General features: G+C 28.8%; 4 protein-coding genes, 1 long non-coding RNA gene and 2 pseudogenes across 17 annotated transcripts in view; 4 read left to right on the top strand and 3 right to left on the bottom strand.

Moving 5' to 3' along the window:
- Positions 1-7,825: 7,825 nt before the first annotated feature.
- LOC149893712 (uncharacterized) lies at positions 7,826-10,368 on the top strand (annotated as a pseudogene). Its single transcript, XR_016448721.1, has 4 exons — positions 7,826-8,104; positions 8,379-8,722; positions 9,067-9,259; positions 9,339-10,368. The product of XR_016448721.1 is annotated as an uncharacterized LOC149893712 (transcript).
- Positions 10,369-12,148: 1,780 nt separating this feature from the next.
- On the top strand, positions 12,149-14,183 carry LOC149893713 (uncharacterized). Its single transcript, XM_090086512.1, has one exon. The coding sequence runs from the start codon at positions 12,726-12,728 to the stop codon at positions 13,707-13,709; it is 984 nt and encodes a 327-aa protein (XP_089942638.1). The 5' UTR covers positions 12,149-12,725; the 3' UTR covers positions 13,710-14,183.
- Positions 14,184-19,622: 5,439 nt separating this feature from the next.
- On the top strand, positions 19,623-21,413 carry LOC149893714 (uncharacterized). The gene is made up of 2 exons (XR_016452256.1): positions 19,623-19,888; positions 20,046-21,413. It is a non-coding gene; the product is annotated as an uncharacterized LOC149893714 (long non-coding RNA).
- Positions 21,414-25,572: 4,159 nt separating this feature from the next.
- Positions 25,573-38,599, top strand: LOC145182637 (uncharacterized). Of its 7 annotated transcripts, none has more exons than XM_090086523.1 (14): positions 25,573-25,983; positions 26,465-26,611; positions 26,807-26,917; positions 28,503-28,634; positions 30,061-30,155; positions 33,131-33,200; positions 33,286-33,310; positions 33,508-33,912; positions 34,198-34,274; positions 35,680-35,787; positions 35,876-35,956; positions 36,069-36,132; positions 38,019-38,127; positions 38,293-38,599. In XM_090086523.1, exons 1-14 carry the CDS (start codon positions 25,882-25,884, stop codon positions 38,462-38,464), a joined length of 1,698 nt encoding a protein of 565 aa, XP_089942649.1. In that variant the 5' UTR covers positions 25,573-25,881; the 3' UTR covers positions 38,465-38,599. The 7 variants fall into 7 exon arrangements, with proteins under 7 accessions (XP_089942649.1, XP_089942656.1, XP_089942659.1 ...); XM_090086530.1 differs by having other exon boundaries at positions 25,782-25,983; positions 34,225-34,274; XM_090086533.1 differs by having other exon boundaries at positions 25,785-25,983; positions 26,814-26,917.
- A 10,527-nt stretch (positions 38,600-49,126) lies between these two features.
- On the bottom strand, positions 49,127-58,263 carry LOC149893715 (uncharacterized). 6 transcript variants are annotated; one of them, XM_090076243.1, is made up of 6 exons: positions 58,108-58,263; positions 57,824-57,994; positions 54,080-54,132; positions 53,752-53,988; positions 49,694-52,741; positions 49,127-49,567 (listed from the first exon to the last, which is right to left on the bottom strand). In XM_090076243.1, the coding sequence occupies exons 3-6, from the start codon at positions 54,105-54,107 to the stop codon at positions 49,212-49,214; spliced, it is 3,669 nt and encodes a 1,222-aa protein (XP_089932369.1). In that variant the 5' UTR covers positions 54,108-54,132; positions 57,824-57,994; positions 58,108-58,263; the 3' UTR covers positions 49,127-49,211. The 6 variants fall into 6 exon arrangements, with proteins under 6 accessions (XP_089932369.1, XP_089932365.1, XP_089932367.1 ...); XM_090076239.1 differs by having other exon boundaries at positions 49,127-52,741; XM_090076241.1 differs by lacking the exon at positions 58,108-58,263 and having other exon boundaries at positions 49,127-52,741; positions 53,752-53,970; positions 57,824-57,946.
- A 7,335-nt stretch (positions 58,264-65,598) lies between these two features.
- On the bottom strand, positions 65,599-67,266 carry LOC149893716 (uncharacterized; annotated as a pseudogene).
- A 1,481-nt stretch (positions 67,267-68,747) lies between these two features.
- Positions 68,748-72,089, bottom strand: part of LOC149893717 (uncharacterized) — a 6,427-nt gene continuing 3,085 nt past the window's right edge. Inside the window, exons 5-6 of the mRNA XM_090076267.1 lie at positions 71,614-71,646; positions 68,748-69,492 (exon numbers count right to left, since the gene is read on the bottom strand). Coding sequence (XP_089932393.1) covers positions 68,927-69,492; positions 71,614-71,646 — 599 coding nt within the window. The 3' untranslated portion in view covers positions 68,748-68,926. The remainder of the gene's footprint in view (positions 69,493-71,613; positions 71,647-72,089) is intronic.

Raw genomic sequence — 72,089 nt, forward strand, 5'->3', positions numbered from 1 at the left:
CAATTTTAAGAATTTTTTTTTGTATATGCGAGATCAAGGTTTGGCGCCCCCCTTATTATAAAAAAAAGTTTTGTCATTTAAAACTCTAAAAAGTATTTTTAGGGTTTAATATTTTTTTAAGTTTTTAAGTAATAAGGTGAGTATATTTGTATGTGATTGTTTCTTAAAAATTAAATGAACAATCAAATATATTTTAGTAGAGTAGGTTATATAAATAAACCAATAATTTTTCACGACAGATGTAAAAAAAAAATTAAAATAAAATGGTATGCGCATCATTAACTTATCATAAAATGTGTTTTCGGTAAATTGCGCATACTTATTAAAACCCCTAGAATACATTACAAACATAATATCCTATTAAATGTTTACCATACATTACTTAAAAACTGAATACATAATTGAAAGCACCGTAAAATTAATTTTTAAACAAAGAAATTAACAAAAAGATATAATGAAAAATATATATATAAACATGTTGTCAATAAAATTATCCAATGGAATAGTAAATATCATACTTTTTATGAACTATTAAATAGCCCTAACAGTATATTTTTAATATTAATAATATTAATACAAATTAATAATACAAAGTGACATAAAATAATAAACATCGTAAAATAACTTTTATAGACAATGTAAATAACAAATCTAATATTGCATTGAATAATAATTTTAAAAAGATGTAAAGCCATTAACAAACAGAATGCTTTTAGAAACTCTTAGAAACAAACTTTTCTTGCCTTAACTTAAGCAAAGTTTTTTAGAAATGAATCGGTTTCAATTGTACTCAGAACCTGGTGTTCAATTGTTAATGTGGCCATCCCACTAAGACGGTCCTGAGAAAGAGTCGATTGAAGGTAATTTTTGATAATTTTAAACTTAGAAAAACTTCTTTCTCCACTGGATACTGATAAGGGGAGGGTAAGATTCTCAGTGCTACATACTTTTTGGGAAAGATGTCAATCAAGCGTTTTTTTGTAATATAAGACAGTGTTGTTTTGGGTCAGCTATCGTTTGGCAACATTGGAGCTAAAATTACAATTTCACAAAACAGTTCATTTCCATTGATGTCACTCTTGCCATCAGCTGTCAAAATGGTTTGCAGGTTTTTGCACTTTTTTTAATAGCATATGTTTCACATTTGTCTATTTTTTTCAAGTTATAGAGGAATTCGAAATGTTAGCTGTGATTTTCCATCGGTTCAAATCTTTCTGACAATGAATTAATTGCAGTGTCTAAAACTACAAAAAAGAAATTTACTTTGAAAGACTCTTTTGCCGACTTCACAGGTTCATCTTTGCTTTCATAGGAAAATTGCCTTTTAATCTTTCTTGGCCTAACGGTTAGGCCAAGACTTAAAGGGAACTTGCTATTATGTATCTCAAATACATAATAGCAAGTTCCCTTTAAATACTGTAAATTTAGTTTAAGGGGTTTACTTTATGAGCGTATTTGAGGCTATTTGCAAAGTATAAATTGAAGGCAAACTTTTTGTAGTGAGGGATTTTAAGGAGAAGAGAAAATGTAGCATTGAAACATTGTATACTCTGCGAGAAAACTGCATAACCGTCAAAAACCGAGTTTTGATAAAAAAATGGTGGATGAAAAATTTGACAATGATTTTCAAAGAAGGAAATTTTCGTCTTTGCGAGGGTACAATTAATCATATTAGATAAATTGAAATGCTCAACGATGGATGACTCGAGGAAACAGAAAATTTAATAACTCAACAAGATACTGCCATAGTATTTCTCCTTGCCGTATAGTGCAGCTGGCTATCATAAAAATATTTCACTTCTGGACACCAGCATGTAACTTTGCATAGTGATAGTGGACAGTATGAGCTACAAAAAAGTAGCGAGACAAACTTGTAATGCATCTGGAAACGTTTTACAGATTAAATTTTCAAAATGGCCGCCATTGGCCATTTTGAATGTATTTAAATGGTCATAACTGTAGAACCAGTAGTGATATCCACTTCAAATAAACGTCAATTTGTTCTAAGAGAAAAGTTACACAAAACTGACTGAAATTAATGTTTTGAAATTTCAAGATGGCTGCCATCGGCCATCTTGAAAGTTTTTAAATGGTCATAACTTTAGAACTAGTAGTGACATCCGCTTAAAACAAACGCCGTCTTGTTCGATGATGTAATAAGAAACTCATATTTATATGGAAATGAATAAGTAATAATACATTAAAGTTATATTACATATAAAGTTATATTAATACATTAAAGTTACATACGTAATTCGTTTATAAAATTGTTAAATGTTCTTGGTTCTTGCCGATAAAAAGTCTACTGACAATGAAATCGTTCACTTGTCAACAGCAACGACCGAGTATAATTGATAAGAAATGAAACATCAGGATTCCAAGGTTCTTGTATATCTCCAGTTAATGACAGACAGCTGTTGAATAAATCAAAAATCATCAAAAAACGGTTATTTTATGGCTTTGTTTATCATCACATTATAATAATGTCAAATTTATCACCTACATACTCAGAGTATTCAAGCAATCCACTTTAAGTAATTTGCTGTAGTTACTAAATGAAATCAATTAAAAGATAACAGTGATAAAGGACTGTAACAATGTCAGTGAGTAAGGAAGGAGTTGACAATATGCAGAGGCAAATCTCAAAACTTGTTAGATGTGTTAAAATGAAGAATTAAAAAGTGAGCAAGCATTGGTCACCAATAAGACATAAACGAACTTCTTTAGTGTAATGATAGAGGGAATTGGTAAAGTATAATAGCAGTATTGTAAACAGAATAACGTTTTCAAGTATTTACATATTTACAATACACTTTTGGATTACTATTCGTCATGGAAGGAGATATGGAGAACATAGTCGAATTCCGGGTCTTCTTCAACTTCTTGCTCTTCATATCAATCACCATTTGTTTCTTTGTAACAATAGCTGTTGCATGCACACAGCTTAGTGCATGGTAAACCATGTCATTTACATGAACAGTTTTTACACTCAGTTTTGCACGAACAATGAATTAGTTCCTGGCAATGTCGAGAAACCTCCGGCAGAGTGCACCAAAGTGGTGTATAGCAGTCATCAGCAGTATCTTTCCATACCCATTTAGTTGGTACATATCCTGGAGTAACAGCAGTGCTGCTCCCTTTGTGTGCTGCAGAAGAGCGTCTGCAGTCGGCGGAATGATTTTAATTGCTCTATTCTTTATGGTGAAGAGGATACGGCGGCATTCGTTAACGCCAGCAGCGGTTGATGACACAGGTCAACAGCATTTTTGGGGCCAAAGATATTTCAACGAATTTAGGGTAACTTTGGGGTGCTGATTCTGAATAAGTCATCAGTTTTGCCAGATTGGCTCAAGTTTTTGAGATTTTTTGTGAAATGTGTAAAAAAAAAGACGTAATTTGCTACACGCGCATTAACTTTATTGATATTGTCATGAATACAATAAATTTAACAAAGTAAATGTTGATTTTAGTTTATTTTAACTAGTTTTAGAAAGTAATCTTCAAAAATGAACAAGACATGAAAGTCAGGAGACATTTAATCGCTGGAAAAGCGCTTTTTATATGATTTTCTTCTATGTGAGCTATTCGGGCAGTCACGCTGTAGATTCCAGCAGTAATCAGCCATCATATGTCTGTCCCATCTGCCTAGGTACCTTTCCTCCATCACCATAATATCCTGATGAAATTTCTCCCCTTGTTCTTCGCTAAAATCTCCAAGGTTTTCTGGAAATCTGTCCAAGTGACTGTGAAGATAATGCAATTTAATGCTCATGTGTACACCCAGATTTCTAAATCTCAATAGCATGTTTTGTACCAGTTCTTCATAATTGTCTGCCTTTTTATTTCCCAAGAAGTTCTTCACTACCAACACAAAACTACACCATGCAGCAGCTTCAATGTCATTCATTTCCTTAGGAAAGTTTGAATCTTTAATGAGTTTCCGAATTTGAGGACCATCAAAGATTCCTGCCTTCAATTTTTCGCTACTAAGACCAGGGAATGATCTGCAGATGTACATAAAGCAATTACCATCTTTGTCTAATGCCTTTACGAACTGCTTCATTAATCCTAACTTTATGTGAAGTGGTGGTAGAATGATTTTTTCCCTGTCCACCAAAGGTTCGTTCACTATGTTTGATGCTCCTACTGTCAAGGTGTCCCTTGGAGGCCAATTCAGTTTCTCCCAGTGCTGATGTTTTGCTCTACTATCCCGCATGCAGATGAAGCAAGGATACTTTGTGTATCCACTTTGCTGTCCAAGTAAAAAGTTGACCATTTTTAAATCAACACATATCAGCCACGAATGTTCATGGTAGCACAGTTTCTCCAAGACCATTTTGACATTTTTGTATTGTTTTGCAAGTTTAGTTGAGTGAGCTACTGGAAGAGATGCACACTGATTGCCATTGTTCAACAAAACACATTTCAAACTCCTTTTAGAACTATCTATAAAAAATTGAAGAAGTGGTTCTTCTCTGGTCCTGTAAGATGTTATTTTAGTTCCAGGCATCAGACAATTTTTTTCACTTAGCCTTGAAGCTAAAAGTTTAGATGCACTTTTTGAGGTTGAGGTCTCTTATTAGATCGTTGAGCTCTCCTTGGGTAAATTGTGTAGGTGTTCTGAAACTTCCTTCATATTCTGGTTCACTTCCAGAACTAATGCTTAGCTCCATACCCTGCATTTCATCATCATCAGGTGGAGGAAGGTCAGGTAACATGGTAAACACAGGTAACATGGTAACTTCTTGCAGATTCCATGTTAGGATATTCCCATTTTTGTTTCTTATGCTTATTGAATCCTTGCACTTGCACAGCACAGAAATAACAGTCATCATGATGATTTTTTTGCTCTCTCCACACCATTGGAACACCAAATTTGAAGCTTTTTCTTTGTCCTTTGCTCCATTTTCGTAATTATTCGATACATGCTTTGCACACTATGTGTGGTGCCCAAGACTTGTCTTGGTCCCCAAGTCTAATCCCAAAATAGGCCAAATACACTTTTTTTATGAAGTCTGTTATGTTTCTTCTATGTTTTTGCAGTGTATATTCACCACAAATGTAACAGAATGAGTCTGGATCGTTAAGACAACTTCTTCTTGATGAGTTCATGCTTTTCACTGGAAAACAGACAACAACATAAAGTTAGTGCAAAAATCAAGCTATGAACAAACTTTTAGAACACTAATTAACAAAAAACTATATTGAAAACTGCTCAGTTCAAGTACTAATCCCAAGAAATTAATGAGATGATGCGTCGCATTTATCAACAAGTGCTATAAATAAGATACCAAAAATATCAAAAACTTGAGCCAATCTGGCAAAACTGATAGCATATTCAGAATCAGCACCCCAAAAATACCCCAAATTCATTAAAATATTTTGGACACCAGTAAATTTTTTTTTTGTTGTTGACCTGTGTGATTGATCGTACATCATTTCTACAAATCGCTCAATGGCCTTCATTGCCGTATCAGTTAAGACATCATTTTATAGTTAAGTTGCCATTTTCAGTGCATGATTAGCATGAAGCAAAAGACGGCCATCTGCCTCTTCAGCACTACATGACGATATGGACGATGCATCTAAATCTTGTTCACTGGCACATGCAGTTTCTTTAATGGTAAAAACGATAACTTTTCTAACTACGGATTGCGTTAAAACGAATCTGAAAAAAAGGCCGAACAGTTGCACCTTATTAAAGTCCACAGATAGGAATTTGTCAAATTTTTTTGGAATAAGTGTACCCATTGTGACGTTTATGCGCTGCCCTAATCCATGATCTTCCCGTGTTTCGGACTTCAAGCTTTTCGGGACATACCGATCAAAAACAATGTCAAGGCGCTGCACGGATCTCAGAAGTCTGTCCACGAATGGTCCAATCACATTTTTGCAGTAGTCAGAGAATGTCTATGACGATCTCGCGTGAAGCATGTGTACGAGTGCTGCACCATAAACAATTAGAGCAGAAACCTTACAGTCAGGGTTGAAGTCTTGTTGTTTCTCGCTACCATACTGTTCTAAACAAACGAGGACATCTGATTTGCTGGTGGCCTTACGCTTCCTTCCGAATTCAGAAATTGACGGCGGATAACGGTTGTTTTGGTGAAAAGAAATCCTCGACATCACCAACACGATTTTGACTTGCTACATACATTTTACAAAAGTAGTTGGAGTTTGTTTAATGAATGTTTAAGATCAGTGATTTTAGTTTTATGTTTAGAACCCGGAATTTTCAAACTGTGGAACAATTCGAATTTGTTTCTTTTCAAAAGTTCATGGATTGACGAACAAAATATGAAAAAGTAAAAACAATATAAAGTCTTGTTATGCCGAATTTTCCCAAAATTTCTCCTGATTTATTGATTTTTCTTTTTCTTTTTTCACTCTTTAAAAAATTATTTATAATCGTTAATAAAAAGCGTCCACCATTTGCGAATTCATTGCAAAGTTCAATCGTTAACAACCTGCCATGTTTGTATTTATTCGTCCGTTATTCGTCCGAATTTGGTTATTATCACGACCGTAACGTAATATAATGGCGTCAACAAGACACAAATCTTTCTTATCTTTAAAGACCAATTAAACAAAATTTATTAGCTTAACGGTTTGTGTCTCGATTGTTTTACATACAAGAACCTTTAGTTGTGCAAAAGGATTTGTTGGTGTCCGGCAGTGAAGTATTGTTACGTCAAAAAGCATCAACCGACCGCACAAGTAGTAGAAACACTTTTACACTATTTTTTTGAAAGCAACCTTATTTAAAAACTACTATAACCAACTAACTCAACATACTTAAATTGCTTTAAAAATCTGATCTTGTCATGACAAACAAGTTGTAAACGAATTTTTTTTTTTTTTTTTTTTTTTTTTAGTTTTTTAAAACTTTTAAACGAGTACTTAATAAAATGCGAAAAGCAGTTAAATTTTTTTTGGGCAATCTGTTAAGCGGCGTAAAATAAAAGTATCCCACTGTGGACCAAAGAGACCGCCAGGTTTTATGTTGTGTCAATTAGTTGAAACTTTTTTTTATAAGAGTGTTGGTAGTGTACTTAGAGAAAAAAGGGCTTTTGAAATTCTTTTTAGGTGCAAAGGGCCAAAAAAGGGCCAAAATGGGGCACCAATATAGTTTTTACCCCTCTTCTTTTTATAATTAATTGTTATAGAAAATTTTATGCTGATCAAGATTTGTATAAAAGCATAGGTCCGAAAATCAATAAAAGTTACTCTAATTTAAATTTGAAGTTTTAAAAAATTTTCTCGAAACACTTGTAGCATTAGCCATCTTGTTGAAAATTTTTTCATAACTCACCAAACTTAACGGAAATTAAAAAGGCTGGTTTCTATTACCATTTAGTACTACTATTAGAGAAAAATTGTTTGATTTTTTATTTTGTTAAGATTAGTGATTTAACAGCAGAATTAATTGGCGTGGACCTAATGTCCTGTTCCCCCTTTCCTCTGGAATGGCTCTGCCTATCTTTATGGTTTGCTGACCATTAGTCAATTTAAAGCAATAAAATTTAATATAACATTTTTAATAACAAAAATAAAATCCAGGCGGAATAGTTATAAAAAGATTTTTGAAAAGATGGCAAACATTAGCGTTATTAAAGAATATTAGTGTAATTTTTGTTATTTCAAGTTTAAGAAAGAGCACTTTCCATTAATTTGCAGACATATATATATATATAAATATATATATATATATATATATATATATATATATATATATATATATATATATATATATATATATATATATATATATATATATATATATATATAATCTAGAATGCAATTTACTATATTTTAAATCACATAAAGTAAATTATATACAAAAACATTTATTTAAATGGAAAATATTGTTTTTCAACGAGATGCTGTGTGCTGCTGTTGTTGCCAAATGTTCGGAGCAAGGTCTAAATCTTTAAGTATTGTTAATTCAACTATTGAAGATATGATGAAGCTGTTTGTTTATCCAGGGTATTCTCTAGACGTGTGTAGCTATCCAAATGTTATATGTTCTGGATGTCAGAGAAATCTCTACCTGTTGAGGGCTGTAAAACCTGCTAGAGGTTCATAGGGAGAAAAAATTGCCCAAGTGTGTAAATGATTTATAAAGTTATTGAAAAAAGTTGTTTGTAATATATATATATATATATATATATATATATATATATATATATATATATATATATATATATATATATATATATTTAATAAACAAATTTATATATATATAAATTTGTATACTATATATATATATATATATATATATATATATATATATATATATATATATATATATATATATATATATATATATTATATATATATATATAAACAAATTTATATATATATAAACTTGTTTTAAGATTGAATGGAGGATGATGACAAGAACAGCTTCATCAACAATGATTCAAATTGAAGAAACTCCAGATAAGTCAACCTCAATTGTGGCTTCTAAACTTTATAGTAAGTGTTTTACAACTGCTGCACAAGGACATTTACACAACTGCTCTTCTTCATCTGCAGTTGCAAACCTGATCTTATTAGCATTAAGTCTAGGAAGTTTGCAAGCAGAGCAAGTTGCTGCTGGAATAATAAAAGCAAAAATGAAGACAGATGAAATTGCAAGTGGGGAATCATTTACTCTGTCTTCTGGTGGAAACCCATTAACAATTACAGTTGGATGTCCTGATAACAAGGCAAAGAGAAGGTACCTTTTCAATTCTATGTAAATAAGTATATATAAAATATTATATATATGATATAAATTAAATAGCATAAATCACTTATCTTTTACAGATCTATTTCAAGTTTCATCAAATCACTTTCATTATTTCCTTCAGAAATGATGAAAGTGAGTTATTTTAATTTGTTTTATATATTTATGTCTATACTTATTTTATTGAATAACTATTTAACATTACTTTTTATTTGTTTTTAATTTCTTTGCAATGTCTACATATGTATACTATGTGTATAGAATTTGTATGTGAACACACACACAAACACACACACAAGCGCATACATTTATACTTACATACATTTTATACCTAGGTCTATGAAACAAGTATCTCTTCAGGTGATTAAGGAACTTCAGATTATCCTAGAACTTTCCCTGAATAAAACAGGCCAGCTGGTATCTATTCTTCAGAAAGGAATGGGAAGTAAGTCTGCAGTAGAGAACAACATCTTTGAAAAATTGAGTGACCTAGAAGAGTCCGTATCACATTTTTATCAAGTAGAAAAGGTAACATTTATATATCTTTTGTTATTTAAATTAGATAAAGAGAAAAACCTTTTTCTGAGTTATTATTGCTATTGTTCAGGTTAACTTCCTTGACAGTGTTGATGGCACAATTACAAAAGACCTTGTTTTTGTTCAAGACACTTCTAGCTTTGTTCTAGATTTGATAAACCAACGTCATCTAAACCCCCAATCTGCTTTTGTTCGGATTTCTATGGATGGAGGAGGTAGTTTCATGAAGGTTATTGTAAATGTTTTTGATGAAAATGAAAATACTACTTCAGATTTATAATTAAATAGTGGTGTACAGCGTTGCCAAATCTTAGCCATAGTTGAAGATGTGCAAGAATCAAACTTCAATTTAAGACTGATATTGGAGAAACTCACTTGGCAAAATCTAAAGTTTTCAGCAGCTTTTGATTTGAAGTGTGCTAATGCAGTTTTTGGAATATCAAGTCATGCAGGAAAAAAAGCTTGTCTTTGGTGTGAAGGACACTCAAGTGAAGTATGTGGTAAACTACGAACACTTGTAAGCCTTGACTATTGGTATCAAAGGTACAATGTTGAAAATAATTCCAGGAAATCAAAGATGAATCATTTTATGAATGTGATTTATCCAAGAATTCTCTACCTTGATGAAGATCCAGATACTCTAATCCAACATTTAGTACCTCCTCCTGAATTACATATCCTGATAGGAATAGTAACCACACTAGGTTGCTTATTAATGAATCTTTGGCCAGAGTTTGGTAATTTTTTGAAAGTTAGAGGTGTATTACAGAGAGGATATCAAGGCAGAGGTTGGGATGGAAACAATTCAAACCAGATACTTAAGTGTTTAGATGAGTTGGAAAATGTTATAGTATCTGAGGTTCCTGGTCTTGTTCCAATAGTTCAATGTATGAAAGACTTCAAGGCTGTAAAAGATTCTTGTTTTGGTCGAACACTTGAGCCTGGATATCAGCAGGCAATAATAAAATTTAAAAACTCATTTTTATCTACTCAAGAAGTTGCAGGTATTCTTGGAAAAAAACTTTCAGTAAGTTGGAAAGTACACATACTCTTGTGTCATGTGCAACCCTTTGTTGAGTACCACAATTGTGGCTTGTCTAAATTTTCTGAACAATGTGGTGAATCAATTCACTCTAAATTCAAGCCAACATGGAATAGGTTTAAAAGACAAGAAAAAAACAAGGCCCATGGAGGAAGACTCCTCTCATCTGTGATTGACTTTAACGGAAGAAGAGTTAGTTAAGAATAAAAAAACAAAGTTTTATTTTTTGTAATGGACCTCAAAAATTCTTAAATGGGCTTTGGGCCCCTCAATTTTACCCTTTTGCCCCATTTATGACCCTTAGCACTTTGTTTAGATTTTAAAAATGCTCTTTTCAATTATTATAAGACAAATGCTCTTATATAAAAAAGGTTTCATTCGATTGACACGACATAAAACCTGGCGGTCTCTTTGGTCCACAGTGATCCTTAAGCTGTTTCAGCACTTACGGAGGAGTTTTTTTCGATGAAATAAAACAAAAGAAAGAAAACTTTAGGTAATTACATGGCATAATTAACTTTAATTGAATAAATTTAACCCTGTAAAATAATGATTGCTTTTCAACTTAAACTGTACAAGCTCTACAAATTTCTTGAGAATCAAAGGTTTTAAATTCATTACCGAAAAAAAAGAATTCTATTTTTGATTACTTTTAAATAAACTAAAACAATAGAAGGGCTGAGTGCAAAAAGTACTTAAGTCACAAAGTAAATGTTTTGAGAAAATCTACTTTGATCAGCCATTTTAAATCCTTGTTTTGAAGTGTTATATCTCTGATCAAACTAAATTTTCTCAAAACATTAATTTTGTGACTTGAGTACTTTTTGCACTCAGCCCTTCAATTTTTTTTAAGCTTTAAGAATGAATTGCAGTGATTGTATTGCAGGAACTCTTACAGAGCTCATTCTAAAACATATTCCGCCTGGAACCCATATTGTTTTAGATGGTTGGGCGTCATATGCCGGAATTGAAAATATTCATGAGGTATATAGAACCCCCACGAAATCATCCACCCACGAAACTATTCATGAGGTATATAGAACTCCCACGAAATCATCCATCAGCAACATTTTGTGGATCCTTTGAACAATGATATTCACACTCAAAGCGTTTAAAACTAATGCAACAACTCGGCATTTTGGATCTTCTTTTTCAATCGCATCTGCATAAATTTGTTTGACGCCAAAGATGAAAAAACAGTTCCCTATTTTCAGCTTTTTTTTTTTTTTTTTTTTAAATCGTCAACATCCTCTTTAAATGCAGTTTTCTTTTGTCATTCGCTTACAGTGAGACGTTAATAAAAATAAAAAATTTGCTTGTAAAATATTGCAGTGTTTTTGTCGTTCTCTTACTGTAAGACAGTAATAAAATTAATAAATGTGCTTGTAAAATATTGCGGTGTTTTTATTTCTTGTTGTTTTTTTTTTTATTTTTTTTATTTTGTAAATAAAATTTAGTTTCAAAAAAACTCCTAAAATATAATTAAATTCATTACGAAACATTACTTAACTCATTATAATACGTTTTTATCATCTTTGAGCGAGTGACAAATTTAGACGAGTTTGTAACAATAAGAAAAAATATTGTAAAGATGAACTTATTTTACGCCGATAAACTAAAGTTTCTTTTTTTTTGATCGTTAAAAAAACAGCATTCAATTTTAAACTAAAAACTTTTAATCCAGTTTTAATTTATTTCAATTTAATAATTTAATCTGAATTTGTGGTTCTTAAGATTACGTAATGCATACGGTAAGTTTCGGCGCACTGTTTTTAAATCAATCAAATTTAAAATAACTTCTTAATTAGACGTTGGGCATACGAACTTAGAACAAACAAAAACGTTGAAAATCTTCGAAAATCTACCATCAAAAGGCAGAGGCGTTTGAAATCTTTTTCTTAATCGTATTTCTCGACCAAAAATTATTTGTGCTGAAAACTCCAAAGTTCAATGATTTAAAACAAACGATTGGATAATCTTTCGCTCGAAAAAGGTTAGTTTCGTTTCCTTGCGAGGCCTTTATCACACATGTCATATAGATAAAAACATTAACAATACAAAACACTTGGTCACTTTAACTTTAACTTAACGACTGGATAATATTTTGCTCGAAAAAATGCTACTATTGTTTAGCTGAGCAGCGTTTCTTCACGCACGTCATATTGACAAAAACATTACATACATTGCATCTGCCCACCGCTAACTTAATTGAAATAAAGCAGTAAAATTACAAAAGTAAAAAAAATAATAACTTTTTTTTTGTAAAGTTTTTATATTACGAAATTATGCAAAGAACACAAAGCTAAAGCCGAATTACAAGATGAAAAAGTTATAGCACTTTAGTTATTAAAATTCATAAATATAGATAAATTGTTATACATTTTTTAAAGGTTTCAAAGATAAAAATTTTAAAAAATGGTGTACAATTTCACCAATAACACATATTTTGATGGAGTTTCTTTTCATGTGGTTGTTGCCCTCGATATTCTGGTTGTTGTTGCAGCACTTCTACTTAACATTCTCGGCATTTGTTTATTGATACAGCGGAATTTGGAGAACTTAACCATCCAGAATATTTTAATCATTCACCTTAGTTTCGTTTCGATAATAAACATTTGCACAAATACCACTGCACTATATTGGAAATTTCATAGAACTAAACTTACGGAAGCGTTTATTGTAGTTTATTACTTTGCACACATGAGTTACATTATTAATCTTTCTCTACTGGCGTTTGATAGGTTTTTGTGCATTGCCTTTCCGTTTTTCTATAAGACAAAGATGTCAACTATTGTTACATTTATAGAAATTGGTGTTTTATGGTTGTTCTCATCAGCATTTGGATTCCTCATCAGCTATGGTTATATTGAAAACTTTATTTCTACATATGGATCATATGTATACAATGGGTTTTTGTGTGTGTTCTATCTTTGTGTTTATACATTTATTATAATTAAAATGTACTGCTCTACTGCAAGTGTTGGAAGGGGATTACACTCAAAAAAGCTGTTTTTATTACCCACACTCATAGTGTTCAGTTTTTTCTTGTTTGTATTTTTACCTCATGTAGTTGATCATCAATTTGAACCTAAATCAAAGCGTTCAAAACGCCTGTTATTACTTGGTCTAATTGGAATAAACATGTTGAGTTATGTGTCAGATCCTATTATCTATATTTATCTTCAAAAAAATGCTCGTCAGAAATTGTCCTTATTTATAAAGCGGTTGAAAGCTGTTTTTTATTTTCGGTGGATTTTTACAATAATGACAACTTGTTTTAATCTGAATTATAAAAAACGATTCAAACCACGTTCTTCTTCAGATGGTGAGTCAAGCCAAGAGTCAATTTACACTTCTGCCCTGCTTTCGAGTGAATCTTCTAAAAATTTATCAGTTTGAAAAGCTATAAAACAGTTTCTTCAGAAATGAAAAACTTTGCTTCAGTTTTTCTTGTTTTTCAAGACCTTAACCAGATATATATATAATCTTTAAATATTTTTTCTAAAGAGTAAAGCATAAAAAAATTAAAAATATGTGTTTGTTTCTAGTCAATTTACTTTTGTATTTATCACTTTGTTCTTTCTATCGTTCTGAAGATAAAAAAATTGACCAGTAATACATGCTTATGTAATATAGGCTGACATGTAATTTATACTGACATGTAATATACGCTTTCACTGTAAAAAGCTTCCTTTTTTTGTAATTTTTTGTAACTCTTTTTATACATTTGTTCACTTTTTTATTTAGGAGGGTAAGGGCATAGATAGCTTGATCCAAAGTATGAATGTTGTGATGTGTATGACTAAATACTAACTAAAATTTTATGAACACTTTGTATGAAGATTATTCTAGAATCGTTAAAAGGTGTACCAATCTAGTTCTTACATATTCGCAATATATTCGTTAAACTACAATGCTTTAAGAAAAGTTAATGAGCAACTACGTTCGCATCAAAATTTTAATCACGAAAAAGGATGTGATTAAAATTTTTAAAAAACGGCAAAAACTCAACGAAACTTTTAAAAAACGGAAAAAACTCAACGAAACTTGACAAATATCGTAAAAAAATATATGATATGTTGAAATAATAGCTTTTTGAGTCAAGAATTTGAGTTTGTTTATATAAATTTTTACAACGCGCGCCTTGGATGCGTGCATTCGCGCATAAGCGTTCATGTGCGCGTTATGTTTGGCTAGACGTGTGAAAAGTAAATTTAGCTAAAGTTTTAGAATTTTTAAGCCAAAACACAGCACTTTGATTCATAGCTCAACTTGATGTTATTATAACAATCGTTTTTAAAGGATGCTGATAAATATAAAAAAGGTTTTATTTCAGATTTTTTACATTTAATTTATCATTGTCATTGAGATTTGTTTTTCTTAAATAACTCCATATGCTGCATCGTAGCAATGATCGTTGTGATTGTTCTGATCGTAGCAATCCCCATATATTCCAAATGGATAAATTCCAAAAAAAAAGAAATACATATCTCCTTAGAGCTCGGTGTAACATTTTTTTAGCTGATATTTATAACAAAAAATATGATTACATTCTACTTTATTTTAGAAAACTCTTCAATTTTTTTTTTTTTCTATTTTTTTTTTAATTTGAAAAAAAAAATCAATTTTTATTTTTCTTTTTTTTTTTTAATTTTTTTTTTTTTTACTTTTGTTATCAGTTTTTGGAATCACGTGACTTAGTGACGAATTAATTTGACAGGTAACAGCCGATTTTTCATAAAAAGAATGTTACAAGAGAAATTTAACAAATATTTTCAAACAAGCAAATTTTTTTCTTTGCGACTATCAGATAAATTGAAATGCTCAACAATGGATTACCCGCGTAAACAGAAAAATTTGATATCTCAACAAATTATTTCTTCTTGCCATAGTACAAACTTTTACACTATTTTTTTAAAAGCAATCGCATTAAAAAAGTAGAGTAACCAGCGAACTAAATATACTTAAGTTGTTTGAAAATCTGATCCTGTCGTGGCCATCAAGTTGCAAACGAGTTGTTTCTTTCAATTTCTGGACACATTTGAGCGAACTTTATGTGATGCGAAAATTAAATTTTTTTTTAATCGTTTAAAAAAAGCATCTAATACGTAAAACTTTTGATTCCCCCTTATCCTCAAATTAAACCGTTTCAACGGCTTCTAGTAAGCAATGGTTTGACACAGCATTAACTTTGAAAGGTTACTATAAATATATCCCTCTTTGGTTCACTTACATGATTCGCATGTCAGAGGACAATTTAAAACCGTCCGTCTTTAAAATAGAGCAATACGAATAATTCATTTCTGCCCCCATACATGTGTATATCTGCCCACGTATGAGTGCATTTATATGTGATTACATTATATTAACTATTTGGCTTATATTTTAGCTCTTTTAAAAGTCTGTTTAATGGGTGTTACTTATAAAGTTTTGTACTTTTGTAATTCTACTTCTGTTATGTGATTAGTTTCTTTCTGTTTTTCTTTTGTCTTTTCTTTATCATCTTTAGGTCATTGCGTTTTATAAGTAAATACTATTTGCAATGACCATTGTGTTTTGTAAAATTCCTATTAACACGAAATATATTGATTAGTTGATTAGTTTTATATCTAACTTTTTAATATAAAGATTACAGTATACTCCTGGGTATTGTTTTTTTCCCGTTAACAACAAGAAATAACGAATAAAGTACATATTTCTACATCAGTCATTTGAAATAAATTGAGTTTAAAATTATTAATATATTTAGACAAACAAAGTCTATTTTTCAAAAGGAACAAATTATGTTTGAATGTAAACCTGTCACTCTAAAAACTCTTTCTGCTATAAACTCATGAAAAGTTCTTTTTTTACACAGCTGGAGGCTTCAGCTTTGCACATTTATCATTATAGTAATATTTTGTATTAATCTATTTCATTTTTCTCACAGCGGTTTCTTCTTTAAATTTCTTAAAGAACTTTACTAAGAAAACCAAAAAATATTTGACGAAATAAACAGTTAAATGCAACTGGTTATAACATCGTTATTACTCGTTACAACTGGTTATAACCTCGTTACTACTCGTTGCAACTGGTTATAACCTTTTGTAAACATGAGTGAAATAAACTTTTGGCACAAATTATGCACACAAATTTTTTTTCTAATTTTTATTCAGTTCGGAGGCAAAAATTTTAGTTCAAGTTTTTATTCAGTTCAGTAAATAACTTTAGTTCTAGTTTTTATTCGGTTCATGATAAAGTAATCTTAGTTCTTGTTTTTATTTAGTTCAATTTTCTTTCGTCGAATTAAACATTTATCTTATCTAAATTTAATGTAATACTCCCTCCGTCCGGAAATACGGTATACATTTCAACAAAAATCGTAGATTATCGTGTTATAAAAGTAAATTGGCAAATGTCATTAGATTGTTATAGTAAATACTCATGACAATGTAACCTGAAATATTTGACGCAAGCAATATCAGTCTTAATTAAAAACTTAACGCTCAAACATCAGTGTTTCTTGAGACAAATAAAATTAATACCGCTGCAAGACGACTATGGAAAATTCTAGGTTCTTGGTTCTGTTAATGACTGGAATATTAAATTTAAGGCGCAACCGGCAACCGGCAAGTAGCCTCGATAAATGTTCTCGATTTAGGTTTTTTTAACTCCATACAATCGCTGCAACATGAAGCTTCGCCAAACGCAATTGATGAATTAATAAATTATGTTCAAGATGCTAACTTTCTATCAGTATGAAGGTTTTAAATCTTCTGAGTTTGATATTAATCCCCAATTTATTTTTAAGACTTGTTTAAATTAGATTAGGCTTCTGTTGCGGTATTTTTATGAGAAATGTTGCTCTTGTATATCAGTTGCTTTTGGCATAACAAAAGTTTTATTTATTTTTGATGGTTATTATTTTTAATCGCATCAGAAACTTTTTTCAATAATCTAAATTTTTTTTGACTTTTCATTAGATAAAAAAAAAAATTGAAGACATTTTTCTTTTTAAATACTATATTTATAAAATGGTTGTAATGCTCCTTTTTTTAAACTCTTTTTTAGTGACTTGTCATAATCATCAAGAGCGAAACAACACATTTGTTATAGTGCTAATTGCTTATGTATCAACTTTCATGTAACTAGATTCTTAGTTAGCATTTGTGTGTATTTTTTTTTTTTTTTGCATGATTGACATTTTTTTTTTTTGCATGATTGACATTCTGTTTTTTGCATGATTGACATTTTTTTTTTTGCATGATTGACATTCTGTTTTTTGCATGATTGACATTTTTTTTTTTTGCATGATTGACATTCTGTTTTTTGCATGATTGACATTTTTTTTTTTTGCATGATTGACATTCTGTTTTTTGCATGATTGACATTTTTTTTTTTGCATGATTGACATTCTGTTTTTTGCATGATTGACATTTTTTTTTTTTGCATGATTGACATTCTGTTTTTTGCATGATTGACATTTTTTTTTTTTGCATGATTGACATTCTGTTTTTTGCATGATTGACATTTTTTTTTTTTGCATGATTGACATTCTGTTTTTTTGTTTGTTTGTTTGTTTGTTTTAATATAAATAATTCAAATATATTTCAATCGTCTCGTCGAAAATTAATGACAGAAAGGAAACAATTTTTGAGGTTCAGGTGACGAAAAATAAATTTCTTACAAACCCAAAATTTCTAACAATATATTTTAATCAAATACATCATATATACTGGTTGTGAATGTGTAAAATAATGTAGCGCTCATTTTTAATAAACATGATATAATTATTTGCAAAAAATAGGCTTTTGAAAAAATAATGGTAGAATGCCACGCGATGGGCCAAGCGTACCAACTGTCATGATGGAAGCAGACGAAATCCTGAGTCAAGAAGAAAACTGAAACTTTTATGATTTATGCAATACTCTAGGAGAACCAATCGCCGTTCTTAAGTGGCTTTCAAAAAGGAGACTTATTAAGAACAATGTGTATTCTGAAACATGACGCTTTTCATTTAGATTAAATGTATGTAAAAATGCAACTGATGTTTATCGTTGGTTTTGCAAAAACTGCAAAAAACGGCGAAGTGTTTGCGAAGGGCCATTTTTTCGTAAGAGTAGACTATGACAACTTCTACTCTATATCTACAGCTGGAGCCCTAATGTACCCCAGGCAGATAAATAACATAAAACAGGCATCCCAGGTAGCGCAACACCAGCCGATTAGGATAAATGGACGACGGTACGCCCATCGTCGTTGAAGTTGACGAATAAAAATTCTTTCATAGAAAATACCACCGTTGGAAATGGCGTCCCGGTGACTGGGGTTTCGGAGGAATAGAAAGATATTCCAGTAAGTATATTTTATGCAAAGTTCCACATCGTAATTCAGGAACTCTTACAGAGCTCTTTCTAAAACATATTCCGCCTGGAATTGTTTCTGATGGTTGGGCGTCATATGCCGGAATTGAAAATATTCATGATGGTATATACTCTTACAAAATCATCCATCAGCAATATTTTTTGGATCCTTTGAACCATGATATTCATACTCAAAATGTTTAAAACTAAAGCAACAACTCGGGACTTTAGATGGTATTTTTCAATCTGATCTGCATGAATCTGTTTGACGCCAACAATAAAAAAAAACGATTCACTATTTTCAGCTTTTATTTTTTTGTTTAAATTGTCAATATCCTCTTTAAATGCAGTTTTCTTTTGTAATTCGTTAACAGTAAGACGGTAATAAAAATAATAAATGTGCTTGTAAAATATTGCGGCGTTTTTATTTCTTGTTGTTATTTTGTTGTTAAATTTAGTTTCAAAAAAACTTCTGAAGTATAATTAAATTCATTACGAAATATTTTACAACTCATTAAAATACGTTTGAAACAACTCATTAAAATACGTTTTTATCATTTTATCATCAGTAAGAAAAAAAGTGTCAGGATGAATTTATTTTACGCCGCTAAACTAAACGATCCTTTTTTTGATCGTTCAAAAAAACAGCATTCAATTTTAAACTAAAAACTTTTAATCCAGTTTTATTTTATTTCAATTTGATAATTTAATCTGAATTTGTGGTTCTTAAGATTACGTAATGCATGCAGTAAGTTTCGGCGCATTGTTTTTAAATTGATCAAATTAAAAATAATTTTTTATTTAGACGTTGGGCATACGAACTTAGAACAAACAAAAATGTTTAAGTTCTTCGAAAATCTACTATCAAAAGGCAGAGGCGTTTGAAATCTTTTTCTTAATCGGATTTCTCGACTAAAAATTATTTGTGCTGAAAATTCCAAAGTTCAATGATTTAAAACAAACGATTGGATAATCGCTCGAAAAAAAGTTAGTTTCGTTTCCTTGCGAGGCCTTTATCTCACATGTCATGTTGATAAAAACATTAATAATATATAACATTTGGTCACGTTAGTTTTAACTTAACGACTGGATAATATTTTGCTCGAAAAAATGCTACTATTGTTTAGCTGAGCAGCGTTTCTTCACGCACGTCATATTGATAAAAACATTACATACGTCGCATCTGCCTACCGCTAACTTATCTAATTGAAATAAAGCAGGACATAATAAACAAAAGTAAAAAAAAATTAATTTTTTTTTTTTATAAAATTTTTATATTTACAAAATTATGCAAAGAACGCAAAGCTAAAGCCGAGTTACAAGATGAAACAGTTATAGCAATTTAGTTATTAAAATTCATTAATATAGATAAATTGTTATACATTTTTTTAAGGCTTTGAAGTTAAAAATAAAAAAATGGTGTACAATTTTACCAATACCACGTATTTTGATGGAGTTTCCTTTTATGTGGTTGTTGCCCTCGATATCGTGGTTATTGTTGCTGCACTTCTACTTAATGTCCTCGGCATTTGTTTATTGATACAACGAAAGTTGGAGAACTTAACCAGCCAAAATATTTTGATCATTCACCTGAGTATCGTTTCGATAATAAACATTTGCACAAATACCACTGCTCTATATTGGAAATTTCATAGTACTAAATTTACGGAAGCGTTTATTGTAGTTTATTATTTTGCACACATGAGTTATATTATTAATCTTTCTCTTCTGGCGTTTGACAGGTTTTTGTGCATTGCCTTTCCGTTCTTCTATAAGACAAAGATGTCAACTATTGTTACATTTATAGAAATTGGTGTTTTATGGTTGTTCTCATCTGCATTTGGATTGCTCATCCACTATGGTTATATTGAAAACTTTATCACTACCTATGGATCATATGTATACAATGGGTTTTTGTGTGTATTCTATCTTTGTGTTTACATATTCATTATAATTAAAATGTACTGCTCAACTGCAAGAGTTGGAAGGGGGTTACACTCAAAAAAGCTGTTTTTATTACCCACACTCATAGTGTTCAGCTTTTTTTTGTTTGTTTTTTTACCTCATGTAGTTGATCATCAATTTGAACCTAAATCAAAACGTTCGAAACGCTTATTATTACTTGGTCTAATTGGAATAAATATTTTGACTTATGTGTCGGATCCTATTATCTATATTTATCTTCAAAAAAATGCTCGTCAGAAATTGTCCTTATATATAAAGCGGTTGAAAGCTGTATTTTATTTTCGGTGGATTTTTACAATAAGGAGAAGTTGTTTTTATGTGAATCATAAAAAACGATTAAAACCACGTTCTTCTTCAGATGATGAGTCAAGCCAAGAGTCAATTAACACTTCTGCCCTGCTTCCGAGTGAATCATCTGAAAATGTATCAGTTTGAAAAGCTATAAAACAGTTTCTTAAGAAATGAAAAACTTTGCTTCAATTTTTCTTGTTTTTCTTGTTTTTGTTGTTTTTTTTGTTTTTCAAGACCTTTAATCAGTATATATTATCTTTAATTTTTTTTTCCAAAGAGTACAACATAAAAAAAAACATTTTATACTGGTTTCTATTCAATTTACTTTTGTATTTATCACTTTGTTCTTTCCGTCGTTTTGAAGATAAAAAAAAATTGACCAGTAATATATGCTTATGTAATATATGCTGACATGTAATATATGCTGACATGTAATATATGCTGACATGTAATTTATACTGACATGTAATATACGCTTTCACAGTAAAAAACTTCCTTTATTAAATAATTTTCCTTTTTTTTTGTAACTTTTTGTAACTCTTTTTATATATTTGTTCACTTTTTTATTTTTTTAGAGGGTGAGGCCATTGATAGCTTGATACATGGCATGAATGTTGTGATGTGTATGACTGAATACTAACTATAATTTTATAAACACTTTGTATAAAGATTATTCTAGAATCGCTGTAAGGTGTACCAATCTAGTTCTTACATATTCGCAATAAATTCGTTATACTATAATGCTTTATTGAAAGTTAATGAGCTACTACGTTCGTATCAAAGATTTTAATCACGAAAAAGGACGTCGCCCAGCGACTTAGGATGATGAAAAACGGCAACAGCTCAACATTTGACAAATATTTAAAAAAAAACATATCATATGTTGAAATAGTAGCTTTTTGTGTCAAGAATTTGAATTTGTTTATAAAAAGTTTTTCAACGTGCGCCTTTGATGCGTGTATTCGCGCATAATCGTTCATGTGCGCGTTAAGTTTAGTTAAATTTTTACAAATTTTTAGCCAAAACACAAGCACTTTGATTCATAGCTCAACTTGATGATTGTATAACAATGGTTATTAAAGGATGCTGATAAATATAAAAAAGACTTTATTTCAGATTTTTTACATTTAATTTATTATTGTCATTGACATTTGTTTTTTTTAAATAACTCCCTATGCTGCATCGAAGCATTGATCGTAGTGATTGTTCTGATCTTAGCAATGATTGCATATTCCAAATGATGAAACTGTTAATTAACAGAAAGAAATACATTTCTCCTTGGAGCTCGGTGTCACATTTTTTTAGCTGATATTTATAACAAAAAATATGTATACATTCAACTTTATTTAAGAAAACTCATCTATTTTTTTTTTAATTTAAAAAAAGGAAAATCAATTTTTCATTTTTTTTTTAAATATTTTAAATACGTTTACTTTCCTTACTAGTTTTTGGAATCACGTGATTTACTGATGTACTAATTTTACAGTTGACAGCCGAAAATTTAGTTTTCATAAAAAGAATGGTTCAAGAAAAATTTAACAAATATTTTCAGACAAGCAAATTTTTTTCTTTGCGACTATCAGATAAATTGAAATGCTCAACAATGGATAACCCGAGGAAACAAAAAAAAAATTGATATTTCAACTAAATATTGCTTCTTACCAGTACAAACTTTTACACTATTTTTTTAAAAGCAATCGTGAAAAAACCCAATGAAGAAATTGATAAGATAAACAATGATTTTGCAGATGCAATGGATCTTGTTAATGAAACAAGGATGAACAGCTAAAGGATGACGAAAAACAATTACGAGCATGTGAATAACTAGTGATAAGTTACGGATCAAATCTTTTTAGTATTAAGAAACCTCCACATCTACACCAAGCTTTAGTATTCGTAGAGCTGAATGAGTTAGAAAACAATACGAAGGAGAAGAAAAAAATGTTTTAAAAAAAGCTCAACAATTATTAGATGGTTATACAGCTAGTTATATAGATAATTATAAGTCTGATTTGAATCGACGATGATTGGTAAACGTACGCTTGTGAATTCAGCAACAATCAACAGGCTTACCAATGAATGAGTAATCAAATCAATGATGAAACCGGAGATCGTAGTATCGACTTAGAAGATAGTATCAACGAAAATGATGGTAGTGAATATAGATGGACGAGTAATGGAAGATAAAAAATGGCTTATGAAGTTTTTCAAACAACCTTGGTCAAAAGAATTAATCGTGAATAATGACGTACGAAAATTGTAAAGTTTCACTGAGCGCATTTATCGATGAAGCTCCTTCAAAAGCAGAATATTCGTTATTACACCAAGATCAGTGGTTTAAATCATTTAAAGAACTCGGACATCAGCGGGAATCATAAAGAAATACGGAGGAACTAGAAGAAAAATTGTCATGTACCTGGATGAACTGGACAGTTTTGAGCCTAAACGAGAAAATCATCCAAGAGACGCTGATTTGTTAGGCATTACCGTGATAAATCTAAAAGAAATTAAAAGAACCGGCGATTAGTTGTTGTAACACAAACTTTAGATAAAAACTTAGAGGTAAGTTTAATGCAATGTAAGCGTTAAATTGGAACAAATAAAAGTGTTGAGGATGTTTGAAAATATTTTTTCGGGAGGGCAGAGATATTAGAAATTTTAATCTTAATTGGATTCCCCGAAAAATTAATCGTGCAGAAAAATTCAAAAGAAAACGAATTGAACCAACGATTGAATATTTGCTCGAAAAAAGCTTGTTTCGTTTCGTAGTCTGGCGCTTCTTTACACACGTCCTATTGATAAAAACGTTATAACATTTGCCTACCGCTAACGTATTTTGATGGAAGTAAGCAGAACTTAATAAAAAATTAAAAAAAAAAAACATTTTTTTTTATAAAGCTCATATATTTACGACGTTATGTAAAGAATGTACAGGTTTCTCGCAGCAAACACAATGCTGCAATTCTACATCTTCTCTTCTCCCAAAATCTCTACTTAAGTTTCGCGTTCAATTTTTCTTCAGAACGCGAACGCAAAAAAAGTAAAAATCTCTCATAAAAAAGTGCTCAAACTTCATTCACGAGGTATTAAGGAACTACGTCAATATTCACTTTGTTTAATTACACTTCGGTGCAATTCAATTACACTCCTCCTTGATCCTTAGGGATTCTTCGATTCAAAACGGCTCTTACTTTCGGGATGAAACAGATGAAGCAATATAGTTTTAAAAGTTCACAAATATAAGTTAAATTGTTCTACCTTTTCTTAAGGTGTTGAAGTTAAAATAAAAAATGGTGTACAACTTTACCAATGCCACGTATTTTGATGGAGTTTCTTTTCATGTGGTTGTTGCCTTCGATATTGTGGTTATTGTTGCAGCACTTCTACTTAACGTCCTAGGCATTTGTCTACTGATACAACGAAAATTGGAGAACTTAACCAGCCAAAATATTTTGATCATTCACCTGAGTTTCGTTTCGATAATAAACATTTGCACAAATACCACTGCACTACATTGGAAATTTCACAAAACTAAGTTTACGGAAGCGTTTATAGTTGTATATTATTTTGCACACATGAGTTATATTATTAATCTTTTTCTACTGGCGTTTGATAGATTTTTGTGCATTGCCTTTCCGTTTTTCTATAAGACAAAGATGTCAACTGTTGTTACATTTATAGAAATTGGTGTTTTATGGTTGTTCTCATCTGCATTTGGATTGCTCATCCGCTATGGTTATATTGAAAACTTTATCACTATCTATGGATCATATGTATACAATGGGTTTTTGTGTGTGTTCTATCTTTGTGTTTATATATTCATTATATTTAAAATGTACTGCTCTATTGCAAGTGTTGGAAGGGGATTACACTCAAAAAAGCTGTTTTTATTACCCACACTCATAGTGTTCAGTTTTTTTTTGTTTGTATTTTTACCTCATGTTGTTGCACATAAACTTGAACCTAAGTCAAAAAGTTCAAAGCATCTATTATTACTTGGTTTAATTGGAATAAACATGCTGAATTATGTGTCAGATCCTATTATCTATATTTATCTTCAAAAAAATGCTCGTCAGAAATTGTCCTTATTTATAAAGCAGTTGAAAGCTGCTTTTTGTTTTCAGAGGGTTTTTACAATAATAATGAGTTGTTTCTATGTGAATCATAAAAAACAGTTTAAACAACGTTCTCCTTCAGATGATAAGTCATGTCAAGTATTACTTCATCCCTCTGCTTCACTTTTGAGTGAATCATCTGAAAATGTAGCAGTTTAAAATGCTGTAAAAGGGTTTTCAGGTGAAAAAATCAAAATTTTGATTCTGTACATCATTTATATTTTAACCAGTATCTTTTAATGTATTTCTAAGATTTGTTATATAAAAGTACTAAATAATGAGTTTGTATCTAGTCAACTTACTTTTGTATTAATCACTATACTTTGTTCTTTCTATTAAACTGAAAATAAAAAAATAAAAAAATAACATGTAATTTATTCTTTTGACCTTATGAGAAACTTCCTTTACTAAATATTTGTTCATTTTTTGTATTTTTTTGTAAAGCTGTTTATATATTTGTTTAGTTGTTTATTTTGCTAGCAAGGAATAGGAGGGTGAGGGGAGAGTTAACTTTAAAATGTATATAATAGTTGTAATGAATATGACTAAATACTAACTACAATATTATGAACATTTTGTAAGAAGATTTTTCTAGAAAAGCTAAGTTGTAACAATTTTTATATTTAAAAAATTTTTCCTTTTTGTTTTTTGCTAAAACAAAGCTTCTAAAAAGATGAATTAAACTTTCCTAATTTTATTTTTTTGTTTTGCTATTTGATACCTTTTTTTAAAAAAAAATATCAAAAATTGTTATTTGCTATATTATCATTAGAGCTCTCCTCGAAATATTGTCTTTATAAATTGTATGTGTTATTCTTGTAAATTTTTTTATGAAATTAAGAACTATAAAGCATAAAGATGAATATCAGTGATGACATTTTATTTATTTATGATGATACTGTAATGAAAACTGAATATGATTCTTTGGAAGATGCTGTCATATTTTTAAACCCTAAAGATGTAAGTTATTTTTTGATTAAATAGAACATTTAATTTCTAAAGATGCAAGTTGATATATAATTTTTTTAACTTCTTGTCTTGGTGATATAAAAACCATGCATGACAATTTTTTGCTTTAAATATATAAATAGATATTCACTAGCACCTGAAGAAGGTGCTAGTATTAGTGTAAGTATATTTTCATAAAGAATTAAGTGAAGGGTTTCTTAAAGAAAAAAAATATACATCTTTTTAAGCAAAATACATACATCTCTACTTGTATATTGCTCAGAAAGATAAATGCCTTTGTTTATAGATAAATACATTTTGAAAGTAGAATATGAAAGTACCACTTATGATGTTACAGTCGAGTAAAACAGTTTTATAATGGCAGATTTAAATCTGTAAACTTATTTAAAATTGCTTTGGTTTACAGATGCTTAACGTTTTTCATTCTACCATGTGAAATGCTTCAAATTTTAAAAACTTTTATATTCTTTAGCCATCAAGGTCAGATGATTTACTCATGTTTCTAGGACAGCTTGTGGGAATGGTCTCATTTACAAAAACTTTAACTGGTAGTATTCCAACATCACTTAAACTGGAACATATGAAGTTTGCTATTATGCAGAAATCACACTTTTTTTTAGTAAGCTATAAATTTCTGACTTCATAATGTATCTTGTATATGCATAAACAAATTAATTTAAAATTAAATAATCATAAACTTATTTGAACACATCTTTAGCATCATCAACTTCCATCAATAAACCCTGTGTGCACCATACTCATATATTGTAAAGAAAGTCTAGTTTAAAAGATTTGTGTTTATATAATCCAAAAGTTTTTAGGATGTCGCGATCTTACTCAGCCTGAGTCTTACTTAAAGAGGAAGTTGCAAAGGTTTATGGATGTTTTTACCTTTTACAACGGTTCATTTGACAGATTGCTGCAGGTTTTGTTTTTTTTTTTTTATAGTAGTTTTTTGTTATTTTTATTTCAAATTACCAGTTAACAGAGGTTGTTGAAATTGTTTGATAGTAGTAGATTACCAAAATATTTCTTTCTAAGTCTCACTTCCCTTTAAACTCACAATTTAGACCTGGTTTCTTAAATATTGATAAAAAATAACTTTTTTAAATTTTATAGTTTAAAAAATTCACATTAAAATTAAGTAGAGTATGTCATAAAATCATAAAATTTATGAATTTTATGATTTAATGACATAATAAAATCATTAAGCTTAATTTGTCATAAAATTTCTTACAGTTGTTCCTTTTTGTCCCAGCAAAGTCAAGTTGCCAAATTTGAAATTATCCAAAAAGTTTGATACTCAGATAACTTATTTAAATTATTCTTTAAATAGTTTGTTAAAATTTATCTGAAAGATGATAAAAATAATGTCACTAAAAGCTCTATTTTATTGATAAAACAAGTTCACATAAAAAGGCAGTTCACTTTTCTTTGTATCACTAATGAAAATGTGAACAATTTTCTGCATTTAATAAATGGTTTTTCTAATTTAATTTCATTTGATTAATATCTACAAAGAAAATTTCATTTGATGTTTGTTTTTTTCTGTTTTAAGTTGTGTCAGTAAATTTTCTACTTTTGCATTTTTTATAATTATTAGCCTGTTTTTATAGTTTTTATAACTATTTCCTTTTATGATTATATTATGTTTATCATTTTTATTTTATTTTTCTTATAATATTTATTAAAAACGATAATTATTTTTATCTTACAATAATATCGTTTTCAAGTTTTTATAATTATAAACTTAAATTATAATACAGCAATATTTTTTACAAAACAATTTTAAAAAGATTGAAAAATAATGAATAATGTAAAATAAAAAATAAAAAATATAAAATACTTATTTTTGAAATTATACTGGAACCCTATGATTATAGACACAATTTCTATCTAAATAAAAATATAAATTTTCAATAATTATTGGGCTTCTTTGTAATTGGTTGAATGCTTAAAACATGATATAGTAACCATTGATCAAGCAGACTTTTCTACACTACATCTTTTTCAATATGATTGTTGAATTTCCAAATAAGCTATGTGTATATATTTTTAATAATATTTTTAATAATATTTTTAATAATATTTTTGATAATATTTTTAATGTCCTTTTAATAATTCTTTTGCTGGCACTAAAATTTTTATTTTTTTAAGGTTTTTTTTTGATAAATTAAAGCTTTAATAAATTTTTAAAAATAGGGTATAGAAACCAGATCTGCATATAGAAAACCAAGTCTGTCCATAAATGCATGTTTAAAGGAAAATTTAAAGTAAAGGTCAATGTTCTAACGTCTATAGCTGTTGAATATTCAGGCATTTTCAACAAATTTACAGATTTGGCAGAGAATTAAATTTAAGTGAATGACTCTTTTAAATGATTGATTAATTACCAAATTATTTTGTGATGGATGTATATTGGTTTTGAAAAGTGAATAAAAGTAATCTTAAAAAATAATTCAGTTTAATGATATATGATTACTAATACAATTTTTATATCTTTTTTATAGTTATGCGGGAGTAAAGAATCATTTCTGTCTCAACTGGATTTACTTTGTAGAAGCTATTTACTATTTATTCATTGTTATTTGAACTCAGTAACGTCAATCTTCTATCCAATTCCTCATATAACTTTTAACAAGGTAATGTCTGTTCTTGTGGAAAATTTTCACTGAATCTCTTTGCCAATGTATTTCCAACCTGTTAATGGTTTGCTAACATAGGGCATTATTTACCTTCTTTAGAAATTTTAGCTTCACAAAAAATATTTTTATAATAATGACTGTTTTTTTTTTTTTAACATGTTTTTGTTAATAACTGTTAATATTTTCTAAAGTCAAAGATGATATTTAAATTTTCCATTTAGTAAAAGAAATTATAACCATATAGAAAATTTTCTTTAAAATGACTATATACATAGATAGGGTTGTTCATATCTATATAGCAAAAGTAATGAATTAAGAATCATCATGGAAACCAATTTGGTTGAGTTGCTTTTGAAGTAGTAATGTTTTGTGCTAAAAGTCTTAAGGATTGAAAATTATTTATTGGTTACACATGAGCATTAAGTTTAATTATATTTATTGTTTAAAAAGTTTTCAAATGGTGATAAAAATACACACTCTGACTCTAAGATGCTGTCAAAGAATAGTCTAGAACAAAGATTTTTAGCCAACCAGGAGAGACTGTAAGAAAACCTTAGACCAATAACTTTCACTGCTGACACCTGAAGTTAAATAAATTTCACAACTAAATTTTTGATAAATGTTTTGTAGTATAATCCAACTTCCTCCATCAACACAAAGAGAAAAAAAATTGATAATTACAGAAGCATAAATTGCAGGGATTGATAAAGTAGCCTTTATTTGGATGGGTTGTATGGGCAAAAATCTTTGGTTTTTACTTTCTGTTTGTCGGGTTAGAATTTCGCAGATAAATATCCTAGAATATGGAATAATCAAATATGCTATTAGTTTTAAATTATCAAAATGATATATATAAAAAGAAATTATCAAAATAATATTTATAAAAAGAAATTGTCAAAATGATATATATAAAAAGAAATTATCAAAATGATATAAATAAAAAGAAATTGTCAAAATGATATATATAAAAAGATATTCTTAAAGATTGGTGCAAAGTATTGAAGTCACTAATGATAGTGAATATAAATAAAGAATTTATTTTTTAAAATGTATTTTTTGAAAAAAAAATATTCTAAACAAAACTTTAAAAAGTAAATTCAGCAGGTGTTATTTTTACCTTCAAAAATAAAATGACTTTTTGATGGAACTGTTTTTTTTATATGTAAATTTATAAATTGCCAATTGGAGCTGTGTACTGATATTATGCAGTGGTGTGATATTGCTAAATCTGTGTATGGCATGTTAATATGTAGTTAGTAAATACATGTCTGGTTAGTTGTAAATACATGTCTGCTTAGTTGTAAATAGATGTCTTCTGGTTGTTGGTAAATGCATATCTGCTTGTTTAGGGAGTAAATTATAATTGTAAAAAACTGTTTACAATTAAAAGTTCAAAGTTATACATTACAAATTTATTTATCAGGCTACATCAATCATATTTTTAAAAGTTGCACAAGTGTTGGAAGCTTATCAAAGAGAAAATAGCATTCTGTGTGGCTGTTTATTTTCTGAAGAAAGGTAGGTTAATGTATTTTGCATTTTCCCTATGAGAGTTTACAGTTTTTTCTAAAACAAGATTTCTTAAAAAAATAATTTAACTGCCATAAACTGGGCTTACATTGATTTACATATATTTGTATCTTCCATATTGACCGTAAACATTTTAATGTATTTAAATGATAGTGTTTCTTGTTCATGTATAGCAGATTACTTGTAAGCTAGAGGTTTTAGCTACAGATAGAAAACAGTCCACCTCCTGCTTACATCAATCCATACTTACATCTATCCATACTTACATATGGGATTGTCTCAGCATTATCTTGCTCCAGCACAGACTGATTGGGATATTGCAGTGTTACAGCAATTGCTTGTTTTTCATCTTATCAGCACTCACTCATCATTCTGGTGTTTTTTGATAGGAATTTTCAGGAGATTTGATAGGAATTTTCAGGAGATTTGATAGGAATTTTCAGGAGATTTGATAGGAATTTTCACACATTGACTATTAAAAGATCCTGTTGCTTCAAAAGATTTTAATTTTTTTAATTACTCTGTTACTGGAATTTGTATATTCTTTTCAAGGTATTAAGTAATCTAGAACATGTTAATCACTCAGCTTTCAGGTGCCTCATCTTCCAATCAATAAGAGATGCTCTCTATGTTATCTTAACTCCCCTAAAAAATAAAATATTTAATGTTAATGCAGGTGTGTATATTTATGATATTTCTCTCCCATAAGTTCAAAAAAGTCTTTATAAAATGCAATCCAAAAAAAACTTTTTTTTTAACTAACAATTTTACATAAGAAAGTAACACTGGCTGTTAAACATGTAGTTCCCAACTAGCCATATTTAATTTGGTGATATCTTGTGCATGGAGCTGTCACTGCAACTAGGTATATCCTAAGAGTATAGAATAATAATAGAATAGGGATAAAAAATTTACTTTTATTAAAACTTGACTTGCATTTCTAAACTTTGTTACCCTACTAAAGAATTTAAAGTATAATTCAGTTTTTATTTTCAAATCACAATGTTAAATGTTGCACAACTTGTTGCAATTTTTGTTAAATTTTATAATTATTTCAAGAAAAAAAAAAAAAAAAAGAATTGCTTAACATTTTTACAGTTTTTTTTTAACCCAAAGAATAAAAATAATTATTAATATTTAATTTATGATTGATTTCAATTTATCATTGTTTCACTAATTCCTAGAAAGGCTAATGCATCTTTACTGACCATGTTATTACTTGCTTCAGTACAAAATACCAAAGCAATAAAATATTCAACTTTTTTTAAAATATTCAGCACTACCCTTAAATCCTTTAGAAACTTTAGAAATTTTCAAAACTTGTCACTAAAACTAAGTGCTAATCTATTGAAGGTATGGTAGCAAATAAGAAAACCTCATCTCAAAACCTAATATGCTCTTTAGCAGTGGATGCTAAATATACTAAAGGACAGGCTCAAGCTGAAAATCCATTATATAATCTGATAGAAGCATGGGGATTGAAACAAGCAGTTATTGCTTTGGTATTTTGTACTGAAGCAAGTAATAACATGGTCAGTAAAGATGCAGTAAAAATTAAATAACTAATTTACAAAATATGCTGTTTTATACTGCATTCTATCACCATATTCTTAAACTTGAGGCTAATGCAGTTTAAAAAGTCATGGTGAAATCTGAGAATCAGAAAGCAAGATGTTTGCTGCCATCAAAGAGTTAGGGTTGAATCTCAGTAAACAATTGTATATCCAGTTGCTGAAAACTCAAAATCTTTAGCTGTTGGAAGTTAAGGAAAGAAATGAAGGATGTTTTAAAATGCTGTGCATGAGCAAAGTGTCTATTTCTTTAGGATAACTGTAAGGTGCAGAAAGTTTCCCTTATCATTCTAGATAAAATATTCCCTTTTAGAAGCTTTCTTAATCCTGAACCTACACATGTTTGTTGGAGGATTGCAACATAGTGGTAGCTATGATTAAACTGGAGCATATAAACAGACTCCTGGCCCTTTTTTGTATACAAGCCTGCATTATCAATGGCTCAGGCAAATGGGGTATCAAATTTACCTCTCATTGTGTTATGATAATAACAACAGATGAACAACGAAAATTAAGGTTTTTTTACCAATGACCATGAAAGCTGTTTCCAATTTTTGACAAAAAGACACTAAAAAATTAGAAACAAGACACTTTAACATTGGAAATTGGCATCTTTGTTACCTATAACAATAAAATGTTTAATTAACCCTTTATTATAATTGGTAAAACTATACTAGGCTTTTTCTCTGAGCCTAGTTATTAAATTAATTTGTTAAAATTTTATTAAGTTTATTCTCTAACAATTTTACCAGATGATATGAGTGCTTTTCTAGGTTTTCTTAGGTTTAATTTCTCTTTCAATTTACTTTTTTTGGTCACCTAAAGTGGTTACCTTTAAGTTGTCAAAGAACGCTTACATAGTTTCCATGGAAACAGACAATGTTGCTCTTGATATGTTTGAAATCAAAGATTGATTTTTTTGTAAAGAATGTTTCTTCCACGTGCCAATTTTTTTATAAATAATCATCAAAATCATCCCAATTAATAATCTAAAGTTTAAAACAATCTGGTTTTACAACATAATTTAAAATTGTAATAATTGCAGCTTTTTTTTACAAAATACTTATATGGTGCAATATTTATTAGAAGATTTTTACATCAGTTTTAATCACACTAAGTAACATTCTTCATCAAAAGATGCATTGAATACTTCTAAATAAAGCTTAATTCTCCAAAAAATTTTCCCAATCTTTAAATACATTGACATGTAGTAGAAAATACATCAGTTCTTTTTTTAAAAAGTCCTAAAATAATTTCATGAACTTGAAGAATCAAACATTTAGTTTGATAAAGTCAAATATTTAGTTAAGCATAAAATTGTAAACCTTATCAAGCATCATTTTGATAGTAATTGTGTTTTTTGTATGAATAATAAAGACAAACATATTTTAGATTGGTATATTCTCAACTTCCAGACGAGCTTGTGCATCATTTACTCCTTTTAAAACCACAACAAAATAATGTAAGTGTTCTTCACATCAAATGTTGTCTATTCGATTTTATTATTCAATTCAGCATAATTTATTTTTCTTTTCTGATATTTTTAGCTTCCAGCAAAAGTTTTCTATCCTGGTAATTTCAATGTTAATAATAACATTGTTAAAACAGTGTATGAATTGTTTATTTAAAAAAAATTTAAAACTATTTCTTTCTATTTGGTTGAAAATATTTTTAGTTACCAAACTTTTTTTATCCTCTAATATCAGTGTTGTTTTCAATTAAAAACAGTTTCAATTATGATGACCTTTTTTTTGTCTCATTTTTTGTAGGTTTTGAGTGCCCGCTTGGTGTAGCTATCCTTTGTATATATGTTACAGTAGAGCAGTATAATCAGATTGTTTCGGCATCTTTGAAGAGTCCATACAAGATCAAGCAAAGACGGAAATTGCGAAGCTTAAGCGAATTGAGTGAAAGTTTAAAAGATAGCCGATTTTCAGAAAAATGGTTTGATAAGAGAAATGAATTTCTCGTGAAGAGCAGAGACAATGTTTTTTATTTAAAATCTCAGGAGACTAATAGCTTTAAATTTAACAGGGAGAAAAGAAGTTCTTTTAACGGTGACTCTTATGATGCTGTTGACAACTCAACTGATATTGCTAACAAACCTTCTTATGTCTCAAAAAATGAACCCACAAATTTTTATTTTCAAGACACGATTGAAAATAATTTTCAAGGTTGGAAAAAAAAAAACACTTTTTTTTTTTTTTTTAGATTTATAATTCTTTTTAAAACAAAGGAAATCAAAAGAAAATAAAATCGAAAAAAAAAAAAAAAAAAAAGATCAAATAACTAGCAATCCATTTTGTCACCATAAAAATGTCCATTTACATGTTATGCACAAACACATCTGAATGATATTTGGCTTTGCACTTACAAAAAACTAATATACTTTCAATGATTTGTTATTACTGATTCCTCAGGCGAAAAATTATTTTAAAATTCATTTGATTCCTGTGAAGGTTCTGATGCTAAATCTAATTCTTCAGCTATTCAAGAGATTTCAGAAAAATATGGCATCTCAACAGTTCAACCCATAGTAAGTTTTTCTCAGTTAATCTTTGTTTTTAAATTTCTTTTTGTTGTTTATTTTTATTTGAAAGCCAATTGCATTTGTTATGCTTTGTATATGCTTTGTGTATGCTTTATTAAAGTTAATAAGTTTTATAATTTTGTTACCATTATAGCTATTATTCATCTCTGGTTGATTTGTTTTTCATATTATTTTTTCAAAGTTTACTACAATTATTAACATTTTAACTATAAAATCTAACTCTATTTGAACTATTGCAGTGGTAAAAGAGCCAAACTTATAACTTGTACTATGTAAAAAAAATGTGAACTTTTTAAAAAGTGTTACTTACTAATTCTTTTTTACCTTAAAGCAAAGAAAATGCTTACTATTTCTGATCACCGCTTTAAGGGTCATAAAATGAAAAAAAGATGGGGACTGTGTTAAATTTATGAGTTATTATTGTTACCTTAAGTTGCAAAAAATGACTCTTTTAATCGTTCTTTTTGATCTTGTGTAATCTCCAATTAAATGAAGTTTGCTTTTGAACAATTGTTTTACTTCTACTTTTAGTAGTCCATATTTTTTCTTAGTAGGAGGTAAATCTTTATCACAAAAGAAAACTTTTAACGAAATATTATTAAACAGAAACCAGTTGTTACCAAAGGATGAAAATTCTGTTTTTGCATTTTTATTATAAAGTTACAACAAGGTCTAAAGAAAGAATTTGGCATCATACTGCAGAAGCATTGTTTCTATCTGATAAATATTTTTACTTTGCAAATCACTTAATCTTAATCTTAATTCAGTACATTAATCTCACATTTATCAAGTATGTTGCTCTGAATAAAAATATCTAAGATTTAGGTCAAGTCTATTTGCTAGAAGGTAATTTGGAAAAAAAAAAATGCTTTTCTACGTTGTTTTGTTGGTATGTCTTTATAGGAATTATTTACTTATTCCAGTCTCATTGTAATTTAGTATATCTGTTCTTGCTATTACTTTTTTTGAGTTGTGTATTTTGCAGAAAGTAAAGTTCGTAAAACTAATGCTACTTATCAACTCTCTTCACTTTGTCGTCTAAAAATTGTTTCACATAAAAGCATTCGTAATTTAGTATATCTGTTCTTGCGATTTATTTTTTGAGTTGTGTATTTTGCAGAAAGTAAAGTTCGTAAAATTATTACTACTTATCACTCTGTTGTCTGAAAATTGTTTCACATAAAATCCATTCGTTTTATTACCTGCTTTTACTTTATTTGTGATCTTTTTTTTTTTTTAATTAAGGTATTACTTTATATCTGAACTTTTTTTATTTACTTTTAATTGAACTTATTTTGTTTTTACAAACCTATTTTATGTTTACATCTTTATTTTAATACTTTATTTTCTTACTTAATTTTTTTTTACGTTGTTTTTTTACGTTGTTCAGGATGAAACAATTGAACTTCATTTGTATGTCCAAGCTCACTCAAGTTCCACACTTCTGCTGCTCATGACTCCTCAAGCAAGTTACACTAAAGATGAACTGAAAAAATTGGTTTGTAACTGCATATTAGTTTTTTTTTTTTTTTTTATATGAGAACCTTCAAAATGGTTGAATTTAACTAAAAAGTTATTTCTTTTAGTGGGAGATGTCTATGCCACAATTAGGGGACATCGAGGCACAAGTTAAATCATTAATTTCGTCAGAAGAACTTCACAATGCTGTATGACCAGTTTTTATTATAATCAGTTTTTATTTGTTACTTTATTTTAGTTAGTGTGCATGATTTTTTTTTTGTTTTTTATTTATTTATTTTTATTTTTGTGCATTTTTAGAAAGCAAAGCATGAAAATAAATTCTGCTATTTAAGTTATCAAAAAGTGGGTTGCCAATGTGACAGTGAGTAGCTCGAATTTTCTAATAAAATGCTGTGCATCCAGTTTTTAATGGTTCCAGTTTAGATGTTATTACTCAGAGAAGAAAAAATTCTCTTTCAAAGTTATTACCCCCTGATTAACTTTAAGAAAAAAAAGAAAATAAGGTAAATTTTAGCAGAAACCTAAATGTAGCTGCACTGTTTGCCCGGTTTAAAAATTCTAATCGTTATACTGATCTCTATTTATAACTGGGTAGTGCTATTTATGCCTGAAGTTAAAGTCAAAAAAAATATCTGCTCCGCCCTCTTTTGGTTCTCCTAAATATTTCTAAAAACAGTACCTAGTTTCTATTTATACAAAGTTAGAGTAAAAAAAAAAAAAAAGCTAACGAAAATTTCCTATATTCTTTTAGTAGATTTTCTTCAAAGATAATGTCGAATCACTTTTCTTTCTGAATAAAATGAAGTTTTAAATGTAAAAAATTGACATAAGAATAAACTTTCAAGGCAAAGACGTAAATTTAGATCCCAGGCTTCTTATACAACTACTTTTATCTCTTTTTTTTTTTTTTTTTTTGAAATGTCAGATTTTCAATTATTCTCTCCAAATTTAACCAAAAATGGTTTAAGGTCTGGTGACTAGGCTTGCTATTTCATTACATTTACATGCGTTTTATTGAAACGTTTTGTAGTTGCAGTTGCTGCATGCTTGTGGTTTTTATCCTTTTAAATTATGTAGTTAGTACCAAACGCTAATTTTCATTCAAAGGATTTCAAATTTAACTTCAAAATGTAAATCTTTCTATTTCCTCATCAATTATAGTCATTTTTCTAGCGCATGATCATTGAGAACCAGACCATGACATTTCCACGACCAGAATTAACTGGTCCTTTTATGGAGGTCAGTTTATAGGTTTTTCCTAGATATTAGTCTGAGTGGTAGTTTTAATTTAATGAGATTGCTTTGAAACATACTTAAAGTATATTTATTACAACAAAGTTGTCGTCATTAAGCGAATAAAGAAAATGAATCATATTTCAAATAAAGATAGAAAACTGAATGATTTTGGAAAAGTTTTAACAACAACAATTCTCAAAAGATGCTGGAAAAGACGAAATATTTAAAAGTTCTTGAAATGTTGTTCAAGATGTACAACACCTACTGCTAAAGCATCATAGATTCATTCTTCCTCGTTATCTTAAGAGATGAAGATGAAACTGATTGCCAACTATAAACGAGGGGAAAATGATAAATTCCAGATAAAAATTATCCACAACAAACCTGCTTTAAAATCATTTTAGAATGACAAGTTTTCATGTGAGTACCATCTCGTTATTGTCATTACCAAGGGTTATTCAAACCTACTTTTCTCCATATAATCTTCAACTAATAACGATAGTGAAATCAATTACGTTAAAGGGTAAAAAATATGTAGTAAAATGATGTTACTGAGTTAAATTCACTGAAAACAATGCTGAAATCTTAAAAAATAGCTCAAGGTACAGTTCATGACCAAATTGGTGTATTTTGTACACCTTGTTAGGAATATTAAATGTAATTTTGCAAGCCGTATAAAATACCAAATTACGGCCAGGGATACAAAAAATGACCAACGCGAATTTAAACCTGACCAAGATGTTTTACGGTTGGGAGTAGGAAGCTCTGATACTTGGTGACAAAGTAATAATTTAAAAAAAAAATAGTCAGCGTTAGATGAAGCTGTCCGATTTTTTCTGAAATAATTTCAATAACAAAACAGTGATACAGCACTCATAAACCAATTAAACACATACAAAATGCAAAAATATGATTTTTCACAATTCACAAAGATTTTTAAAAAATGTCGGTTTTAAGTATTACTTTTATGTAGCCCACTTTTTATTTTATTTTTTTCATTTATTTTTTTAGCTAACATAAAGAACACGGAAAGTTTAGAAGAAAGGTTGTTAGTTGATACAATCAACACACTTCATAATCAGTTTGTAAATTCACCGCAGACTACAGAAATCACTCTAAAGTGAGTTCGATATTTCGTTTCACGCTCGATTCCTTAAATATCGTTTTTAAATATCGATTTTTTAAATATATTGTGCATTTTATTTGTAAGCCAATGGCACTTATCGATACCTGCATTGAAGGAGATTTACTTTGAAATTTATATAACATTTACATTTTATGATAGAAATCATCTTGCTTCAGTTCATGGAAAGCAAACAGAAGCAGAGGAGGTGTTCTATCAACCGATAAATAAACACCGATCAAGAGCCGATAGTTCACCTTTTGGAATTGACATGATATGGTCATATGATATTCACTCATTAAACGATATGCAAAACTTAAGAAAAAAACTATAAAAAAAAGCTCAACTGAACAATCAATTTTCGCGCCTCGGTTTTTCTTTATTGTTTATAAAAAATAATTCATTTGTAACTAATTTTGTAAAAAAGATTTTAATTGGTCAAAAGATTGGTTTCGTCCCCATCATGAAATGCCGATTGGTTACTTTTATTCGTGTGGTTTAACTGGCGGTCTTTCCGAGGATGTTAGAGATCTTAAACATCGTATAGGTAAAAAGAAAAAAAAACTCAATAATTGAGTAAACGTTTTCGTAAATTTAAAGTTTATCTGGCGACTAAACATTTTTATATTGCATAAAGATTAAGATTATCTATCCAATGAAAATGAATGCGTGAAAACCTAAATTGTTAAAAGAAAATAACGACGTAGAGGGATTTTTTTAAATACTCGTACAAGACCGTTGATCAACTGTTCTCAATAATTATGGTTTATTGATTTTGTGATTTTTTTTCGTGTAAGAAAATCGTTGGGTCAGTTCTATAAAACTAATACCCCATTCACACCAATAAAACCGAGTTTAACACTCGCATTTAAAACGGTGTTTAGTTTAAACCTTTTTAAAGTATTATCCTTATCACACCAGCATAAACCTGGTTTATTTTTACGAAACCGAATAAAACTTAAATTTTCTTACTCAAGTAAATATTCTTTAATATAATACTTCGGTCACGTCTACTTTGAAGTATTTTTTTAAAACAAAAAAAAAAGAAAATCTACGAAATGAAGAGATAACGATTTTTAAAGATATCGAAGTAAAAGTTATTATTTAAACACAAATCATTCTTATAATACACATAAATATATGCTTAGTTGCATCATATATAACGTAAGATAAAAAGAGTATTAATATAATACGTATATAAACAATTTCTTTCGATTTTGTATATATATCTTATTATTATTATTATTATCATTATTATTATTATTATTATTATTATTATTATCATTATTATTATTATTATTATTATTATTATTATTATTATTATTATTATTATTATTATTATTATTATTATTATTATCATTATTATTATTATTATTATTATTATTATTATTTTTATTGTTATTATTAATACTATTATTATTATTATTATTATCGTTATTATTATTGTTATTTTTATTATTATTATTATTATTATTATTATTATTATTATTATTATTATTATTATTATTATTATTATTATTATCGTTATTATTATTGTTATTTTTATTATTATTATTATTATTATTATTATTATTATTATTATTATTGTTATTATTATTATTATTATTATTATTATCGTTATTATTATTGTTATTTTTATTATTATTATTATTATTATTATTATTATTATTATTATTATTATTATTATTATTATTATAGTTATTATTACTATTATTATTATTACTAATATCATTATTATCATTATTATTATTATTATTATTAATATTATTATTATTATTATTATTATTATTATTATTATTATTATTATTATTATTATTATTATTATTATTATTATTATTATTATTATTATTATTATTATTATTATTATTGTTATTATTATTATTATTATTATTATTATTATTATTATTATTATTATTATTATTATTATTATTATTATTATTATTATTATTATTATTATTATTATTATTATTATTATTATTATTATTATTATTATTATTATTATTATTACTATTACTATTACTATTATTATCGATTTTGCAAAACATCTTTTTTTTTAATGGAGATTTATTGAAATCTCTCGGCTTCTAAACAAAAGTTTTTTATTAAAATAATCTCGCGATGTTGTCTTATTTAGCAACCGTTTTTTTTAAACTAATTTTTTTGAAACAACGTTTTAAAAAGCAGTGTGAACGGAAAAAGGTGTCACTAGTTTAAATAACCACGATTAAAACAAGTTTTATTTTTGGTGTGAATGGCGTATAGTTCCGATCGACTATCCCGAGCGGAACCAAAAATTAGTTTTATAAAAAAATTCGAGCGAATAACACGACCGTAATTTCTAACCTGCTTCGAGTTAAACGAAGGAATTTTATGCTTCAAGTAGCATCGGAATTTCCTTTATATCTGTGGTACCAGCCAGAAACTAAATTAGAATTCCAATGACTTTTTATATTGTTTTCAAATGAATCAATATAGTTCTGATACGGAAAATGACATTGGGAGTTCAAATTCTGATCTGAAGAGATATAAAAACCTTTGGTGAAACAAATTGTTCCTAAAAGAGGAAAAAAACGACAGTTATAGAAAAATGAATTCTTATCTACTACAATCTATAAACTGCCCACTACCTCTCCGTTTTAAAGAGCTGTTTTTAAAAATATATTGAACAATTTTTTTAATTGAAATGGATTCAAAAAATGTTTTTCACTTAGTTCAAAGAATGTTAGTTTTCACTTCATGCTACTTTGTGCTTTCACTTAATTCAAAATACTATACAAAGAGCAGCATATTGTGCCAACAGAAGTTTTGGATTTTTCGGAAGATAATCTGAAACCTTATATAATACATCCCACAAAGTACAAAATGCCAATTTCTGTCAGACAACAACTAAAGCTCTATATAGTAAAAATATGCCGCGGAAAATGGGGCAAGATAACGAACGTTTTGAAGAGCACTCCACATCTTCAACAACTGTTCTAATAAGTAAAACTTTATAAAAAAGTAATAGAATATTATTATGCGTCACTGGTGTAACAAAAAAACCATATGAAAATTAAAAATAGCCAAGAAAAAAATTGAAAATAGCCAATAACTCATTAACCAATGTTACCTCAAATCTTTTAAAAATCTAAAAAAGTAAATTTCATGATACCAGAACCGTCTCAAATAACACGATATCATTAATTTTAGTTTATAAAATAAGTAATAAAAATGATGGTGTTATTTTTAAACAATTAAACTATATATTTATGTAGAATTATTCAAAAAAGCTCAGTTATCAGTTCATAGCGAATTTCAACTCAAAAAAATAAAGCAAATTTGAAACAAAATATTTAAATGCACAATAAACCAATCTAATAATCACCGAATTACACAAAAGTGCATACTGTACAAGTTTATAGTAAAACATGTACTCAGCAAAACGACAAAAGAGCCATCTTGCCCCTTTCACCTTGCCCCTTTCATCTTGCTCCAAGTTTCCACAGTCTTCAGAATGATTCAAAATTATATATAAGTAAATTACAAAAAACTAATACTACTTGTATGGCTTCCAAACTGAACAAACGAGAAAAACAAATGAGAAATTCTCGCTTACCTATAGTTCTATTGAAGTGTAGCGATTAGCACTCTTTCATTCATTACGTTTATAAAATACAAATAATACTTTCTTACTCCTCTTGAAGTGTTTAACACTGTTTTTATCAATTTTTATTCTTCTTTTTAAACGAATTACTCTTTTTACTTCTTCTTTGTTTGAAACGGTCAAAACTTCCGTTTCTTTTTCTTTAATCAATATTACTTCTGTTTAATGCTTCTTCGGATTCTCAAAGATTTCTTCTTTTTCTCTTTTGATTCTCAAAGATTTCTTCTTTTTCTCTTTTGATTCTCAAAGATTTCTTCTTTTTCTCTTTTGATTCTCAAAGATTTCTTCTTTTTCTCTTTTGTTCACTTATTTGAAAACTTATTGTTAATCCGAATATCCTTCGATTACAAAAATTCTCTCTCTTTAAAACTTCTTCGAAACTTTCTTAAAATCTCTCTTTTTACTTCTCCGTAAAACTCCCTCCCCCTCTTCCTCTCTTCTGTCCGTCAAACTCTACTTTTTTGAGCTGTTATAGCTTTTTGCTTGTTTTCGGTTGCGATACCTATTCATCATTTATTTATATGGCAGGTTGAGTATTTGGCTGTGTATTATGAGTATATGGCGGTGTTTACGTCTTTTCCCATTTGTTTTTCACTTTTCTTCATTTCACTTTATCATTTTTTTATAAGTTGAATAAGTTTTTAATCTAATTCTCCTTCTTCACATATGAAACATCTGGTCAATACTATTTATAAAATGTTTAAAAAGTTGAGTGCATAAAAAAAAGAAGAACAGTTAGCCGGCAAGAATAGCAACGCAAGTTCCATGCAACGTGTTGACTTTATAACTGAAAAAATAATGAAAATAAATATAATTACAACCACTTCAAAAGATTAAGGAACAAAAAAAGAAGAGTTTTAACAAAATTAAACTTACCATCCGTTTAACTCGGCAGCCAATATCAAAAGAATCAAACGATTACTTGATTGGTTAACTTCAAAATAAGTCAATAAGAACAAGCCCCTCGCTACCTTTACAGCCAATCATTAACTGTGTCTTTTGCAATCTTTATCAAAGTACACCACGTTTTTTCGCACGTTTTTACCATATTTACCACGTTCTCATATTTTACCAATTTTTTCGCATGTTTTTCGCACGTTTTTTACCGTGACTTTCGTCTGTCCCTAGTGACAATGATTCTGGAATGCTCAGCATATATGTATTTAACTCATCTGTAGCTTAGATTTGGGATGGAGCATATATATTTTCAAAGAAAATATCTGTGGAATCTCTGCGGATTTTTTCCCGTAGGTATGTTAACTACATTTCTTCGACTAGATTTCCATTTATCATTAATGTAATGAACAGCTGCTGTAATAAACGGACTTCTTGTATATTCATACGCCCAAATATCAGCGATAACAACGAATCTTTTAACAAATTGCAACTTAGTTTTTAGCTCTTAACTTTGCTTTTCTGTAGCATTCGTTAAATGCCGGAAAATTTTGTTGCACTGAGAAAGACGCTGCCACTTTCCAGATTCCCAGATTTTTCTCTAAAGAAATTAGTTTGATGCAAATCTCTCAAAACCTTGTCCATAAATGGAACTAAAAGACTAAAAAAATTACAAATGAAATTAACATTCTAAAATTGTACTATTAACAACTATACTTTTTTTTAGATAATGTAGTTTTAACTATATAAATGATTATTTAGTCAACAATAGACTAGATTATTCATACCACACTGCTCAAAACAATTAGGGGATATATATATATTTTTTGGATATTCATGATTTTTTGCCCCCTGGTGAAGAAACAATCCATTTGCTCTATACCTTTTTAAATTTCTCCTTGAATTTTTTTTTTTAACTTTCAAATTTAAAATTATAACTTAAACACATTGTTCGACTTTTTGATATAAGTTTCTAATTAACTCGAATTTATAATTTTAATGCGATTTCGAATTAATATTTCAGTTAAAATTTCTAGCTTTATACAAATTTTTAATTTGATTTTCCAACTTAAATTTTTGATTTAAATTTCTGACTTCATTCTCTCAGTTAAATTTCTTATTTTAATATCAAACAAAAATTTTTAATATTAAAACCTTTTTTTAGATTTACAATTTAAAATTCTGATTTTAAATTTCTAGTTTTAATTTATAATTTAGTTTTTTCTAATTTTTGTTTTCTTTTTTATTTTAAATTTTTCCTTTGACTTTAAAATTTCTTTGACTTTTTCTTTTGACTTCTCCTTTATTTTTTGGTTAAGTTAAATAAAATCTAACTAAATCCTAAATTTAATTTCTAATATAAATTTCTAACTTGAACTTTTTTAAATTTATGATTAAATTTAATAGTTTAAACCTCTAACTTAAACTTCTATTTTACATTTCTAAATTAAATTACTTAAAAAATAATTATTTAAATTTCTATTTTTAATTTTTGATTTTCTTTTAATTTCTGACAATTAAAATGAAGGATGGAAAATAGGGCAGTGAATTTCATATGATTTTTGAATTGATGTTGACATATAGCTCAGTGTCAATTATCCAAAATAATTTTTAAATTTGAGTTTTGTTTTATAATTGCCCCTTTGTTGCATTTGCATAGATCATTTTTTTAAAACTCTTACAAATAAAAATTACAATAGTTGTTGCATGCTTTAAAACTTTCTATTTTTTCAACTGAAACAAGTTCTAATTTACTTATCTAATACAAGTTTCTAATTAATATTTCTATAATATTTATTCATTTGATGTTTAAACTATTAATTAATATTTCTGGTTTAAACATCAAATTTCAACATCAAACTTCAATTTTTACCTTTTTTTTGTATTTCAAGTTTTTGTTTTTAATCTAAATTTCTTATTTGAATTTTTTCTTTGATTTTCTAAGTTTATATTTATAAACTAAATTAAACATTTAACCTTCTGTAAATTTTAATTTTAATTATTTGTATGTATTTAGAAGATACTGGTATTTAGAAGATACTCTCACTCTAAACAAGATTTAGTATTTGATTCTGGCAAAACCTATTATATCATAGGTAATCTTTGAAATCTTTAACAGCATATATAATTTCTAACAAAATGCATTTAATCATCTTCATTAGATTGATTATTTAACTTTGATGAAAAAATTTTTTTCTTACAATAATTTTCAAAAGTTTTTATAACATAAGTACTGGATTTCGAAATGCAAGCAATCTTGATCAGCTGATAAATGGGAGCTGCAACACTGTTGATGGTGTAGACACTAAAAGATACCGCTTGCGCCTAAAGATTTATATATGTACTCTAGAAGAGATAAGCTTAAAGATGTGCGGCAAATGCAGTCATAACAGTAAAATACATTCACAAACCATGGTTTTAATGTGTTATATGCAGACTCTTAAAAGAATTAAAATTTACATTAAAAAATTTTCAGAATTTTTTTATAATAATATAATATTTAGTTTAACCCTTAAATTTAATTAAAATATAAAACTTCTAATTGAGTTCTTACTGAATATTTACATGAAATTTCGAACTAAAATTTCTTTAAATATCTGCTGCATATTGATTCTTTTGTCATTTTCTATCAAATGAAAATTCTTTATTAAAATTCTTGAAATTTCACTTTTAAATTTATTTTCTGATCGATATTTAATGTGAACATTTCTTAATATTATATAAATTTGTTCTTTAAACTTTTTCTTTAAATTCTTTTATATATAAATTTTAAAAATTCTTTTCATATCAAATTTATATTTCGTCTTAATGCTTCTTTTCTTAATTCCTTCATTAAAATTAGTATTTAGTTTTGCCTCTTATATTTTATGTTATGCTTTTTTCTTTTCTTTTCTTTTTTTAATTTTTCCTTCAAGTTTAAATAGAAGCGCTGGTTTGTTTATGAAATAAATTCTGAGGAAGTCTTTATAAAATATAAAATACATAAACTCTTTCATTCCTGTGTTATTCACTCTATTAAAGCGAAACTAGCGATCCGAATAATAAATTTTTCTCAATTTCTTATTACAAGGCTTTCGTAAAGGGTTTTGGGTTTCAAAGGATTGTGTGTTTACTGATGTGGATGATGCTTGAATAATCTGTAAAATAAAAGAAATCTGATTTGATTTTAATTGACGTGTAATAATTTTTGCGCGCACTTTGACACGTGTTCACTTTAACATTGACATATCTTCACTTTTGACATCGAGACCAATTATAGCTGCCAACCTCTTACATATTTAACGTGAAATTTATTTATGAGAAAAATTATTTTTCTCATAAATACTACTACTACTGCACCCAGTGTTGAGTTTTCAGAAAAATATTTAAAAAGCATTTTAAATATTTTTCTGAAAAGAAAAATATTTAAAATACTTTTTTACTTACTTGTCTTACTTGTTTTACTTACTTGTGTTACTTGTCAAAGTGCGCGCAAAAAAGAGGCAAAACTAAATACAAATATTTAAAATACTATTTAAAATACTTTTGTATTATTTTTAGTGTTGAGTATTTTGAAAGTGTTTAAAATACTATTATAAAATACTATATAAATACTATAATAAATAAAATACTATATAAATACTATAATAAATAAAATACTATATAAATACTATAATAAATGAAAGTATTTAAAATACTATTTAAAATACTTTTGTATTTTATTTTTATTTTTATTTGAAATGCTTTTATTCATTAGCATTTTCAATTTTTTTTCAAATTTTATTTTCAAGGCTGTTTTTTTATTTTGTTTAAAACACAAAATACAAAACACTTTTCCACCAACAGCAAATTAATTAAAACTTGGTTTCCAAAAGTTCCTTGGCTGGATTGTGCTGCCTTGGACCACCCTTGGTAATGGTAATTTGTTTATTTAATTACTATATTAGAGGGAACCAATCTACGAAAAACTCAAAATGGCGAAAGAGAGGGAAACGACTGAAATTGTAGAAAACGAAAATGCTGAGTGAACAAGCCGTCCCTGCCATACTTGATGGAAAATTTTTCAAATTTATATCTAAAAGTAAAACTACAGGGAATGTTAAAATTATTGAACAGTGTATGTTATGTGTTGGCAAAAAAACTTACAGTGGTTCACTGAAAACAGTTTCCAATTTTACTCAACATCTTCAGGTATGTATATAACTACAAAAACACTATATTATATTGTATATTTTATGTTTGTTATATAATAATCAGTAATCGTTACTCATTAGTCATTAGATAGAAAAATTACAATTTAATTTCAATGTAATATAATGAGGCACGTGTACATTTACTGAAAAAGAAAGAGACCAGACCAAATACAATTTATTGATTAATGTGGTATGGTATAAATATAAATATTAAATAAAATCATTCAATTTAACAAACAAAGCAAACAATGAATAAAATATGTAATAAATCATTCTCATTTTAAAGTCATAGTAGTTACAGCCAGTCAAGTAGTTAAAGAAAAAACATTGAAAGTTAAACGAAACGTTTAAACCACGCACTAAACAGTAAAAACGATAAACACATAAAGCAACACAGACAAACACTAATGCTATAACATAACACAAATAAATGCAATAATCTCGGTTGATTGACTGTTGTTGTTGTTGTTGTTGTTGTTGCAGAATGCTCATGGCAAAAAGCGAATTGAGGAATACAAGCAGAACAAAGTTTCAGTTGCAAAACAACGTAAGCGCTCGGTAGCTGAGATGGAATCTGGAGTTGGAGGTGGACCTTCTGTCGAAACTGGGCCTGCTTCTAAGAAGTTGAAACAAATGCACATTATGCCTCAAAATCAAACATCCATTTCACAGGATGAAGTTGACAAGGTTATTGCTGACTACGTTGTGCAGGATAAGCGCCCCTTGATCTCAGTGGAAAAGCCGGCGTTCAAAAATTTGATCCACGGACTCAATTGCAATGTCAGTATACCTTGTCGCAAAATATTAGGCAAGCGATTAAACGCCCGTTTGCAAAAAATGCGTGATGATAAAAGAACAGTTTTCAGTAAAGTCCCATTTGTACAAAACAACAGCTGACATTTGGTCAGTGAACCAAAAGAGCTACTTAGGAATGACAGCTCACTATATTGATATCAGTACTGAATGCTCAGTATCACGCATATCTGTTGCTCTTTCCTGTCAACATTTTTTTGGAAGTCATACTTACGACTCAGTGGCTGCAATGATCTCAAAAATTCATAATGTTTATGGGTTACACGTGGAAAAAATTACAGCAACCGTAACAGATAAAGGCATCGGATGCTGTGAAAAAAATCATCGCAAAGGGCAATACTGATACCTGTCCCTACATTATGGAACTCCCTGTATGAAGCATTGAAATGCATTCTCCAGTTGCAAGATAAGCTTGGAGAAATATGTGACGTTTTGAAGTTGCCAAAGTTCAAAAAGGAGTTGGAATGTCTAGAAGAGTATGTAATGATAATGGCTCCTATTGCTGTTGCTATTGACAGGCTACATGGTGACAATGTGTACTTTGGGGATGTATTTCCAACGCTGCACACCGAACAGGAGAAATTGCAGGACCTGCAGCAGAAATCACTGAAGCATGATAAGAAATTTGCAGAATTTATGCTTACAAGCTTGAAAACAAGATTTGAGGTTCATATATCATTTTCTGAACATAATGCCAGCAGGATAATTGCAGCAGTATCGCATCCCTACTTCAAAATGAGATGGGTTCCGGGTGATAAAAAAGATTTCTGTCGTGACCTCTTCGTTCGTGCAGCTAAGTCTCAGCAACAGCAGTTGTTAGACAGAGCTAATACTATTTCTGACCCTGACCCACTTCTAGGTACTCAATCAGCTGGTGGCAGTGGCATGAGTGATGATTTTTTCTCGTTTAGCGAAATTAACATTGCAGAACAAACAACAGTCAACAACGAATGTTTATCGTAATTAAGCGACTCTGGTACGGATTTTAAAATCTTGGCAAAATATAAAGTTATAAAACACGTATTTGTGAGGTACAATACGAAATTACCTTCATCCGCACTTGTTGAGCAGTTATTAGCTCCGCTGGACAAATTCAGACGCCACGAAGGAACTGTCTTAGTGATGCAACATTCGATAAACTGCTACTTTTAAAGGCCAATAAATGTTGATTTAAAGGTTAAATTATGTCAATAAAGTTGTGATGTACGATTCGAGTCGTTACATTCCCAGTATTTTGTATTTAAAATAGTTTTATAATGTATTTTTATTTGAAATACTTTCCTTGTATTTTATTTTTATTTTCATTTCAAATACTTTTTAGGTAGACTATTTTATTTTTATTTCAAATACTTTTAAAAAGTATTTTGCCCAGCACTGACTGCACCATACTTTTCAACCTGGACCTGGATAATGTACTTTTAGTTAGCAAATTCTGTCATCATCAAACTTAATTGTTATTCATTGGAAATAAAACTTCCGATAAAAAAGATTTATTTTATAAATCTATTTACATATTGCTAAAAAATCAACATAAATCGGCATTTTTCAAACGCGATTAACTAGAATAGTTGACAATTTCGATTTTCCAGTTCTCTCCGTTTTATATTTTTCAAACAGCTTGCTATATTATTTTTTGTATCCAATGTTGATGAATGGTTGATACCTAAAACATCAGTTTGTATTTTATCAACTTGATAATAAACTTCTAAAGCTTCATTATATTTTCCCATTCCATACAAACAGCTTGCTATATTATTTTTTGTATTCAATGTTGATGGATGATTCAAACCTAAACTATCAGTTTGTATTTTATCAACTTGATAGTAAATTTCTAACGCTTTAGTATATTTTCCCATTCCATAAAAACAGCTTGCTGTATTATTTTTTGTATTCAATGGTGATGGATGATTCACACCTAAAATATCAGTTTGTATTTTATCAACTTGATAATAAATTTCTAAAGCTTCATTATGTTTCCCCATATTCATCAAACAGACTGCTATATTATTTTTTGTATCTAATGTTAATGGATGATTAATACCTAAAATATCAGCTTGCACTTTATTAACTTGATAATAAATTTCTAAAGCTTCATCATATTTTCCCATATTCTTCAAACAGCTTGCAATATTGTTTTTTGTATTCAATGTTGATGGATGATTGATTCCTAAAGTATCAGTTTGTATTTTATCAACTTGATAGTAAATTTCTAAAGCTTCATTAAATTTTCCCATATCATCCAAACAGAGTGCTATATTATTTTTTGTATTCAATGCTGATGGATGATTGATTCCTAAAGTATCAGTTTGTATATTATCAACTTGATTAAAAATTTCTAAAGCTTTATTAAAATTTCCCATATCATCCAAACAGGTTGCTATATTACTTTTTGTAAGTAATGTTGATGGATGATTGCTTCCTAAAATATCAGCTTGCACTTTATCAACTTGATAATAAATTTTTAAAGCTTCATCATATTTTCCCATATTCTTTAAACAGCTTGCGATATTATTTTTTGTAACCAATGTTGATGGATGAATAATACCTAAAATATCAGCTTGCGCTTTATCAACTTGATAATAAATTTCTAAAGCTTCATTATGTTTCCCCATACTCATCAAACAGACTGCTATATTATTTTTTGAAACAAATGTTAATGGATGATTGACACCTAAAATATCAACTTGCACTTTATTAACTTGATAATAGATTTCTAAAGCTTCATTATATTTTCCCATATTCTTCAAACAGCTTGCAATATTGTTTTTTGTATTCAATGTTGATGGATGATTGATTCCTAAAGTATCAGTTTGTATTTTATCAACTTGATTAAAAATTTCTAAAGCATTATTAAAATTTCCCATATCATCCAAACAGCTTGCTATATTATTTTTTGTATTCAATGTTGATGGATGATTGATAGCTAAAATGTCAGCTTGCACTTTATCAACTTGATAATAAATTTCTAAAGCTTCATTATATTTTCCGATATTCTTCAAAGAGCTTGCTATATTATTTTTTGTATTCAATGTTGATGGATGATTGATACCTAAAATATCAGTTTGTATTTTATCAATTTGATAGTAAATTTCTAAAGCTTCATTATATTTTCCCATATTAATCAAACAGACTGCTATATTATTTTTTGTAACCATTGTTGATGGATGATTGATACCTACAGTATCAGTTTGTATTTTTTCAACTTGATGATAAGTTTCTAAAGCTTCATTATATTTTCCCATATTCAACAAACAGACTGCTATACTATTTTTTGTATTCAATGTTGATGGATGATTGATTCCTAAAGTATCAGTTTGTATTTTATGAACTTCATAAAAAATTTCTAAAGCATCATTATATTTTCCCATATCCTTCAAACAGAGCGCTATATTATATTTTGTAAGCAATGTTGATGGATGATTGATTCCTAAAAAATCAGTTTGTATTTTATCAACTAGATCATAAATTTCTAAAGCTTCATTATATTTTCCCATATTTCTCAAACAGACTGCTATATTATTTTTTGTAACCAATGTTGATGGATGATTGATACCTAAAATATCAGTATCTATTTTATCAACTTGATAATAAATTTCTAAAGCTTCATTATATTTTCCCATATTCTTCAAACTGACTGCTATATTGTTTTTTGTATTCAATGTTGATGGATGGTTGATACCTAAAATATTAGTTCGCATTTTATCAACTTGAGAAAAAATTTCCAAAGCTTCATTATATTTTCCCATTTCAAAGAAGCAGACTGCTATATCATGTTTTGTATCTAAAGTTATTTCATTTTCAGCTCCATAAAATTTAATGTTATGATTTTGAATGGCATCGAGTACTTTTATTGCTTCTTGAAAAAAACCTTTGTTTGATAAGAAACTTTCGATTTTCCAACTCTGTTGATGGAACACTTCACACATTTTCGGCTTGTTAACACGAAACATATGGATGAAATGGTTATAGAAGTGCTTCCCATCGTCAACGTGTTCCTTTACGTCTTTCAACTGTGATCTTAAAAAATCGACGATGTTTTCGTTGCATATTTCGGTTATTTGTTTGCGTTTTTGAAAACATTTACTCGCTAACTGTGTCATTTCGTGCATCGCGTACTTGTCATTGTCATCGTCGAACCGATCAAGCAATGAATAACTGACTAATAATCTTATTGCTCGATATATCAAAAGCTCTTCTTTTATTTTCAGATGTTTTGAAATACCGTGAATAATTTTTTTTGCGATGAGTTGACCGTCGCAATACGATAAATGGTTTAAAAGTTCTAGTGACTTTTCATTAGTGGTTTCTATTTTTATTAATACCAAGTTAATTGATCTTATTGTTGACTTTGTTTCCACTTCGTTGTGGATACCTTCCTCCAGCATTTCAATGGGATAAGATCGAAAAAGATCTAAATATTCCTGCAAAGAAACACTGTTGTTGTTTATATAGAGAATGGCTTGATTAATGGCGAGTGGATGATATTGGAGCACTTTGAGTATTTCTTTAAGTTTTTGGTCATCGTTTGCAAATATTTGTTTAATATTACTTTTTGCAAAAAGAAACGCATCTTGAGGGGAGAAAGAATGAATTTGCACTTGATTGACATCGTTTGACCATGATTTCCATTGCGATGTTACCAAAGTAAAGGCGTTTTTTTTGTTGGACACGTATTTTTCAAAGTTATTAATACTTTTATCATCGACGTTGTCGAAGATGTATAACGTTTTTTCTCTTTCAAAATAGTGATGCATTTTTCTAGAAAGTACTTCAATATCGAATGGATCGCCTTGAGAATCTTTTATGCATAACCCTAGTTGGTAACAGAGATTAGTCACAGAAACTTGTACTTTGTGAAATGCTGCATCCACCCACACAACATTTTCAAAATGCTCGTTATAAATTGCTACATACTTTCTCACGAGCTGAGTTTTCCCCACTCCAGACATTCCAGTTAAAACTGTGATTGATTTACCCGAATGATTTGTTTGGCAAATGTGTTTGTGAATTTGTTTCAGTTCATCGTCACGTGAAAAGAAGGCTTTTGTTGGTGGAATGACACCGAAAATGGAGTGTCGGGATATTAACTCTAAAATACAAAAACACATTAAATTAACTACACGATGACATTTTTGAAGCTTGTTTAGAGTTTATTTTTTGAACAGTCAGCATTTCGATGTTATCTGTTTTTGTTTTTATAGGAAATCATAATAAATTATATCCAAAACTTAAATAACAATAATTTGACAACTGATATTATTAAAATCATCACTAAGTGCTAAATTATTTTGTCTACAAGTTACTTTTATTTCTAAACTATTTCAATTATAAACGCTATTTCAGTCGTTTACAGTTTTTTTTAGAAAAAAACATATCTCACATAAAATATTTTTAGGTGGAAAATTTTTAAGTTCAGTTTGAGAAACTCGCAGTGAATATATCATTCTTTTGAAATCGAAATCATTTTTCTTAAAAAGATATTTTAAAAAAAGTTTAAAAAATCATTTCATGTCAGGAAGTTTATACAGAAGCGGCCTTTGGGGAACGGGGTGGGTGGGGAACGGGGTGGGTGGGGAACAGGGTGGGTGGGGAAGGGGGTGGGGGTTTTTGGGGAAGGGTTTGGGGGTGGCTGGGGAAGGGTTTGGGTGAGGAATAGAGTAAAAACGTGCAATCCACGAGGGTGGCAAAAACATTCAGACAACGAATTTTGAGTGCTGTTACATATTCAGTTTTTATTTTTTATTTTAAAATGATTTATATTGTAGACAAAATAATTAATTATAATAACACCATAAATATACTTTTTTTTGTACTAATACAAGTGTGAATTTAATCCGGAAAATTGCAAAATGTTTTTTCTGATAAAAACATGTTTTTGCTGTGAAAAACTCCTGAAAGATTTGCGATTTTTTTTATTTGTTAAAAAAAAAGAAGAAATTTTGTCCTTTTCAAAAATATACCTTTTAGGTAAAAAAAAATATTTTAATGGCCTATTTGTATATTATGTTTTTTTTTTTTTAATTTTTAATAATTATTCAAGGACAGACGGAGAACTACGCACAAGGGGCGCGTGAAAACTACCAAGCTTAAAATACCTACTTCGTTCGCATTCACTGACCAAATCTTTTCGATTGCAAAAAAGTAATCCGCTTTTCATATCTCGCCATTGTTTTGATGGATTATTCTTATGCCATTGGTTTAGTATTTGCAAAGTTTGTTCTCGCGTAGTTTCGAACTTTTCTTTTACATTATCGATTGCTGAGTGATCAATCGAAAGACATCGAGCAAACTTTTGCCAATCATAAGTCAGCAAATCAGCTAACGTTGTAAATACATCTTGTGGAAAAAAAAAAAAAAAAAAAAAAAAAAAAAAAAAAAAAAAACGAAACTCTGTTTCAAATGGAAAACATTAAAAATATATAATTACCCTTAATATCATCGAACTTGTTCTCCATGACAACTTCGTCTTTTAAAGTAGTCCTACAAAAAAGAAGTCCGTTATCGGTAACAATGAACTTCACTAAAACACTCCTAAATACGTCAGTAAACTGTTTCATGGTTGTTAAAAGAGTGTAAGAAAATCGGTTCTACGTCAGAAACCCCATAAGTCACTGAACACAAACCGTTGGGAGATGAAGTAAAACTGTCATCCAAGTAAGCCTCATCTTGTTGGAATACCTTTTATCCACCAATAAATGAATTATTTGACTATTATTTTGGCTTTACTTGTGGGGTTTCAGCATCTTAAGAACAAAAAAAATACCAATAACACATCTCTCCTAATGCATTTATCTAAAAAGAAACTTTAGCAATTCTGAATAATGCAGCAGTGCCTGCATGATTGAGATCTGCTTAAATTAGGACTTATGGCGTTATTTTGAAATAATGATCAGTAAAGTCTAACATGTATTTAGATTTAAAGGCTCAAAATTTCAAAAGGGATATATTATGCGTATTTTTTTTTTTTAAACAATATTTATAACGAATAGAAATGTGAGAGATTTTTCAAAAAGGGCACTTTTCTCGAAAAAAACTATTTTGTTACAAAATTATATTTTGAATGATTTAATGGATGCAAATTAAATGTGTTAGGATAGTCTTATAAAAATGATAACCTAATTTTCTAGAACCTTCCTAGTATTTTGACAACCTCGTCTTCGTTAAATGATTAGCGAGAACTCTCTGCGGATGGCGCAAATATTTTTCAAAGCTTCACCGGTTTAAACCAGATTCTTTAACTTCATAAAAATGCTCAATTACATTAGTTAAGTTTGGTTAAAGATTTTTTATGCGATGATTTTTTATGATAAAGATGTCCGTGATCCCCCCTCCCCCCCCCCCCCCCCCCCCGTAAAAAAAATCAAAGAATTTTCTTAAACCAAAGTTTGATCCTGCTTTTAACTTGACTTAACATCGGAATTAACTTACTGATACCCCCCCTACCTACCTTACGGTAGTGACGTTATTAATGTGTTAGTCCTTGACATTTGGGACAAAAACTCATTTGAATTGTTTTAATGTTAATGCTTTTTTTGTAATTAAATTGTAACAACCTCCTTTTAAAACAAGAATATTGGACATTCTCTGGTACCGAAAATATAATAAAAGTCTAGTAGAATATTTTTATTAGGTTTATAAAAAACGGCTTATTTTCCTCAAACTTATCAACTTCATCCTGCATTATTCTCTCAACAACCGTCAAGAAATCAGACACAGAAGCCCTTCACATTTACTGCTATCTCAAAGAAAGCTATTAACTTTTCATACCTGCTTTCTTTTACTTTTTGACTTTGTTTTCTAATGGCCTTGGTATAGCTTCAGCCATTATTGAAAAAGGTTGTCCATTTTTAAATATAGAGCTAACGAAGTCAGGCTCTACAGAATATGCACTTTGTTTTTCAATCTTCCCTTGAGAGTAAGTTACAATTTTCTGATCTCTCATTAGAAATGGCTCTTATGTTTTAAAAACTGTTCAACCACGTTTTGGTTATCATTAAGAAACCAATCTGCTCCTAGTTTTTGTAATGTTTTATGCATTAAAAAAATTCTTTATTGAATATACTTTATTGAATTATATGCAAAATTAAAAGACTCAATTAAAATTATATTACAGTAAAAGATATCAAATCAACATCTAACATAAGAGACTGACATCTAAGTGATCCATGATCATCACTAGGTGGTGGAACTGTCATTATATTATCTTCAAGTTCCATATCATAAATATTATCATCTCGTATAAATTTATTCCCTCTTGATTTCTTAAGATACTTAAGTTTGTAAACTAAACCAAAACTTCAATAACTTCTGCTAAAAAGATTGAGAGTATTTCTTTCCGATCAACGTGACAAGCAAAAAATTTCCTGAAACAAATTCACTTTTTTGACTCATTATCAAGTAAATTTACTCAAAAATCAATATCATTGGAACTTTCAACATTTAAGTTTGAATCAGGTTGTTGATTAAAAATCATTTGGCTTGCTATGGGTTTCATTTGTTGTGAAGTAGGTTTTCAACATTGTTTATTTTTAAATTTTGAATGCAAAATGACTTTTATTTCAGGTATATCAGTTAAAATTGTGATTTTCTGCAAGTTTTAGTATCCACTACTGACCTAGTAGTAACATTTGCAGCCAAGAAGCCAATATCATTAAAAATAGTTTCATAAAAGAAAAAACACCAGCAATATCTTATAAATTATAACTGGTTTACCTGCATCTCTTAGAAATATCATCCAATTATTTATGGTTTTGCTATAAGAAACTTAAAATGGACCAGAAACATGAACTTTTAGGGGTTGTATTTTGTAGGTTGTCTGAATATTAAATGTAATTGTAATTATGCCTCATTTTTTAGCTTACTTATTGAAAGAAATGTTAACATAAATTTTCAAAGTCATTCATTCGTAAAAGAACTAGTTTTTTAATCAAGAGTCAAGCATAAATGGCTTCAATGATTGTTACATTATTGCCTTGTTTTTGCCTTTGTTTTTGCCTTTTTTTTTTTCTTTGAAAAAAAATTTCATTTAAAAATTTCATCAAAAAAGCTTTATGGTTTTATGTAAATGAATACGGCAGCTAAAAATTACTAGAAATATAAAATTCCATCAAGTAAAAGGGCTTTAAAATCAGTGATATATGTTGAATATGATCATTTCTAATTGTACCTAGGCAATCAGCTAATATACCAAGGTATTGAAATGTATTTTTTGCTCCTGAATTTTCTAAAATCATAATAATAACTATATAAGATAAGATATTCTGTACAATTCAATCATATTCAAAATATCTTACTTTAACCAAAAATGTGATTAATTCAAAGTAGTACTGATAATTGATATCAATTTCACAAAAAACATTTCAATAAAATAAAGTCATAATCATTATGACCATAGATGTACTTTAAGATATGTTCTTAGGCACAAGGCCAATCAATGGTTCTTTGTACTAGACTAGAAAACATTATACAAAACAAGATCAATCAAAATACTCAAACTAATTGGAGACATTTAGTAGTTATTGCTCAAAACAGTATTAATTACTTGAACTAAACAAAAAATTTTTTATTTAAATATTTTATTTATAAACAACAAAAGAAGTCAGAAACAAAATTTTACTTCAGACCCTCCAAATACATTTTATAGTTTTAACTTGCTGCGGAAACAACATCCAATCCATAAATTGGATAAAAAAAAAAGAAATTGGTATTATCAATCCAGCTGACTGAGTTGCATGGCTTAAAAGTTGATATTTTTTAATAAAGTAGGATGACTTAAGGCACAAAAAGACTCTTGGTACACAAATCTCCCCTAGATTGTTATTTTTTGGGATTTATTTTAGACAACTTTGATTGCTTAAAAAATGGTTACATAAGCCTTTATTGGCATGAGATTGGCCAAAAGGTACAACATACATGTTGTACCTTCTGGCCAATCTCATGCCAATTACATACATGTTGTACCATTGACAACTTGACTACTTTTTTAAAACGCTCATCATTTTTGAGCGCACATCTTGATAAGACTTTTTGGTCCAACGAGAAAAAATTGAAAAGTATAACTTTTGTTTAAAATATGAAAAAAAATAAATTATGAAACTAAAATTGCTGAATAATTAAATAACAACTAAAGCAAGTAAAAAAAAAGGAGATGACGTACAATCAAATGACGTACCGCTTAATTTTGTGCTCTGGTATCTCCTTTCTCTTTACTCAAAATATTCTTTTCTTCAACCTTCCAAAATGTTGGGTGATTTATGAAACCATTGTTTGTTTCTACAGTTTTTCTCGAACTTACACAAGCAGACACAATAAAACATTTAAAAATGAAACTTTAACCTCAACACTAAATAGAAAAAACTGAATCTTGCATCCATAAAAAACAAGAAGAAACAAAACAAAAACCGATATCAAATCAATAAAAAGTTTGAGCTTTGGTTTTGTAAAATGAAAAATTACCAAACGAATTCTGTGAAGAACCTAACTGAGATCTGTGCTTTAATTTTTTTTTTTTTTTTTGTCTTCAAAATGTTTTTAGTCAATAAACTCTCCTGCATTGAGATTAAACTCAGTTGTCATTTGTTTTTAAAATGGTGTCAAAAAATAGGATCTAACAATATTTTAAAAGCGTCAAACTTGTAGAACAAGGTTTTCTGAACAAAGTAAACTCGCCTCGGTTTCTACTTTTTTGAGTCGGACGAAAAAGACAAAAAATATTATTTTTAAGCTTTTTCTTAATTTTCAACGACTACCTTTCATTATCTGCAGTAAAAAAGGGAGGGGGAAAAGGTTTTTTTTTCATTAGTCATATAGTGCCCAAATTGGAGCAACCTCGCTCTATTTGCAAAGTATCCCCAAAAATATTTTTATTCCTTAAGTCAAGTTAATAGTAATTTTTTCGCAAGTATTACGTCATTACGAAAGGGAGGACAATAGAAGAGTAAATTGCTGTAAAAAAGGTGTTAACCGAAGAGGAAAAAAAGTACAATTTTATATATTAAGAAATATTAGGTAAAATTTGAACTACTCCCTCCCCCCCCCTTCCCTTTCCAAATCCAGAACATGAAATCTGATTTTAAAAGGGTTGGACCAACCATTCCTGTCATTCTGTGCTAAACAACGACGGTATTCTAAAAACAGTTATATTAAACTACAACACAAACTCTCATAGTATTTTTAAAATATTTCCATGTTCTCTTAGACAGCTTTTGAAATAAAACTTCATTATTTGCTTACATTTGCTGCAAACTGTTATAATTTTATTGAAAACAAATTGTAGAAAGCCTGAAGGAACGCGTTCCACATTCAGTTTGTCCGATTTAGCATTTGCAAATCAGAGGATACTTCGGCTTTTAGGAGCGAGAATCAAAGTATAAGGAGAATCTGAAATTCCTATTTCTATTTTAATTGAAGCAAAGCTGTCTAAACATCAACATTACGTTTTAAGAAGTGCTGCGTTGCAAATAATTCTTCATTTTTACCATCTAATGACAAACGTAAAGATGCCAAAAAATGTTTTGAAAATCGCTGAAACTAAATATAACTGTTATATTTAGTTTCAGCGATTTTCAAAAAAGATTTATACACTGGTTTTTATGTAATTCCACTAACTTTTCGACTTTCAATCGCTGTGCGACGACAACAACATCAAAACAATAAAATCATAAAGTTTAAAATAAAAAGAAAAAGTGACGTTTTTGTTTTAGGTGACTTCTGTTATGTGAAAGAGGAATTCTCATCTATCTAAATTGTTAAAATTGTAGACAAAGCGATTGAACTGGATAAAGCGATAAAAGTATTAACTTTAAAAAACGATTTGCAGAGAATCTAACAAATGACATCATCAACTATTTCTAATCTTTGTTAATAAGCTGAATTTGTTTTTTTATTTAGCAAACTGTGTAAGTGTATTAAATGTATTAGAGATGGTAAGAATTAACAAATGAAAAGAAGGAACGCTTTTGCAGATTTTGTTTCTTTTGCATTTAATGCTAAAAACAAATCTAAACACGATCTAAAATGTCTAAATATTTTAACATATGTTAACAAAAATGAATATCACTTCGTTAAATGAAAAAATTTTAAAGCAGTTCAACATTGACGCTGCAAAAGACATGGGAAACAAGGTGAAAGCTGAAAAAGCTTTCTTTTTTCTAAAAACCATTCATCTCATTCAAAGGTATGAAGACATTCTAGAAACTAAAATTCCTTTTAGCGATTTGGACAAATTTAAAGATGAAAAAGAAAACATTCAATGGCAATACACTCAAATGACTGTAAAGCTTGTCCATTCTAAAAAGTGGACTCATATTAAAATTACGCAAGAACCAATCTACTTGTATAAATGCAAATACTGCTCCAATAAAGGCCCTAACGTGTTTGAATTAGATGAGTGCGGTATAAAGTTTTGCTTATTATGCTCTTGCCAACAAAATACTCTAGTCACTAAAACAGAGTACTATCACTCCAATAGAATAAGTTCATCAAGAATTGCTCATTTCCAAGAATGCATCAAACAGTACAATGGAAAGCAAAAATGTAAAGTTCAAAAGGAGGTCTTTGATAAACTTAATAGCAAATTTCAAGCTTTAAACCTTCTAGTGGACTCTAATAAAAAAAGCATCAAATATTCCAAATTGACTAAAGAGCATATACTCATCTTCTTAAAGCAATTTGGGTTTAGCCATCACTATGAAAATGCCAACTATATTTATTTCGTACTGACTGGAAAAAGAATAGATAACATTGAATACCTGGAGGAGCAAATCATTAAAGGCTACATAAAATTCTCTTCTCTCTATGACGCTTATTACAGAAAAAACATGTCGAAAGAAATTAATAGAAAAAGCTTCATTAGTGCGCAATATATGCTGATTCAACTTTTACGAAACAGAAATCATCCTTGCAAAATTGAAAACTTCTCATTTCCAAAAGCGATTGATAAGAAAAAAATGCATGATGAAATTTGCTCCTACCTTTTTGAAAAACTGGAATGGACTTTTACCCCCACTGTTTAATTATTTTTTTTAACTATTATTTTTTAATTATTATTTTTTTAATTATTATTTTTTTTAATTATTATTTTTTAATTATCATTTTTGGGTTGTTTTAACTAAAATAAAATGTCGGTTCTGCGCCATGGACGTGATTTTTTTATGCCGTGGCGCAGAACCCGCATTTCTCTACTACTCGTGCTCAACAACTAAACATTTCTCAGCGCACTCTTCGACGAATTTTGAAAAAAGATTTACAACTTTTCTTTTACAAAATCCAGTTAGTGCAAAAGCTATTGCCCAGAGATCATAATCAGCGTTTGAAGTACAGTAATGTCATTTTGAATCTTGCGAGAGAAATCGATAATTTTAGTGAAAAAATGAAAAACAGCCAAAGAAACAACACGGATTTTGAAAAACCTTTTTGCAGGTCGAATAATTTCTCGTGTTGGTGATTTGCATTGGCCTGCAAGATCACCTGATTTAACAGCTCCAGACTTCTTTTAATGAGGCTATTTAAAAGAAAAGGTGTACGTGAATAAACTTAACTCTTGATCAACTGAATAACAATGTTCGACAAGAAAAAGAAAGCATACTGGTTGAAATACTCAAAAATGTAATGAAAAATTCAATAAAAAGAGCTGATTTGTTTAGCACCGATAAAGGAGGACATTTAGTTGATATCATTTTTGAAAATTGACAAACAAAAAATTTAAATGCTAAAAAAATAACTAGCTTGCAAGTTGTACCTTGTCCTGTGCGTTTCCAAAATAAAGGGAAAAAATTTCAGGTGCACATGGAAAAACCTGAAAAGACTGATACTTTCATGAAACATATCAATTAATTTAATAGTTTATTATACTCACACTAAATTATGTATGTAAATCATGAGAAAGTGATTGCTTTTAAATGTGTTATTACAACTTTTTTTCTTAGTTTTTATTTCACAATAAAAACCCAAAGCAACCAATGTTTTTCGTTCAATCCATAAATCCATATCTCTTCCTTAACACTAAACTTGAAACTGAGAAATGTGCAATTTACTTTGAAAACGACAATTGTTATAACTTGAGCAAAATTATCTGTCGAATAGGAAAGCCTATTTGATAGGCAACTTTGCAAAAGGAAATAACACATTTCTGAAGAAATCTTGCACTGTACTAAACAAATTCTCTGTTCATATTTTAAGTCGCAATAACTCCTGAAACTTCTGCGGTCATGTGATTCTTAAGTGACAGTTCAATGTTCGCACTGTCGTTTACATGAAGCGAAATAATGTTCGCACTGTCCTTTACATGAAGCGAAACAACACTGTCAAAATCAACTGAAAAGGTAGCTTTTCGGTTGTGCTAAATTAAACTCGTTAAAGACAGAAATGTCATAAAATTAAAATAAGAACTTTGAGATTTTTATTCTTTTTTACAGTGAAGTTTAAAACCGCTCCCAGTTGAATTTAATATATGAGTAAAATTTAAATTTATGAATGCAGCGGTATCTAATGGGCCTGCGGGCCACACTTTGTTGACCCACAAGATACTTTAAATTTCAGAAATAAACACTACTTCAAAAATATTTTTCAGTGACTTTTTTAAAGATTATGCCACATACATACTACACTTTCTAAAATGTTATATTCTTAAAGTTTCAAGTTTTGTAACTTTTGAAGCCTTTCGTGATTAAGGCACCGCAAAATTAGTATCGTCGAATCTCATAACTGATTTTGACAAGTTCAAAAAAAAATTATTAATAGACAAAAAACTTGTATTTGTATCAATTATTTGTAGTAAAAGTTTTTGTCGTCAAAGAATCAAAATATAAATGTATTAAATGATTTGTTTTTTAAAATCAGATTTTCTTTATTTACAGTTTGACGCCCACCCCCACCCCCCCTGTCTCCCCCCGGTGTAATGGATAAGTCATAAAATGTTTACTTCGGTCCACCCTTAAACTCCTCCCTCAACCTTTACAATTTATGATAAAGTTACTTAGATCCAATTAGCCAGAATATTTTAATGTTTGGATGCGGAAAGTTTTACGAACTTTCTGTGATTACATGATTTGACATTTTTCGTTTTCTAAATTTTGACTAAATTTTCGTAATTTTGCTAATAAGAAAACTTTAAAGCTAACATTGACGATTCTCCCCACTTTCTTCTGCTACTTTTTATTTTTCTTCTGCTACTTTGTATCTTTCCTAAAGATTAATTATTAGGATTTAATTAGACAGAATTAAGTTTAAAAAAAACATCTAAGGCTTAGATTCTAAGCTTTGATTCTAAGCTTTGATTCTAAGCTTTGATTCTAAGCTTTGATTCTAAGCTTTGATTCTAAGCTTTGATTCTAAGCTTTGATTCTAAGCTTTGATTCTAAGCTTTGATTCTAAGCTTTGATTCTAAGCTTTGATTTTTTTAAGCTTTTTATTTGATTTTTTTAAGCTTTTGATTTGATTAGCTTAGATTCTAAGCTTTGATTTTTCAGTTTTTAATGTAAACACTTTGCACAAATTGTTTGTACGGTGACTTATGGTTAAAGTTGTAAGTCCAAAAATGTTGCTGATTTTATTCAACTTCAAATTTGCTGTTTTCATGAGAAATCATCTTTCTAATACAAGTAGTAAGTATCATCCTTTTACTTAAAGGAATAAATAAATAACAGGGTGGCCAGCTAAAAGTAAATTTTAAATTCCAGGATATTTCCAGGATTTTTCAAGGAAATTTTGGGTTATTCAAGGATATATTGATTTTTTCTCGACAATAAAATGGACCAGAAAATGCAAAATATATTGTCTTAAAACGAAACAACTAAATATTTATATTTGAATACGCATATAAATCATACACACATACATACATATAATTGGTTGTAATTTTCAAAATCATACAAACATATATATATATATATATATATATATATATATATATATGTTTGTATGATTTTGAAAATTAATACCTCTCTCTGCTCTGTCATTCACAACGCTCAAACCGGCTACAAAATGCTTAGCTGCAATAAAAACTTGGTCCTCGTTCCACAAAGATGAATCTAATTCGAGCCAAGAAGTTGAGATGCCCAGTATAACAAAAAACCTCATGGTGTTCGAGTTAATGAAATCAGCAAGCTCTGATGATGAAATGTTGTTTTCACGCAGTTGAACACGTTTTGCAGGAATTCCATTTCCAGTTTTTGTTTTCATTGCATTTACCATCTCGTATTTTGTAGCTGCATCAACACGATCATCAAAAAAACTAAAGGCAATCAGTTCCTCACTGAGGTACCACATATGACGAGACAATGCCTTTATCGCTACATTCGCAACATTTAAATTTATTGTCCTGAATTGTGTGAGTCGTTTAAGGCACATGAGATCATTCAGTGGAGCTTGAATGGACAGCGAAGCAGTAAACCATGAGTTGAGATCGACAAAGCAGACAAAAATATTCAAGAAACGTGATAAATTTATTTCACGCTTTGTCATGCGTGCTTTGTCATGGGATCTGAAGAGAAAAATTTTGATTGAATAAATAGCCATGGCCATCCATCTGGCCCGATGCATAGACCCAGGAGCCATAAAATGAACCCCGCGAGGAGGAATATGACCCAGGTAGATCAAAGACAGTTCTAAAAGTTCCCTATAATCATCACGAGGCTGGTTCTCTGTCAGCAAGCAGTTTTGAATGAAATCAATAGCTTCTTTCATCATTTCTCTGTTGCTGCTAAAAACTAAAGCTGTTTCAGGATCTGATATACCGTCTTCATATCTGTCACGAACGATTGATGGCCATGCTGTTTGAAACCTTTTAAACATCAAAATGTCTGGTCCAGTAGATGGTCCAGCTAATGAGTTAAACACATCTCCAAGAACAACTTCAAAAATATGGTGCCGACATGCAAGATGGAGCAGCTCTTTATTCATCTTTTGTTCAATAAGAACTGCTGCACCAGAGCGAATCCCAGAATTACTGGCTGTAGTGTCAAAAGACATGGCTTTTATATTCTCTGCAAGATTCCAGTCGTCGATTGCTGTTACAACTGCATTTGCCATTGCCTCTCCAGTGCCATTTGGGAGCTTAGGCACATTCAATAGACGTTCTACACCTTGACCTGAAACAAGAATAGGCAAGCGATCTATTTTTTCATGTTTTCCTGATATATCAGGGAGTAACTTGCCGTCCCAATGCACTACGAGTGGAACATCCCTAATATTTTCACCAAAACTTTCCTTCAGGGAGGAGTTGCTCTTATCCAAGACTTTAACCAAATTCTAACAAAAGATGAAGGACAAAAGCAAGCACTTCTCCATGCTGTGTCTGAGCATCGAAAACAGTTTCCAGATGCCAAGAAATCCACTGTTGTTAAACAGGACTAAATAGTCATTTTTCCATTCAAAACAAAATGAAAAACTAAAATGATATTGAAATTATAGTTAATTTTTCATGGTTTTCAATGTTCAATACTTTGTTATTTAAAAACTTTTGAATTAAAATAGTTTATATAGAAAAATTTTTTTAAAGTGCTTACAGCCATTAGCGTCAACCTTAGTGAAACTTTCAACCCCGTGTGGCATCCCTTAATGATGAAATATCCTTCTCAAATTTTGCACATAAGTTTGTTATGCTAAAAGGAACAAAAATAGAGGTTGTCCTATCAATTTACTTTGAAAAAGTTTTTTGAGCACCACCCTAATATATATGTTACAACTCTTTTATTTTATCTCTTTTTTGGATTGCTCCAGTTTTTTTAATGAAAGGTCTTTAATTGTTTGTTCTTTTTCTGAAATTGTGTTTCTAAAAGAATTTGCTTTTGCAAAGACAGTGAAGTCTCTCTACTTCTGCGTCGATGCTTAACTTGTCAGCATCAGATTTGAGAACTTCAATGCACTTTCTAACACTTTCTTTCTGTTTTTTAATAACTAAAATATCTCCATCAATCAATTGACGTTTCCTGCTTACTTCATCTAACTTTACTGATCCTTGTTTTCTTTCAATACTGCAGTGTAGCGATTGTATGCTAGCTTACAAGTTTTTAAAAGATCACTGGGGAGCTCATACTGATGAATAACAATGTCATGAAAATTGATGTGATCATAACTATTCTTTGAGAAATAAGAGATTTCTAGCAGATTTTTGACCAACAACTGTTTGTTGACACTGGTTGTTTGATTACGTACTTCAATCTTAATTAAACTATATGCAGCTGCAGCTTCATTTAAAATGTTTGGTTTGAGAATCATTTTCATCAAACTTTGCAACATGCTTTCTAAACTGTTAAATAAAAATCCTTTCAATTTTTTAGCAAAATCTTTGAAAAACTGCATTCGCAAAGGTACAAAATTGTGAAGATAATGATATACCAGAACTTCATAGCTCTTATTTTTAGGACGTCTGCTTTTGCATAGTGATTCCCAATACTTTATAATTTTAACCATGTTTGGCCATACAATAATGCCTCTAGAAGCCACACCTTCATCTTCTACCCAGCGAGTTGCACAGAAACTGTGAAACAATAAAATCCAAAAATACAAATGGTGAAATGCTCTTAACTTATATATAAATATAAAAGATAAGATAATTTATTATTATATTTTTTTCTGTTCAAATATGTTTACTTACAGCAAAGCAAGCAGATCAGTTTCGCAAACTCTTATATATTCATCTATTTTAGCTGGTGACTCTTTGAAAAGATTACACATAGCACAAAATATTTTTTCTAACTCCCACTTTTGGGAATTTATTGCTGTCTGTAGGGCACCATGAACAATGTGCAAACTGCAACTGCCCATATTAACTATATCAGAATATCGTTTTTCCTGTCTATGTTCATCTAATATTTTTAGAACCTCCCAAATAACATTAGGACCATCCATTGATACTTGAATTAGATTTCCAAGATCAAACATCTCTGTTGCTTCAATAAGTTTGTCAAATAAATTCTGTGAATTAGGGCGTCTGAGGAATTTAGAATCAATATATCTAGCTTTTACAACACAGTCCGTTTGTTCATTTTTAAAGATTACATTCATACTCTCATCATATGACAAAGCAAAGATGGGTGATGCTCTGACTTCAGATATAAGTTGCTCTCGATAGTATGGTGCTAAACCAAAACTTACGAGGTAGCCACATTTTGTTTTGTTTAATGCAAACTTTGATGCTATTGTACTATCAGAGAACATTGATTTGAATATTTCATTTAAATTTAAGTATGATCTTAAAGAAAAATGTGACATTACAACATTTAAGGTCCATATTATTTCTTCCTTGTTAACCAGAGCTGGAGATTGAAGATCCTCTATAGTAGGTTGTGCCATTTTGTCATTTAAAACCTTGTTTGAATTGGGAAAATGTTCTTGTAAGTTAACAAAAGCTGCTTTATAGCCAGATATTTCTGTAGTAAAATCTAGGAATGAAATGTGTAAAAAAAAAATAATTAATAACCGGTAAAGTGCACAGCTAATCAATTTGCTCCAATCATTCCAAAATTTAAAAACATTTTTAAAAATAAAAAGTAAAAAATCAAATCAAATAACTAAAAAACTAACTGTAAAGAATATATCAGCTGCATTATGAGCCCTTGCATGCTCTTTATGCTTATTACCAATTGCATGAGAATCCAAAGCAAATACTCCCATGTTAGAAATATTAACATCTGTTCGACACCAATTACATCTTGCTTTCTTTGAAGAACAAAATTTTATCCAAGAGGAATACTTTTTATTGTATAGCCATTCTGTTTGGAAACGACAGTTCTTTGACTTGGCATTATGTTAATTATATTATATATATATATATATATATATATATATATATATATATATATATATATATATATATATATATATATATATATATATATATTATTTGTATATTTTATTTTCTAAATAATTAGTAGAATTAATAATAAATATAATAAAATTAATTAAAATATTTTGATTATTCCAGAAAATACATACTCAAACTAAAAACTTTGTAAAAGATGAAAACAAGAAAACGGAATATATAATATTCCATTTTCTTGTTTTCATAATAAACGGAATATATAACTCTATAAAAAAAAGTTCCAGGATTTCCAGGATTTTTTGTAAAAAGGGGTGTTTTTCCAGGACTTTTCCAGGACCTGTAAAATTCCAGGACTTTTCCAGGATTTCAAGGATATCAAGGACCGCTGGCCACCCTGAATAATGAACCGAATATTTTTTTTTTCTTGCTTTTAAGTTTTTTTTAGTCCGTAAATATGTTCAAATTTACTTTTTCTTAAACTATTTTTTAATCTGGTTGCTAAAAAGAAAATTCTTGCACATTTTTTTACTCACCCTTCAGAAGAATAAAGTTTGCAAATATTTATTTTATTGCGAGAAAATTTGAAATTTTATGAGACGCAAGTTTTCATTTTAAATCATAAAATAATAGTAAAATATTACATTTTCACGCTAAAAAACACGTTTTCTATTTCTGTGTTGTAAAACAATTCAAGTAAAAAAATATCAACCGACGTACAACTGATTACCAGCACCTATTTGAAATTAATGCGACAATATAAACTAGAATGAAGATTTGAAACTAGTGAGGTTGCACCAAATCGTCCAAGTTTTATCAAGACTGGTTCCAATGAAAAGTTAAATGAAAAGTTCAAACCTGAAGAAAAGGGTGGGATTATTGAAGATGAATGAAATCGAAAAGTGCATTCATTCAAAATGTTGGGTGGAAAAGTAGACAAGAAATGTGAATCTGTAAAAAGCCAGTTGTAAAACAAAATATTGCATTTGATGACTATAAAAGTTTTGTTTATAACTTTGAATTAAGTTAAACAAAGGTAAAACTAAATTTTTCTCAAAGAAAATCGTTAGAGAAAAGATAAGCTAAGAACTAAAATATCAATGACTTAACCACAAAACTAAAGATACCTCAAAAATAATTATTAGAAGTTTAAGCTTCATTTTAAAATCTTCTCACTACCTGTTTCCGAAATGTAAAACTGCCTAAATATACAGTAAAGATTTTCCCAGTTGTGTAAATGATGAAAGACAAGAAGTTGCATACTAATGAAGATCATAATTTGCTTAAAACAACTCACCTGCTCTCACTACGGAAGACGACATCATGAGAAGATATCTTACCCAAACATTAAGTAAATATATCTATTAAAAAGGAACACTTACAAATCATTATCTCAAACCTTTTAAGAAAAGCTTCTGTGTCTGAGATTTAAATTTTTTTTACATCATTTTTACATTTTTCATATTTGTTTAACATGTTAAAAATATTTAATCATTCGAGTGATTTTCGTGTTTTTCACTCCCACTTTTTTAATTCTTCAATGTTATAAAAATCATTTCCACGGTACACGATCCACAACTTCTTGAAGTTCAAATAACGAAGCAATTCACAAATGTCGTCGATAAAGTTCGTGTCGTTGTGAAGGTCAAGACGTAATTCTTCAGCGAGTCGAATCCACGGTAGGACGAAACCTTCGAACTCGTTCTTTGATACGAAAGTATTTTTTATGTATATCCACATCTCTTCAATCTTATGTTTCGGTGTCCATTCATTGATCTTCACTGGATGCTCTAACCAGACACGATGAACGTTGGTCGAACATAAATTGACAAGTTTTTTCTCATCCTCAGATAAAATATAATCAACTTTCCAAACAGATAAAACATTCAACTTGCATCCAGCATTAAAGAATTTCTCCATGAAATATTTCTCATGTGAAACTTCATTAGCAGTTTTTCCATCGCGTATATAAATCATCCACTCTCGTTCATCGATTGATCTTTTCAAGTCCTCTGTAATCGACGCCTGCGCTTCAAAGAAGCATTCCATGAACATACTTCGAGTAATGTATTCATTTTCATCTAAACAAGAAGAAGAATAGCATATCAATATTATTAAAAATATTTATTTATTTATAACAACAATTAACTCAAGACAACCAATTTTAAAATATATGAAAACATAGCATCGTGTTTAATAAATATAAAATTAATACTAATTTAATAAATATAAAATTAATATTAATTCAATAAATATAAAATTAATATTAATTCAATAAATATGAAACTAATATTAATTTAATAAATATAAAATTAATATTAGTTAAATAAATATAAAATTAATATTAGTTTAATAAATATAAAATTAATATTAGTTTAATAAATATAAAATTAATATTAATTTTATATTTATTAAATTAATATTAATTTTATATTTATTAAATTAATATTAATTTTATATTTATCAAACTAATATTAATTTTATATTTATTAAATTAATATTAATTTTATATTTATTAAATTAATATTAATTTAATAAATATAAAATTAATATTAATCTAATAAATATAAAATTAATATTAATCTAATAAATATAAAATTAATATTAATCTAATAAATATAAAATTAATATTAATCTAATAAATATAAAATTTATATTAATCTAATAAATATAAAATTAATATTAATCTAATAAATATAAAATTAATATTAATCTAATAAATATAAAATTAATATTAATCTAATAAATATAAAATTAATAATAATTTATAAATTGAAGAGATTAAAACAATCAAAAAAATCACAAATCAATTCAAAAATTATTTGTTAATTCAATATTTATTAAAAAAATAAATTTACGAAATACAGAATTAATATTTTTTTTTAACTTGTGCGATATATTTAAACTTTAGATGCGCTTGAACGAATAAAATTACGAATAATAAGTCAGCCAATCTGCAGCTTTGTCAAAAGCATTAAAACAGCGCGCAATTTTAAGTCGCGCGAAGTTTTCGGTGCAAAATAATTTACTAATAAACTGAAATAAAAACGTTTCGTTCTCTATTTATTTGTTGTTTAAAGCGTAACAGTCGTAAAAGCAATTGTCAAAAAAGTTGGAAAACTGAATTTTAAGACTTTCTTAGAAAAGTACTGCAGACCCATTTCTTTTATGGTCATCGTTTTGTAAACTTTTCATTTAGTTTTGAGGAAAAGAAAGCCTGTTTAAAAATTGTTACAGATTTTAAATGTGTTTTGATCCATTTTATTAGTTCACTAAAACATAAACTTACTAACAACAGTTCAACATTTTTTCTAAACACTTTTTATTGATTTCAATAAAACGTTTTATTAATTTCAATAAAACCTAATTGTTTAGAAAAAGTGTTGAACGAAGTGTTTAGAGTAAATGTTGAATAAAAGCCGTTCACTTTTACAGCTGAATCTTTATTTTAATTTTTAAAAGTCAATTTTCGAAGGTAAAGTGTAAATAATTTTGTTTCTCAAGATTCTGCTGATGGGCTTCTTTCAAATTGTAAACTAATTTTCACAAAAAAATCTAACGGATAAGTGAAATCATAAATCTATCTCTTTTCAAATCAAACCCACACGACCTATACTTCAATTAATGCTTTCAATCTTAAACTCACAAGGAAAATGGAAGTTTTTCGATATAAACATTTTTCTATTGCCTAATATTGCTTATCTAATAATTCCTAAGAAATCGATAACAAATAATTGATTTGTAGCAATTCAACAAAATAATAAAACTGACACTGAAAACAAAAAGCTTACAAAAGAGAAATTACGCAACTGGCCACAACACCATTACTTAAATTTTGAACCATTATAACCAAGTTACAATTACTTAAATTTTGAACCATTACAATCTGCTGAAAATTTTGAATCATTTTTTTTCTTAAAACAGACCGAAAAGACTCATGTCATAAAAATCTTCACTTTTTCCTTTCACCTACTGAAACTTTCTTCAAAAGAATTTCTTCCCGTGTTTTAAGAGAAAATAGATTATTTTTAGCTAGTAATGCTTAATGGTATTTTGCAAATGAGAAAAGTGGTCGAACTCATCAATTATTTTAAATTTATGGCGAGTGAACGAATAGAAGAAGTTTCCTTGAAAATAAAGCAATCACTTTTTTAAAAGCATTGATCAAAAATTTCAATAAACAAATTATAAATAATTCTTACTCTCAAAATATATTCCTTTTACTGGTACCAAGGCTAAAAGAAAAAAGCACAATACATAAAATGTAAAAGCAAAATATAATTATATTATTAATACAATTAAAAACTATAACTTAATTAGCAGATATTCATGTTGATTGACACAAAAGTAAAAAAACAGGTAAAAACTTATTGACAAGAAAAAAAAAAAAAAAATTGGAAATATAACCTATTACGATTATAAAATTGAAAAAAATTTACACATAACTATTTGTATGTATGTATGTATGTATGTATGTATGTATGTATGTATGTATGTATGTATGTATGTATGTATGTATGTATGTATGTATGTATGTATGTATGTATGTATGTATGTATGAATAGAGTATATATGTATGAATTGGTAATATTTTTATTGCCATCATGATTATTACTTAAATTACTATCATTACTTTTATTACTATTTTTATTATCAACTTTGTTATATTTATATTATT

Source organism: Hydra viridissima, unplaced genomic scaffold (assembly GCF_058129835.1).
Source record: "Hydra viridissima isolate aposymbiotic clone 2 unplaced genomic scaffold, HvirCarnegie_v1 scaffold_1, whole genome shotgun sequence".
In the NCBI taxonomy this organism is placed as follows: domain Eukaryota; kingdom Metazoa; phylum Cnidaria; class Hydrozoa; order Anthoathecata; family Hydridae; genus Hydra; species Hydra viridissima.

What these genes read in the sequence shown, in the direction of transcription:
- LOC145182637 (XM_090086523.1), top strand. Translation starts at nt 25,882, where the DNA reads ATGAATATCAGTGATGACATTTTATTTATTTATGATGATACTGTAATG. An exon ending in CATTTGACAGATTGCTGCAG is followed by an intron (nt 26,918 to 28,502) that starts GTTTTGTTTTTT and finishes TCTTTTTTATAG; the next exon opens with TTATGCGGGAGTAAAGAATC. An exon ending in GATTGAAAATAATTTTCAAG is followed by an intron (nt 33,913 to 34,197) that starts GTTGGAAAAAAA and finishes ATTCCTGTGAAG; the next exon opens with GTTCTGATGCTAAATCTAAT.
- LOC149893713 (XM_090086512.1), top strand. Translation starts at nt 12,726, where the DNA reads ATGGTGTACAATTTCACCAATAACACATATTTTGATGGAGTTTCTTTT.
- LOC149893715 (XM_090076239.1), bottom strand. Translation starts at nt 54,107, where the DNA reads ATGGAGAACAAGTTCGATGATATTAAGG. An exon ending in CAAGTTCGATGATATTAAGG is followed by an intron (nt 53,989 to 54,079) that starts GTAATTATATAT and finishes TTTTTCCACAAG; the next exon opens with ATGTATTTACAACGTTAGCT. An exon ending in GGTCAGTGAATGCGAACGAA is followed by an intron (nt 52,742 to 53,751) that starts GTAGGTATTTTA and finishes TTTGTATTTTAG; the next exon opens with AGTTAATATCCCGACACTCC.